The sequence below is a fragment of the Callospermophilus lateralis genome, chromosome 19, assembly GCF_048772815.1.
Source record: "Callospermophilus lateralis isolate mCalLat2 chromosome 19, mCalLat2.hap1, whole genome shotgun sequence".
Lineage (NCBI taxonomy): Eukaryota > Metazoa > Chordata > Mammalia > Rodentia > Sciuridae > Callospermophilus > Callospermophilus lateralis.
The window spans coordinates 5,636,268-5,707,467 of NC_135323.1; the positions used below are offsets into that span (position 1 = coordinate 5,636,268).

A 71,200-nucleotide genomic window follows, 5' to 3' on the forward strand; every position below is an offset into this window, starting at 1 on the left:
ATTTAGCCTCCCCAGTTGCTGGGATTACAGGTGTATGCCACTTTGCCTGACTCTACTGTTTCTTTGTAGGAGAAAGAAATGCCATTGAAGCTGGGCTGGAACTGCGGGTTGAAGGGTAGATGCTTGCCATCAGGGGAGGAGCTGTGTCTCTTTGGTGGGAAGTTGAGCTGGCAGGTGGAGAAAGTTACAGCACTATGGTTGATTTAAGACTATCAGTGTATTCAACAACAGAGTGGCTGCTCTGGTGCTGAGCTCCTTATCACTGGGGTTATTTAAACAGGCTAGATGTGTATCTGTCAGAGTAATTGAGGAAGAGATTACTGCAATCATGAAATTTGGGTCCTATCTTAGAGATAGATAATGTATAGTTTCCAAGATAAGTGGGACATTCCTTTCAATGAGGGTTACTTGTTGGGCCTGCTTAGTATATTCCATACTAGATGTGCAACCTATCTGAACACAAATGCTGCCTGAGTTGTCAGGGTCCAGCCCAGGTTTTCCAGACCATTGAGGAATGTTTGAGATATGGATTGATCTAGCAAGTCGCAGACAAAGAGAGAGCAGGCTATAGGAACTGTGTGCGAGGACTATTAACATTCTAGGTCCACCTAAAGGGGCCTGTGTCCTTTTACTTTGCCTACCCACCTGACACTCCACCATCCCCTGCCCTTTGCACTTTGTGCTGATTAATGGAGCTGCATGCTTGGCTCTTGTACTTGCCAGTGTGCTGGTTGTGATTCAGTGAAAAGTTAAAATATCTGTCCTGCTAGCATCTTGCTTTTTCCTCACAGTGGTTCTGTGAACTTGACTACCCCAGGTCCTGAGAGGCCACCCATTTTCCCCATTCTTTCAGGTGTATGTCTCCAAGCTTTGCCCTAGGTGTTTTATCCACCAGAGAAGATATGGTGGTTCCTTAACAGGAGCACTTAAGGAAGAGCAGCCATCTGAAAATGAAGTGGAAAAAGAGGTAATTGGTTAGTAGACCTCCACTGAAATGTCCAAGACAGGGTATGACAGAACCCTCCTTTCCTTCACAACTCTGAGGTATCCAAGAGTCTGTCCCATCTGTGACTTTTCTCAAGGTTACCACGTGCTGGATAATTCCCTTGTTACTCCACTCTAGCATGTGCAGGGACACTGGACATGGCACATAATTTTGAGACAAGGATATGGGCTGGACTAGAAGTAGACAGACCCAGGAATGTGCTTCCTGCAGAAACCAGTCAGGCCTGAGCTCAGGAAACAGAGATGTGTGGTAGATTTGGGGAGGGTCTCTATCAGCTTTGCAGCATTATAACAAAATAGGTTACTTATGAAGTAAACAAAGGTTTATTTTTTTATATTTTATTATATATTATTATGTAATATGTTATTTATCATATTTTTTGTTTTGTTTTTGTGGTGCTAGGGGTCAAACCCAGAGCCTTGCACACACTAGGCAAGAGTACTACCAGTGAGTCACATGTTCAGCCAAAGAGTTTTATTTTGGCTCATGATCCTGTAGGTTTAAGTTGAAGGTTTGTCGTTTTGGCTAAGGGTGGCACATCATGGTGGGAGTATATGAGGGCATGAGTGTTCTGGGTTGAGCTAGGAAGCAGAGTACAGTAGTGTCCCACAATCCTTTTTGAGAGCACACCACCAACAACCCAAGGCCTTTCACTAGGCCCTAACTCCTAAAGGTTTATAGCACCTCCATACTGTCACCGTTTAAGAGACCTTTTAGGGGTACTATCTAAATTCAAACCATTGCACTCCCCTAAAAGACATTTGCCCCAAAGGCCTCCCCAGACTCAGCCTTTTAGGTAAGGAGGGAAGGAAGGCTCTAGTTCAGTATCCCTCCCAGAACACCTGGTCTATGCTGTGGACAGGGTACTTAGCCTGTTCCTGTGCTGGCAGTAAAAACCTAAACATCTTATACTGATTTGAAGGATCTGATGTGTAGCTCTTGCCAATCCAACATGGCTCTGCCCTCAGGAACCACATAGAAGGAACATTTAGCAATTAATATAAGCTATCTGTTCCTCCAAATAAATGTTAGTGATCATGGTGTTGATTTTCCAGTTCTGAGGCTTCTTATTTCATAGGACAAAGTTTTCCAGGGATATGTGGTACTATTTTCCCCTTCTAAAAATGCCTCCTATGTTCTGTTCTGGAACGTGGCCCCGGACCCAGTTTTATAGTAGCCACTCACAAACCTGCTGTCCCTTTGCTCCAAGACAATGTACCTTCCACCCATCCAGACCCCTAACCCCCATTCAATTCAGCCACACATAGGAAAACCCAATGTGTAAAGCACTGATGCAGGTGATCCTTTACCAAAGAACTTTACAATGTTAACATCATCCACTGCTGCCACTACCTCCTAGTTAACTCACAAATGGTTTCTTGCAAACTACTGCCCAAAACTAGCCCACTGCTTGTTTCATAGGTCAAGTTTATTTGGGACACATCCATATCTATATTCATCTCTATTTTCTGTGATTGCTCTTGCAAAGAGCAGAGTTAAGGAATTGCAGTTGCCTACAAAACCTAAACCTTTTACTGCTTGGCCCCTTAGGGGAGAGCTGGTCATCCCCTGTTTCAGGGCATTGAAAGTGGGTTTTGAATGGCCACGGTATAGGGTTATTCTCTGGCAACACACCTCTTAATTCTCAAATGTGTTTCTTCCCTGTTCATCCAATGATTGTCTCAAGGAGCTTCAGCCCAAGGTGGTCAGGAGCAGGCAAGTATGGGATGGATGGCTTCTGAAAATGGACTGGGACCCTCAGACCAGTGCTTCTGTGTAGAGGCTGAGCTCTGAAAGGGGAGCTTCTGGAACTAGAAGGTGGTGGCAGCTGTGGATGATGTTAGGTGACTGATTCTAGGGCTGTGTGAGGACTGTTTCAGAATTTGTGATTCAAGAGTTTTTGTTGTTGTTGTTTTTCCCCTGTGATACTGGGGACTGAACCCAGAGGCCCTTTACCACTAAGCTACATCCCCAGCCCTTTTCATTTTTATTTTGAGACAAGGTCTTTCTAAATTGCCCAGGTTTGTCTTGAACTTGTGGTCCTCCTGCCTTAGCTTCCCGAATTGCTGGGATTTCAAGAATTCACTTTCATTTGAGCCTGTCTTCCTTTTTAATCTCTTGTTTTCCAGACAGTACCTTTTATCCTATTTTATGCTCATTTTGTTGTTCTGGGGAATGGAACCCAGGGCTTCATGTATACTAGGAAGATACTCTACCAGAGTGCCCTGGTAGGTTTAATCTCCAGTATGAGAAAAAACAAACACAAAATAAAAATTTAAAAAGGCTGAGGATGGGGCTGGGGTTGTAGCTCAGTGCTGAAGCGCTTGCCTCACATGTGTGAGGCACTGGGTTCAATCCCAGGCACAAGAAAGAAAGAGAGGTGCGGGGGAGAGAGGGAGAGAGAGAGAGAAAGATATTGTGTCCATCTAAAACTAAAAAAAAAAAAAGTTTTGAGGATGAGCTGGGTGTAGTGGTACATGGCTGTTAAATCCAGCACCTCAGGAGTAAAGAGGATTGCAAGTTTGAGGACAGCCTTAGCAATTTAGTGAGGCCCTAACCAACTTAGCAAAATCCTGTCTCAAAAATAAAATGAAAAGGACTGGGGATGAAGCTCAGTGTTCAATTCTCAACACCAGAGTGGATGGGGAGACGGAGGATGTATTTTAGTGGTAGAGCACTTGGTTAGCATTTTGTGAAATGGCTTCAACCCCCAGTGCCACACACTAAAATTTTATATATATATATATATTTGGGTGTTTACACACATACACATGTGTGTATATAGACATATATATGTATATAAAATAGAATTATTTAAGTAATTTAAAATGTACAATTCAGTGGCATTGAGTACTTTCACAGTGTATAATTATCATCATCCATCTTTGAATTTGACTATTCTAGGTACCTCATATAAATGGAATCATAATGGGGTTGGGGTTGTTGCTCAGTGGTAGAGCACTTGTCTCTCACGCATGAGGCACTGTGTTTGATCCTCGGCACCACATAAAAATAAATGAATAAGATAAAGATATTGTGTCCATCTACAACTAAAATAATACTTAAAATCTCTTAAAAAATAAATAAATGGAATCATAACAATTGTATGGAATGGACTGAATTGTGTCATACCCGCCCCCCCATTCCCATTCATGTATTGAACCTTAATCTTGGCACTTCAGAATGAGACTGTATTTGAGATAGGGCCTTTAAGAAGGTAACTAAGGTAAAATGAGGTCATTGAGGTGGGCCCTAATCCAGTCTGACTGGTTTTCTTATAAATGGAGATAGGATAGACACACAGAGGGAAGACTATGTGAGGACAAGGGAGAAAGCACAATCTGCAAGCCAAGGACAAAGGTCTCAGAAGGAACCAAACTTGCTGACACTTTGATCTTAGCCTGCTGGCCTCTGGAATTGTGAGACAATAAAATTTCTGTTGTGTGTTTCATGGTATTTTGTTTTAGTAGCCCTATGAATACATAGCCCAATGAATACATCGTCCTTTGTGTCCAATACACAGTATTTTGTGTCTGGCTTATTTTTGTTAGCATAATTGATCCATGTTATAGCATGTGTTAGAGTCTGATATCTTTCTATGGCTAAATAATATTCTGTTGCCTGGATTGACTACATTTGCTTATCCATTCATCTGCCAATAGACACTTCTGGCTGTTGTTTATGGTGCTGGTGTGAACATGGGAATGCAACAATCTGTTTGAAACCCCAGCAGGTATAACTTCAGTACTGGGCTCACCCTTTTTTGCTGCCTGGGTTTGGGTTTTGGGGGCTTGCTTTGACCCCTTAGCTTAATCGTTTCCTATGTTACCCACACTTCCCCATAGTCGTGAACCTCCTTTCCTTGACATGGTAATTCCTGTCTTCTCCAGTATGTTCACGTGGGTAGATGGCAGCCACAGGTGTGTAAATTAGAGCTGGTTCAAATCTAGACAATTCTATTCTTTGTTGATGATACTGAACCAGTCTTTTCACCTCCCTGACCCCTGATCTCATGTGAAATGAAGGATGTGTTACACAGCCCCCCACACTTCATTACATGTAAAGCACCTAGCAGAGAGGAGGTGCTTCATTTACCTTTTTTTTTTTTTTCCCCTGATACTGGGGATTGAATCAGGGATACTTAACCACTGAGCAACATCCCCAGCCCCCTTTTTGTTTTTAATATTTTTTGTTTATTTTTATATGGTGCTAAGGATTGAACCCAGAGCCTCACATGTGTGAGGTAAGCACTCTGCCTCTGAACCACAGCCCAGCACCCCAGCACCCCAGCCCTTTTTTGTATGTTATTTTGAGACAGGGTCTCACTGAATTGCTTAGGGACTCACTAAGTTGCTGAGACTGGCTTTGAACTCATGATCCTCCCACCTCAGCCTCCTGAGCCACTGGGATTACAGTGTGCCACTGTGCTCGGCTATTTTTTTTTTTTTTTTTAGGAAAAAAGTAAATTTGTGAATTTACTTTTCATTAGTGTCAGCTCTTTTGACAGGTACTAACTGAAAATTGCATACTAGTGTCACTTACTCTGAGTTCATTTTAGTTCCTTTTCTTTCCCATGATTGACTCTTCCTCTTCCCCTGTTGTGAGATCCTCCCCCCAGCCATGTCCATGGTTGGAAGATTTCATATTGATATGCTAGAGTTTTCCAGAGAAGCAGAGCCAATAGGGCATGTACTTAGAAAGATCGTGGAAGCTGGCAAGTCTGAAAATTTCAAGGGATGCTGACAGGCTCGGAATTCCAATGAGATTTGGTATTGTCTTGAATCTAAAACCACACTCAAGGTAAAATTCCTTCATCCTTGGGGACCGTCAGTCTTTTCTCTTAAGGCCTTTGACTAACAGTATGAGGTTGCTCATGTTATAGAGAGTAATCTCCTTTATTCAAGATCTTTTTTTTCCAGTTGTATTTGTACACATACCTTTATTCATTCATTTATTTTTATGTGGTGCTGAGGATCTAACCCAGGGCCTGGCATGTGCTAGGTGAGTGCTGTACTGCTGAGCCACAACCCCAGGCCCTTTTATTCAAGATCTTTACATGTTAAAAATACCTTCACAGTAACATCTAGATTGGCACATGAGCAAACAACTGGCATATGGCCTAACCAAGTGGAAGCAATCCACCTTCACAATTGGTCACTTAAACTGATGTTATTGGATTCATTATAATCTTGGTTAAAATCCAAGAATGCTGTTTAAAATGATTGACAGGCTGATTGTAAAATTCATATAGAAATGCAGGAGAACTAGAATTTTGTCTGTCTAGAACTCTGAAAAAGAACAGAGTTGGAGGATCCACAGTACTTGATTTCTAGACTTAGTGGGAAGTCGTGGTCATGAAGACAACATTTTAGTGAAAGAATAGACACATAGATAATGCAACAGGATATGGTCCAGAAGTAGACTCACAAATATGGTCAATTTTTGTTTTGCTTTGTTGTAATTTTGAGGATTGAACCCAGGGATTCTATGCCACTGAGCTATATCCCCACCCTTTTGAAATTTTTATTTTAAGACAGTATCTTGCTTAATTGCCCAGACTGGTCTCAAACTTGGATCCTCCTACGTCAGATTATAAGTGTGCCCCATCATGTTCGGTGAACTTCTCTTTGAATGTCTTTTAAGGGCTGGGAATGTGGCTTAGTGGTAGAGCACTTGCCTAGCAAGTGTGAGGCCCTGAGTTCAATTTCTACCACAATATATTCATAAATATATAAATTCACTTAAGTAAATGGAAAGACAAGACTAGGGGAAAAATATTGTAAATCATGTCTGATAAAGGACTTGTATCCAGCATGTATAAATGACTCTCAAAACCAAATAAAACAATATTCTGTAATAACTGAATGCAGAGGCGCTTCATCAAAAACACTGAAGAAGTAGATGGCAAATACACACATGCAAATACAATGTTCGGGCTGGAGTTTTAGCTCAGTGGTAGAGCACTTGCCTCACAAGTGTGAGGCACTGGATTCCATCCTAGCACTACATAAAAACAAAAACAAAGGCATTGAGTTCATATACAACTAAAAAAATTTTAAAAAAACCAACATAATGTCATTAGTCATAGGAAAATGTAAATTAAAACTACAGTGAGAGGGGTTGGGGTTGTAGTTCAGTGGTAGAGCGGGTGCCTAGGAACTCTCATCATTTAGCCATTCCACTTAAAAGCATTTATCCAAGAGAAAGGAAAGCATATATCTGTAAATTGATAGTATACAAATGTTCATGGGTATATTTTATTTTTCTGCTTATTTGTAGTACTGATGGTTGAACCTGGGTCGTCGCACATGCTAGGTAAGTGCTCTACCACTAGTTACAACCCGATCCTTTGGCAATTTTATTTGTAATATTCCAAACTTGGAAATAACCCACGTTTGTCCTCAGGTGCATGAATAACAAATTGTGTTGACCATATAATGAAAGACTAGTCAGTAATAGAAACAAATGATTAATACAACATGAATAAACCTGAAAAATTATGACAAGTGAAAGGAGCAGCAAAAAAGGACATAGTAGGTTTCCATTTATAGCAATACTTAGGAAATGCAGACCAACATATATAGATAACAAGCAGATCAGTGGTTGCCTGAGAAGGGTTTAGGAGGGACTGTGAAGTGAGGAATCTGTTCCTTATCTTGATTGTATTAATCACTTCACAATTAAACATATGTCAGAATTTATCAAGGTGAATTGTGTGTTGTGTATTGATTATACCTAAATAAAGTTCTAGTGCCTGACATACCTAGGTTTTAGTTCCTTTCCTCCAGGCTGACTCTGCAGCCTACCCTCATGGTGACACTGTCCCCTCCAGCCGGACAGGCCAGTGTCTGTTGTCCTAGGGCTTCATACAGCTGACTTTCTGGACCATCATGTGCCCTTAGGAAGACTGCATCAAATGACACTTTGCAGAGGTGACGTGACATTCTGGAGCCCCTGCCCATTGGAGATGGATCTCTCGCTTCACCCCTGACTTACATCACAACCTCAGCCCTATCTCTCAGTGTCCCCCTTTTCCCTCTGCTCAGCACTTTCTCTCTCCACAGAGGCCCAGGAAGGTTAAGCTCCCAGCTGTGGACCTCAAAGGTCAGATGTCACAGGCTTTCCTTAACTGGACATTCCCTTGAATGTGTATCAGTGGCTATCAAATAGAATCTCTTAGTTTGCCCTACAGCTTCTTCAGTTGGAGGCATGATCAGGGCCTTGACCTGTCCCAGACTTTACATCAAATTAGAGCAAGTCCTGGGGCCTTCCAACTCCTGGACCTAAAGCCCAAGGGATACCCCACTTTGTCTCCCTCATTCCGTCTCATACGATCCCAGGGCTGCTGTGGGTAGGGGAAAAAATGCAGTCCTTGACCCTGCCTTCCAGGGCCTGGAGGCTGGGACAGTAACTGCAGCAGTTTGTTGGGGTCTGGATTTCTTCCTCATCACTCTGCCCAGTTGCCCTAGTGACGGTGTGACCCGCCCCCCACCCCCGCCCCGCCCTTGCATGCTGCTGCCTCGCATACCCACCATATAAATAGAGGCGAGGAGCAGCTGGGCTCTCTTGGCAGTCACCATGAGGGCACTGCTCCTGCTCTGCTGCTTCCTGGCCTCGCTCCTGCTCTCAGGACAATCAGGTACGCCCCCCTACACAGGTGGACCCCGCTGTACCCCAGATGCTTCCCTGAGGTTTTCTGTTCCCTGGAGTGGGGGCTTAGAGCCAGTGGCAAAGCTTTGCTCCTTTTTGGTGTCACTGTCATTACCCTTCTCCTTGGGGTCTGGGCTGTGGAGGAAGCAAGGTGCTAGAGTGAACTGGGGGATAGGATGGCTTGGGGGAGGACAGAGGAAGTAAAGATAGGCAGATGGGCCTGAGAACTAGGCCAGGGTCAGAGAGAGGAGCCTGGATGGCCGAAGCTGGGAGAGAAGACCTCCACAAATCAAGTCTGGAGGAGACTCCAAGATGGACAAAATAACAGATTGGAGCTGGAGGTCATTTGGGTTACCCTCCCACTGGGTGGGAGAGAGGGCAAATGTCTTGGCTCTGGCTAGAGCCCTGGGTTTGCATGACTGAAGACAGAGGTGGACACTGTGGGCAAAGTTGGGGATCATTTTGCAATGATAGATTTGGAGTTTTTTAATAGGGTTTGATATAGATTTGGGATTTGGCCTGGAAATAGAATTAGATGCAGAGTCCAGTGAGGAGGGGGACCCATTTTGGATGAGATCCTCTGTGAGGGGCAGGGCTTTCATCAGGAAGGGGCTCAGCTCTGCATGCTCGGCTTTCCTTTGACATCTCAGCACTTTGTGTGAGGCAGAGCCGGTGGCTTGGGTTGCAGCATGGAGGTTATTTATAGGCTATAGAGGGGACACCAATCATTTTGTCACCTCTCATTCCTAAGACTCCAGGGGCTAGCTTCCCCTTGGGGATGCTTTGGGGAGGGGCTGTGGGATCCCCCTAGGAATCTAGGACTCCCACTGTGTCCAGGCTCAGCCTTTAACCCATGTCTGCACATGGGACTGTGGGGACCCGGGGTTCTTGTCTTTGAGGTTCTGTCTCCTGAGAACAGGGGGCTGCAGGGGCATCATCCCAGCAAAGAGCAGAGATCAAGAGCAGCAAAAGCCATTCTTCTGGGGGTTAGGGGTTCCGCAGGGGGCTCCGGCCATAGCACATGCTACTGGGCCCTGCCCTTGTCTGCCCTTGAGTTAATTTGGGCTCTCCGGGGCTGCAGTGGCTAGAGTGGTGAGTATTCCAAGCGGCTGTCAGGTGGCTAAGTATGGAAACAGCTATGTAATTGGATCCTGAGCCCCAAGCCACTGCCACCCCCTCCCCTTTGCAGCCCCTCCTCTGAGGCCCAGCCCCAGCTGCCACCTCTAGGCCTCCACATAGCAGGGCCATAGGAATTACTAGCCTTTTACGGACATCCTTCATCTTTCCTCCCACTGAGGGAACTGGGCATCTGTGATGTTCCATAGGCCATGCTGGGGGCTCTTGCTTCAGGGAATAAGCAAATGCTTTGTGGGAAGGATCTCTGTGCTATTTCCTTTCTGGGCCCTGTGCTGTGCTCTTCCTCTGGCACATCCCCCAGTGTGGAAGCACCCCTTCCTCCTTGTTCTTGCTCACCTTATCACCACTCTGCCTCAGCTGTAGATTGCTTAGTCAAAAGGTGGCTTTCTCCTGGGCCTATGGGAGCATCCAAGCCACCAGGTGGTTCCCCAGGCCTCCATAGTGACAAATCTTTCCTTGTGGTTGATTTTCCCAAGAATTGTGCTATCCTGGCCAAAAGTCCTGTCTTTGTCCCTGAACTCTTCTCACTTCCCCACTGTGTATTTCACTCCCATTTCTCTCAGCTCTCATCTGGATGACAATAGAAGCCCCTTCTTGCCCATTTCAAAGGGTAGGAACTATACAGTGCTGCCTTCTTTTCTACTTATGCTGTCCCTGTGTTGCTCTGGACTAGAGTGGTTGGCTCTGCAGCCCCTATCACCTACCAGGAGACGAAGCATCCCTCTCTCTTCCACCTGTGCCAGGACTCAGATGAAGTAGCAAGGTCCCTGTCACCAGACACCATCCTGGTTTCCACCCTCAACCTGCTTCCTTAAGTCCTTGTAACTATCTGGGTTCCCCCATGGTCTGGATCATGGGATAGGTCTGCTCAAGGACAGGGGGAAAAGACCCTAGAGATAGCTTGATGATCTCATTATCCAGAGACAGTAAGGAAGGTCAGAGAAATGACAGATTTGTTTGAGTCAGTGACAGAGGCATGTCTAGCAGTGTTGATCTCACCCACCAGGATTTGCTTCTGTCCTCTGTCTCTTTGACAAACCTGTCCTGTGGGTGGGTATGAAACTGGGGTGGATAAAGTCACCTGAGGGAGATTTCACAAGAGATCAAGAGAGTGATGCTTTTGTTCCTCTGATTCCGTGGAAGTGGGGTGAGGTAGGTGGTGCCCAGAAAGCATTTCTTTGGATTTAAGCCATTAATGTTTATTGGTGAAGGCTCATTGAGTACATTTGAGCTTCCTGTTGTCCTTCCTGTTGCTTGATGCGGAGATCTGTGACATGGGGGTTCTGTGTCCATTTTTCCTTCATCCTCCTTCACACCTAGCTCTGGTTTGTAGACCATCAAACTGCTGTGGCTCCACCCTGCATCCCAATAGCAAGGAATTTGTACATGCTGAGGGTATCCATTTTTAGTCCTAGGACTAAAGTGTCCCTCCTAAAGAGACAAGGGTACATTATGAATGTTAGGAGCCCTCCCCAAACTGTGATATTTCCAGGAGAAGTTTTCATTCCTGTCACCTCAACAGGGCACTCCACCATCCACCATGGGGAGGCTGCTGAAAGAAGGGAGAAGCTCAGGGTCTTGGGAAGAGAGCAGACTCCAGAAGCCCTTCCAGCTCCCTAAAACCATACCTTGGGCTGGGGATGTGGCTCAAGCGGTAACGCGCTCGCCTGGCATGCATGCGGCCCGGGTTCGATCCTCAGCACCACATACAAACAAAGATGTTGTGCCCGCCGAAAAACTAAAAAATAAATGTTAAAAAAAAAAATCCCTAAAACCATACCTTCCACCCCTAGCTTGTCACAGTTGAGTGACCCTGTAGGGAAAATCTAGTCCCCCATTTCCCACACAGAGTCTGGAATGGTAGACCAGGATATACTTATGAATGCATCCCCCTGCAAAAGAGTGACACCTTGCTTGGTGGCCCATGTAATGGAAGTTTAAGAAATGATGATTTTGTCCCATATCTTAGTGTTACAGTGAAGGTCATACAGAAAATTCATGGCAGGCTAGAGCTGAGATTCAGGTCTCTTTGTGCCTTGGCCAATGCTTTTGCCCCCTTATTCCCTTCTGAAGTCCAGATAGGTCTGGTTGCATACCACTGGCCATTCGGTACTCACTCTGGTGTGTGGACTGGGAAGGAGCCTGACCTGTGTGGACAAAGAAGGAAGATGGCTGCCTCTGCTTCTGGCTTAAGGAACAAGGACAAGGCTAGATGTTGTGCATCCTGTATGGAACATCCATCATGAATGGAGGAGTGGGACGGGGTGGGATCAGCACCCAGGCTTACCTCTCTCTCCTGGGCACATTCCTACTCCAGAAACAAATCCAGATCTTCCATGGCACAGCCCTTGCAGGTAAATGTTGCTTCGATATGCAAAGCCCTTCCTTCAAACACCTCGTTGCATTTCATCATTTTAGGGACTCATCCCATATTTATTGGGTTGCTGTTGTTTTCATATATGGGACTAGAGGAATGCAGATAGGTATTCTGTTTTTGGTGGGCTTACAGTTCAGTAGGGACTCTTACTGGAAAAGTGAGGTGGGCTGAAGGAAGGGGACAGATTATCTTGGGCTAAGCAGGTCAGAAAGTAAAGATGAAACTGGGCCTTGAATAAAGTAGGATAAGGACATAGGGAGACATCAGGAAGGGAAATCCATGTAAAGGGAACCGGATGAGGCAACTCATGGAATCAGAAGAATGGGGACCTGAAGAGATCCAGGAAAATATACCATTGTTCTGTCTTGGATGAGGGTGGGCAGATGGGATTGAGGCAGCAGGAAATTTATTTGGAAGGTGAGGTTGGGGCAGAAGTGCAAGGCCTTGACTGGTAGGCCGAGAAGGGCAGCTTTATTCTGTGGACAGTGGGTAACCATGGAGGGCTCTGGTAAAATACACAGTTGTTGGTGGAAGGAGCAGGATTAAATGTCTCAGAGAGGATGAGAAGAAACTGATTGGTCAGACATGCCAGGAATTTAAGCAGGGTGGTGGTGTGGACTTGGGCAAGGCTGGGAACAGGGAGAAGGGGGAACCTCAACAGAGAACCGGGGTGGAATCAGATGAACTTCCCAACCTGGTGAGCCAGGGTGGGGAAAGGAGTCCTGACAGGCTTATGTAGGTTACTGGAGAACAATCTTGCCAGAAGAAGACACCATGGAGTGTAAGAGAGAACAGATTCTAAAAGTTTATTTTGGATTATTTTGAACATCAGGTGCTGGTGGGATGCCTGTATGGGAATTTTTCAGAGTGGTTAGAAAGATGGGCCTGGATCCTAGGAGGAAAGTCAGACCTGGGAATCTGGACATGAGATTCATTTGGGTAAAGATGAGAGTGAGGCAGAAACGGAGGAAGCTTTGCAGAGAGAGAATGAGATTTGAAGACTAGTCCTGGAAGAAACTGGACTTAAGGAGTAGGAAGAGGAAGAGGATAATAAATGGATTTTAGAAAGATGGGAGGGGATCCAAGAAGAGACAGTGGCTTGGCAGCTAGGAAAAGGATGTCTCCTAGAGGAAGGGGTGTTACACAGGATTAAATGTCACAGAGATGTCGAGGAAGAGATGGTGTTGCTTTCGACAACCTGAGGTCACTGACATATTATAAGGGGGTTAAGAGCAATTAGTGAGGATGTGGAGGCAAACATAAAGGGCTGAACATGGTGGCACAAGACTCTGATCCCAGCAGCTTGGGAGACTGAAACAGGAGGATTACAAGTTCAAAGCCAGCCTCAGCAACTTAGCCAGGCTCTGAGCAACTTAGGGATACCTTGTCTCAAAAATTAAATGAAATAAAATAAAAAATAAAATAGGCTGGGAGGGCTGGGGTTGTGACTCAGTGGTAAAGCCCTTGTCAAGCACTTGTGAGGCACTGGGTTTGATCCTTAGCACCATATAAAATAAATAAAACAAAAGTATTGTGTCCATCTACAACTAAAAAAAGATGGGTCCTGGGAATGTGGCTGAGTGGTTAAGTGACCTTGGGTTCAATCCTTGATATCCCACCCACCCCCCCAAAAAAAAGACTTAAAAATTCAGTTGAGGGGTTGGGGATGTGGCTCAAGCAGTAGCGCGCTCGCCTGGCATGCGTGTGGCCCAGGTTCGATCCTCAGCACCACATACAAACAAAGATGTTTTCTATCTGCCAAAAAAAAAAAAATATTAAAAAACTTCTCTCTCTGTCTATCTCTCTCTCTGTCTCTTTAAAAAAAGATTCAGTTGAGTGGGATAAAGACAAGTAACACTCTGCAGAGGTAGAGAACTTTTTCAACACTAGAGAAGTGCTAATGGGCCTATAGGAAAGGATTCTGTGGAGAGAGACAGATGGAAGGAAATGAAGAGGAGGTGGGAGCCAGGTGACTGAAGGCTTGGAACACTTGAGGAGGGTAGGAAAGGTCGAGGAAGGTCTAATGGGGAACATATCATGGCTCTGGGGAGAAGCACTGGGGAGACCTCAGGTGGGCAGCATACGTTAGAGATAGGCTCTGCAGCCCCATGACAGCCAGCAAGCCAAACTAGGGAACACGGGTGTGGATCCTGGTCTGCACTGGGGATTTCTCCAGAGGGCATGGAAGGCCATGGAGGGAGGAATGAGTCTAATCTTAAGAATCTTGTGAGGTAGAAAGGGAGACCTCTTGCCCCAAGTTTATGATGTTGAGGCTGAGCCCAGTTCCTGTTATCCACTGCTGGGAGGAACCAGGTGATGCCTGAAGGAGGAGGCTGAAGGCGATGCCATGGGTCAGTGTCTCAATCCCTGAATGCTCAGGGGTCTGCCCGCTTTGGCTGACACCTTAGAGTGGAGGGCAAAACTAGCTTCCAGGCTCTGTTGCCTAAGATATGTGTTCAGCTAATGTCTGTGGGTCTACAATGGGTGAGGCATAGTATTTTGACTCCATGGTGATTAGATTTTTAAGTGGAAACTGATGTGGGAGGCACATGCCTGAATTACCCAGAGGTTGACCTTGTCCTTGTTCTTTCTTGTGGGATGGAACACGGTTTCAGCCCTCCTTGGTGTCTTCCTAGTTGTAAGGCCTATACCCTTCTCATGGCCCAGCAGTGGGGCACCCTAGATATGAGGCGGGTAAGTGAGAGGAGCACGTCGATGGGGGGCCTGTGATTTTCAGGAAATCCTGGCTCCTCAGAGCCCCTGGCCCTGCTCTCATCTGTCTTTTCAGGCAAGCATTGGAACTTGAGCAGCCAGCCTTCAGACTTTGTATCCATTCTGTGTGATCCGTGTATTTCCTTTGGGTGGCTCCCTTCCCTCCTCAACACTGGCACCTGCCCCATCCTCCCTCCTACTAGCAAGATGTATAGATGAGAACGGCTTGGCTCACTCCGGTGGAGGGCCAGTGGCTCAACAGCTTGCACTCTTGCTCTCTCAGATGTTGTTTTAGAGGATCCAGAAGACCTTAGCTCCAGGAGTGCATCTTTAAGGTGGACTTGCCCATTGCTTTGGTGAGCAAGGTTTTACCCAGTTCCTACATCACATCACAGAAGCAATAGGTAAGCCTGAGTGCAAAGGGGCCAAGCTGTGGAGTGGGGCTTCCTCCACCTGTTCCTGAGTGAGTGTGAGTGCTCAGAGAACTGGAGCCATGGCCAGCCCAGCTGTGTAATCTGCCCAGCAATTGGGTTTGCCTAGTGTTTCCCGTCTCCTTATCCCACCCTAGTGTGCTGAGCAGGAGGCAATGGTCTGAACAATTCAGCAAATGGAACAAATTGGATTTAGCTGAGCTTCTGGAGAGTTACTTCTTTCTAGTCTATGTCAGGCTGTGCTGTCATAATGTAGAGTTTTTGTTTGTTTGTTTTAAGATCCTAGGGGTTGGGGCTGGGGATGTGGCTCAAGCGGTAGCGCGCTCACCTGGCATGCGTGAGGCCTGGGTTCGATCCTCAGCACCACCTACAAAATGAATATGTTGTGTCCGCCGAAAAACTAAAAAATAAATATTAAAAATTCTCTCTCTCTCTCTCAAAAAAAAAAAAAAAAAAGATACTAGGGGTTGAACCCAGAGGCACTTTATCAATGAACTATACCTCCAGCTGCCCCACCCCCCCCACCTTTTTTTTTTTGGTACTGGGGATTGAACTCAGTGGCCCTTAACCACTGAACCACATCCCCATCCCCCCCTTTTTTTTGTGTGTTTTATTTAGAGACAGGGTCTCACTGAGTTGCTTAGGGCCTTGCTAAATTGCTGAGGCTGGCTTTGAATTTGAGATCCTCCTGCTTCAGCCTCCTGAGCCACTGGGATTATAGGCATGCACTACTGTGCCTGGCTGCAGCCCTTTTTACTTATTTATTTTTTCTTTTGAGACAGGGTTTTACTAAGTTGCTTAGGGCCTCACTAAGTTGCTGAGGCTGGCCTTGAATTTGAGATCCTCTTGCCTCAGCATCCTGAGCTGCTGGGATTACAGGTGTGTGTCACCAAATCAGTCTTGGGGAGTCCTGTCCAGTCTTGTTTCATCCTCTTTCCTCTCCAGCCTGAAGGTGGTTTTACTCACAGACAAGTTCCAAGATACCCTTGGAGCAGCTATTGCTGAGTTGCCTAGTTACAGAGTTGGGTGGCAGTATCAGAATTGAAGTTCCAGAATTAAATCAGAAGTGGATGTAATTATGTAATTAATAATCAGAATATAATTAAGTTAAGTAATAAAATTAAGTCAGAATTTCATTTAATTAGAATTAGAGTGCCTGAGCTACTAGGAACCCAACCATTCACATCTCCTAGCCCAGGGCCTTATAGTACCTTATAGTACCTTATAGTACCTCCTCTCCCTAGCCCTCCAAGTTCCTCCCCAGGTGGTGTGGAAGGAAAGCCACTTGGGCTGTCCTGGGGCTGGTGTGCCTAATGACCTATTTCTGAGGGCAGCATGAGACCTTCTTGGTGGACCCCTTCCCAGGAGCCTGTGTTTCCTGAGAGTGCTGTGGGGAATTCAGGAAAGCAGGGTGACTAATTCTGCATCTAGTTCCAAATCTGGGGTCAGGAGGATTCTGGTGGAACATTGCTCAGCCAGGGTAGGCTCCCCTGGTTCATTGCAAGGGTGCTAAGAAATAGGAAGAGGCTTTCTCCCTCTCACCTCCTTCCCCCAGTTTCCTTGTCCTACACAGTTCTGAATAAGTGTGGATTATGTGCCAGGCCTCAGGTGCCAAGGGACTCAGCACAAAGTCCTAGAGAATGGGAGATGTGGCTGTCCTTGGGGAAAAACTCACCCTTTGATCAGGGAAGCAGAATGGACTTGGATATGAGGTAAGGGTCAGGATGTAATCAGAAAGAAGTATGAGAGTGCAAGGACTGACTTGGATGCTCCAGGAACTTGGGGGAGGTAGAGGATTGGGGTGTCTGACAGGAGAGGAGGGAAAGGAAAGGCAGATGCATGGTTCCCATAAGGCCCAGCTCTCAGCCCCTTGTCAGCCCTGCAAGGTCCTGGCTAGGCCACATGGTGCAGGAAGGAACAGGCTGTGTGTCTCTGCCCCCAGGAGCTGACCTTCTATTTGGGGAGATGACTCGCACTGAAAAAAAATCTAACTAACACCCCCAGCAGCCTACGCTTTGATTGGAGTGTAGAGGATGGCTGAGAAAGTTGGACTATCAATTCTGAGGGGACAGGGGCTATGTTTCTGTTTAATTCACTCACAGAGTGGTCCCCCTTGTTTGTGGTTTTGCTTTCCATAGTTTTAGTTACCTGTAATTAACCATGTTCCAAAAATATTAAATGGAAAATTCCAGAAATAAACAATTCATAAGTTTTAAGTATAATAACTTTTCTTATGGCCTATTGTTATAATTGTTCTATTTTTATTAGTTATGTTTATCTCATATGTTCTTATTTATAAATTAACATTATCATAGGTATGTATGCGTAGGAAAAACAGCATGTACAGGGTTCTATATTCTCTGTGGTTTCAGGTGTCCACTGGGGGCCTTGGAGCATACCCCCTGCAGATAATGGGGAGTGTTGTACTGTATTGTGAACCCAGCACTGCGCTTGGCTCGGTGAAGGCATTTAACAATGTCTAATGAATGAGCAGATGATTTGCACAGGCAGCGTCATCTGAAGATGGTGATGGAAGCCAGGAGGTGGGGAAGCTCAGAGGATTGCACTGGCAGGAACGGGATGCAACCAACTCAGGCTAGAATGTGAGGCTCATGTTCAGGGGAGCCAAGGCCACCCTGAGGAGTTGGGGCCAGCTGGGAAGGGCCTTGAATGCCTCTCCAAGTAGCTGTCTCCCTAGGCCCTCAGCAGACTCCAGCAGGTTCCCCTTCTGGCTAGTCCCCCCACACCAGGTTCCTCACAGATATTTTTGGATCCTACTAGATCAGGGACTGCAAAACTCTGAGCTCAAGCAGGTGCAGGCAAAATCTGGCCTGGAGTTCTGAATTCACAGGAAGTGGGTTGTGCTGGGAGCTTGACCCAGCACCAAGCCAGGGGAGAACCCTGGGGTTTGTGAGCCCCATCACTCCCTCCACCAATGGGTTGCTGCCAAAACTGCTATCCCTGGTCCTCCTCTAAGGGCCACTGGGTTAGGACCCAGGCCAGCCCAGTCATCTTGCATAAATTTTCCCTAGGTGGCAACAGGTAAAAGGAATGGCTTTCTTTGGAAAACATGTCTCCAACGCACATCTGATTTACACTGAGTTTAGGTCCTGACACCATGTGCCCTACACACCTGCATTCATATCCACGAGAGGCCTTAGCTGATTTGTTGGTTACTCAGTTTTCCCTGCATTTCTGCTCACCTTTATTCCAAGAATCAGGTGGAAGATGATTTATTTTCCTACCATGTATCCAAGGAGATTGAGCACTCACCTTGGACAGGCAAAGATCAGGAGAATGAGCTTGGGGACAGCAGTGACTGTATCACAAGTCTGGTGGCAATCTCATCTCTTTCTCCTGTCTTCCTGCCTGGGTTTCCTTTCTGAACTGGTGGGACACCTGTACTTGAGGACAGAGCAAGCACTAGTTTTGTCATAAAATAACCACCAAGTTCCTTAAGATTCTCTGCACCTGTTTCTTTGCTAGTAAAATAGGGATAATAATACTTGCCCTGTTTATGGCATGGAGCTGTTAAGTGACTAAAAGAAGAAAATCTTCTTTGATATCAGATATTGTTTAGGGTTAAAAGGGTTTTGACCTTAGTGACATAGTCTTACTGTTGAACATATGCTGCAGCTTGACAGTTGCTGCCAGTTTCATCAAATATCATGAGAGATGAACAACCAGGGGAATCCATCAACATTTCTGCTCCTGTTCAGGACCATTAATATCTTTGGGATTCTCTGTCCTCAAAGAGCTTATAACCCAGGAGGAGGGATAGTCCATGCTCATGAGATGAATAGAAAACCATATAAGGCAGGTGGAATCAAGGGCTAAAAATAAGCTGCTTGAGAGTCCAGAGAAGGGGGAGCAGTTGTTGGAGAGGCTTTGTGGTTAGGGACAGCTTGAGCTGAGTTTCAGAGCATGTGGATACCAGGCGGTAGGGGCAGGGTCTGGGGGCTTTAGCGCCAACAAACACCATCTTAATGTGAGAGCATGTGGGGAAGATTCCATAGGGACAGGCTTAGATGTTGGTTCTTATATTATTTTCTTGTGGCTGCTATAATAAGTTGACACAAATTTGTTGACTTAACACAACAAAAATCTAGCCAGGTTCACTGTTACATGTTTGTAATCCCAGCTTTTTGGGAGGCCAAGGCAGGAGGATTGCAAGTTTGAGGCCAGCCTCAGCAACCTAATGAGACCCGTCTCAAAATAAAAATAAATAAATAAATAAAAAGGGTTGGGGATGTAGTTCAGAGATGATGTGTCTTTTGGTTCAAGCACCAAAGCCAAAACCAAACTAACCAACCAACAGAAATCTATTCTCTCACAATTCTAGAGGCCAGAAGTCCAGAATCAAGGTGTTGGCAGGGCTGCACTCACTTTGAAGGCTTTAGGGAGGATCCTTCTTGCTTCTTCCAGCATCTGGTTGCTGTCAGCAATCCTTGGTGTTCCTGGGCTTCTAGACTCTTTGCTCCAGTCTCTGCCTCTCCCTGCCTGTGTTCTCCCTTCATCATGTAAGAACATTGAGGACTTTGGATTTAAGACCCACCCTAATGCACTATGATCTCGTCTTAATTAGTCACATCTACAAAGACCCTATCTCCATATAAGGTCAAATTCTCAGGCTCTTGGTGGACAGGAATACTGGGAAGATACCATTCAGCATACTGCAGTTCCTGGGACCCAGTTGTCTAACAGTTGCTGGTTTTGAATGTTTAGTCTTGTCTTTCTCCTAGGCGACAGTCTTCTGCTGGGCAGAGTTGGCACCTGTTCCCTTGTGCTCCCTGGTCTTACAGCCCCATGGTGGCTCCAGTGGCTAATTTGGAACTAACTCTTCTGACACACCCACAGCAAGTGTTGAATGAATGTATGGACAGCTGACGGGGGCAGAGGATTCCTGAAGCAGCCTCTCTGGCTACAGTAGTCCTGGGGAGGAGGGTGCCTGCCGGGTACCTCAGCTGCAGAGCAGGTTAGAGGGGGCAGATACTGAGGGAGGGAAGGCTGATTCCTGGATGGGAGTGTGATGCAGAGAGCAAGGACCAAGAAGACCCAGCTTTCTCCCCTGCCCCCTGCCTGCTGTGCCCCGATCTCTTTTCAGTGGGGGATTGAACCCAGGGACACTTTACAACTGAACTGCATCCCCAGACCTTTTAATTTTATTATTTTTAAATTTAATTAAAAAATTTCTTTAGTTGTAGATGAACATCATGCCTTTATTTATTTATTTTATGTGGTGCTGAGGATCAAACCCAGTGCTTCACATGTGCTGGGCAAGTGCTCTACCACTAAGCCACAACCCCAGCTCTTGAGACAGGATTTTGCTAGGTTGCCCAGGTTAGCCTTAAACTTGAGATCCTCCTACCTCAGACTTGCAAGTAGCTGGGATTATGGGGATGTGTCACTGTGCCCAGCTGGGGTTCCCATTCTTTTTCTTTTTTTAAAAAATATTTTCTTAGTTGTCAATGGACCTTTATTTTATTGATTTATATATGGTGCTGAGAATTGAACCCAGTACCTCACACATACTATGCAAGTGCGCTACCACTGAGTCACAACCCCAGCCCCTGAGGTTCCCATTCTTATAGCACCTTTCTGCTAGTAGCAGAGGTCCCTCACTGGAAGGGCAGAGTAACAGAATCTTCTTCTTCTTCTTTTTTTTTTTTTTAAAGAGAGAGTGGGGGGGAGAGAGAGAGAGAGAGAGAGAGAGAGAGAGAGAGAGAGAGAGAGAGAGAGAGAATTTTTTAATATTTATTTATTTATTTATTTTTAGTTCTCGGCAGACACAACATCTTTGTATGTGGTGCTGAGGATCGAACCCAGGCCGCACGCACACCAGGCGAGCGCGCTACCGCTTGAGCCACATCCGCAGCCCCCAGAATCTTCTTACTGTGGATAGCAGGGTCCCTAAACTGGAGTCTGAGTGTGTGAGCAGCTCTGAAAGCAGATTGCTATGGCTCATCTGGTTCTAGGGGAAACAGGATGAGGGGACTGGCCTCCACCTCTTTGCACCTCAGGGTCTTCAAACCTTTTCAGAAATACTCACCAATGATCATGGGGACCAGTGTCAAGGGGCCCTCCTTAACCTGTTGTTCTGGGCTTTCCTCTGTCTGGCTCTCTCCCACCTTCCTAAACATAGCCGCTGGTTACTTCACATGTCTGGCTGGGCTCCTGCAGTAGACCACCCAAAATGTGCCTTCGTGAGCAGCTACTCAGAGCCCCAGGGATCTGCACTCCCACTCAGGCACTGAGACTTTGCCCTTGTGGTTGGATCTCTCTTCCTGCCTGCTCATCTCCTCCATTCAGATCCTAAAGTCTGTGAGGTGGAGCTGAGTTCAGCGGTTCCATTTTGGTTATCACAGGTGATAGCTGGGACAGCAGCTCTCCCTGAGGTTCATTCATTTGTTCTTCTTGGCTCTTTCTTTCCCTCCCCCTCTCTCTTCCTTCCTTGTACTTTTCTTGCACTGGGAATTAAGCCCAGGGCTTCACACATGCTAGGCAAGTGCTCTAACACTGGGCTACATACCCAGCCCTTTCTGAGAACTGGGCTTGGAGGGGTTCGGTGACTTGGCCCAAGGACACAGTTTTGAATACTGGTCCTCTCCTGTTTTCTGGAACTCTTTGCCACTGACTTGAGGAAAGATTTTTCATTTTGCTACCATCCATCTATTTATCCATTCATCCACCCTTTTTCCATCCATTCATCCATTTATCTATCTATTCATCCATCCAGCCATCCAAATGGCTGTTCTAGGTGATGGGGATACAACATCCCTGAAAGATAAGAAACCAAGTAAGTAAGTTATATAGTTTATTAGAAGGTGGTAAATGTGATGGAGAAACATAAACTATGGAAGGGAATTGGGGAAGGCTGATGGGGAAACAATCTTAATGGGGTGGCTGGGATGGGGAAACAATCTTAATGGGGTGGCTGGGAAGGCCTTATGGAGAAGACAGAATCAGAGCAAAGGCTTAGAAGGGGAGGGAGTGTGCTGGCTGGTTGTCTGGGGAGAGTGTGCTTAGCAGAAGGCACATCAAATACAGTGAGGCAGGAGGATTCCTGCCCTGGTCAAGAAAGAATGTATCTGGGCAGCTGGACAGAGAGGACAAGTTGACTAATCAGAGGAGATGAGGTCACAGGGGACGCAGGGCCAGAGGGTAGGGGCCTCTAGGCCACTATAGGACTTTGGCTTCTCCTTTGCATGAGATAGGAGTCGGTGGAGGACATACTTGAGGAGTGCTGTTCCCCAGCACACGCAGAGGGCATGGGGAGTGGTGGCTGAGATGGAGCACAGGAAGCTTGGGAGGTGGGCAAGGTAAATGTTTTTCTTTCATGTTTTATTACTGATGAAACAGGCCCAGAAAAGTTCAGTTACTTACTCCCCCACTGCTGATTAGGGGAGAAAACTTGGGCTCCTGATCCTGATTTCCGCTGGCTCTTTCCTTTTTTCTCTTCCCTTCCTCCTGCAAAGTCCTCAGAGCTGCTCCCCACCATGCCTCACTGGGTATCTCTGCCTGATCTTCAGGGTTATATCAGCAGTTATATCTGCAAAGGCCTCTTTACCACCTGGCCAGGTTAGCAAGGCTAGCTATTCCTGAACCTGCAGATAGGCCCTACAATTAATGGGCTTCAACTACATTTGGCAACTGTGGCTTTAGAGATGGGGCATGATTTGATATGGGGTCTCAGGGTCAAGGATGGTACATCCTTGTACAGGTGGGTTCCACCCTTTATAGCCCATAGGTCTCTGGGAGGATGGGTATAAGTTGATTCCCACAGTCAAGGCCAAAGGTCAGTGATTCTTGAGCTGGATATTAGTGTGTGTGAGGATCACCTGGTAGCTGTTAAAAAGACTCCTGAGGCCTCTTATCTCACCTGAGTGTGGTCCAGATGGTTTGAGGAATTGGCCCAGGAAATGTACTCTTAACTAGGTGCCTTTGTGATCCTTTTGCAACTGGCTCTTGAGTCACCTGGAAAAACACTTACTGAGAGAGGAAGCTCCTTTTTGTCAGGTGTATCCAGTAGGCACTTATACTTCAGGGATAACTTCCAAGCCCCAACTGAACACCTATAATACCCCTGGGGATAGAGGCCATCACATAGGGTGACAGGTGCTGTGGGAACCTAGAGCAGACACACCTAACTCAGTACTGAGGGGTCACTGGGTGGCCTCACAGAGGATAAGCTTCAAAGTTGAGCTCAGAAGTGGGAGCCAGAATTATCCCAGGCCCAGGTGGGAGCTGGGGGTGCCAGTGGAGTTCACACTTGGGTGTTTGGATAGAAACCCGCCCTGAGTGAAGTAGGTTCTTTAGAGAACAATGGTGCAGGCACGAATGGTGTGAATCTCTATGCTCACTACTTTCTTATGACCTGTGGGGATTTGGCATAGCCCTTGTCCTGGAGATGTGCATCTGGAAGGGAAGATAGGACACGCATGTACAGCCTCTTTACCCCAAGGTCACCACCACAGAAGTCAGGTCTGTGCCTTGTCACTTTGCTCAATGTGCAAAGTCATGGACTTAGTGAGTTGAGGCCAGAGAAGGCGATCTGTGTGGCCTCAAGTGGTAACAACCAGAGGGCGCTGTGAAGAGTGGCAGGGTGGGGGCTGGGAGCATAAGGCTGGGCAGGTGGGAACAGGTAAGGCTGGGATCCGTAGGGAGGCAGGAGGCCCTTCCAGGCAAGTAGGCTATCAGGGTACCTTTCATGGGTTGGATTTTGGTCTCCTAAAAAGACATATTGAAGTTCTAATCCCAGTACCTTAAAATGTGGCCTTATTTGGAAGTAGGATCATTAGAGATGTTGTTAGTTAAGAATGAGACCTTGTGGCTGGGGATATAGTTCAGTTGGCAGAGTGCTTGCCTTGCATGCACAAGGCCTTGGGTTAGATCCCCAGCACCACATTTTAAAAAGGGGGAAAAAAAAAAAAAAAGAATGAGACCCTGCTAGGCTTGGTGGCACAGTCCTGTAATCTTAGCAGCTAGGAAGGCTGAGGCAGGAGGATTGAGGCAGGAGGATCACAAGTTCAAGGCCAGCCTCAGCAATTTAGTGCAGCCCTAAGCAACTTAGCAAGACCCTGTCTCAAAATTTAAAAAAGTGCTGGGGGTATGGTTCAGTAGAAGAGTTCAGTGGGTTTAATCCCCAGTATTCCACCTCTCCCCCACAAAAAAGAACTCTTAGAGAAGGTGGGCGCTACATCCAATATGGTGGTTTTCCTATGGGGAGTGAAGAGACACAGCAGATAAGGCCATGTGAAGAAGGAGGCAGAGACAGAGGAAGGTAGCTGTAAGCCAGGGGTGCTGGAAGATGCCAGGAGCTAGAGGCAGGAAGGGCCCTCCCTACAGGATGCAGAGGGAACATGGCCCTGCTGACTCTGTGATTCAGACTCTGGCCTCCAGAACTGTGAGAGAATGGATTTCTGTCTTCTGTGGTACTTCATTATGGCAGCCCTAGGAAACTGACATGAGATCAGGTTCAGGCGTCAGTGCAGGCATTTGGCTCTTGTCCAGCTGGGGACTGCAGGGACCCTTACGGCAGGCTGGCCTGCTGAGCTCAGATGTAGCCTTGGGGTGGCTGTGTGTGGCGCTTGGCATTGATGGGGTGGGGAACGGGGGGAGGGCACAGTAGAGCAGGGGTCAGCCTGGGTCACCGAGTATGGAATGTGCATTTGCTTTACCTCTGTTCTTGTCTTTGACCTTCTCTCTCCAGGGGAACCCCATGGGAACTAGGGAGATGGCCTGCCTTGGCCTTCTGCATGGCTATGGGGTTGCCAAAGGAAAAATATGTAATAGCCCAGGGCTCCTCAGTGGCAAGAACTTTATATGGCTTTGGTACTTGAATAAATGAGATGAGATGTAAGAGCCCAGGCTCTTGGTAATACTACACCAGAGAAGGGGACTGCTCTCAGACTTGCCTGCTTATAATTATCTCTCCTGAGAAGGAGGATGTCCACAGAGGGAACTTTATAGAAGACCTCAGAGGCCTGGCCTGAAGGGCCTGGGTGAGCATGGCTCACCCAGGAAAGTGTGTCCTCACGTGTTGAGGTCCAGGTGACCAGGCTGCTTGAGCATATAAACTGGAGGCTCTAGCAAGGCTGCTTCCAGGGCAGGCATGAGATTTCTGGAATGGTTCCCCCTTAAAATGGCCTGAGCATGCTGGATATCTTTGCCAGTGGTATTCCAGGTTCTAGGAGCAAGAATACAGGGAAACGGGAAGATTTGGTGTGAGGCTTTGAGAGTTTGTACTGTTTGCAGAGCACCATGGGTGGGGTCCTTCCTCAGGTGACCAGACTCTGGAGGGGTCTTCTGGTCCCAATTCTGTGGCTTCTGCCTTTGTGAATTCAGGTAAGAACTGATGCCACATGGCTTTTGCTGAACCTATATCCTTTGTCTCCTGGTGATGACCCTAATGAGACCATTCCCTGCATTCTTCTGGTGACAGCAGGAATACCACATACCTTATGGCAAGGGTCAACAGCTTAAATCTCACTCAAATCCTTCCTAAAATCTCCATACAGAGCTGTGCTTAGGGAACTAGCTGGACTTCAAATTCACTCTGGGTACCTCTGGCATGGTCCTCCTCAAGTGGGCATCCTTTGGAGAAACAAACAGGAGTGAACGAACAAGTCCAGGAATACCAGGTCCCCTGAATGGGTGAAATGTGACCACTTTAATATTATAAATACCAGGGAGGAAAGGAAGTGCTTATTTGGGAGCCCGAGTATGCAGACTGTGGCGAGGAGTCTAGAGACCTGGGATTTAGGCCTGGCTCTGCCCTACTCACTGGGTGACTTCTTTTTTTTTTTTTTAATATTTATTTTTCAGTTTTCAGCGGACACAACATCTTTGTTTATATGTGGTGCTGAGGCTCGAACCCGGGCCACACGCATGCCAGGCGAGCGCGCTACCGCTTGAGCCACATCCCCAGCCCACTGGGTGGCTTCTGACATATTATTTTCCTTCCCGGACCTTGTTTCCTCATCTGTGAAATAGAGTGTTGGGCTAGTTAATTTCTAAATTCCCTTCCAGTTTTAGAAGTCTCTAATATAAAAATAATCATAAGGATAAAGAATAACATGAGATTTGGGACCATGCATGTTAGGACCCAGGGGTGGAACTCACCTGTTGTGGTTGTGGTGGGACTCTCTGGGGAAGAAAATGGAAAATCTGGCCTCTTGGTGTTTGAACAGTAACTCTTCCAGAAGGGTCTGTGGGCCAGGGAGCCCAAGGCAGAACATCTGTATTCTTACTGACCTAGCCTCTGCCCTTATCTTGACTTTCCTCCTTTACCCATTCTGAGAATGGGCAGTTTCTCCTGTCTCTGTGGCAGTTGGGGGAAAAGCTACTACAGACACCTCACTGCCACAGCGGGCAGTGGCCGTGCTGGGCACGGTTTGCCAGGCATCCTGGTTGTGGTTCTTCCTTTCACCTGGTCTTCCAACCAGCAAGAGCTGCAGGTGATGGTGGAGGAGAGGGGTCATGTACAGCCATGCAGGCCTGTGTTCATGGCTTCAAAGCCCTGAAAACATGAGCTCTGATTTCACTTGAGCAGCCTGAGCAAAGCATCCCTCAGGCAGGGCTGGAGCTTCTGGCCCTGTCTCTGAGCCTCACTGTGTGCTCAAGGGCTTACTGTTTTGTTCCTTACTATGAAGATGATAGAGCCTGTGCGGGTATCTCTAGTGTCCTCTCTCCAATTGTGTTGCTATTTTAGAACATCTTGAAGGGCACTTACTTGTTCTCAGCCTTTGGAAGGGCTTTCTCCCATTCTCAGAAGCCTTGGCCATGGGTCTAAATGTCCCCTTGAGTGTGCATTTGTGTTGGGGATGAAGTTCAGGAGCACCTCACTTCAGTGTCTTCATGTAAGAACCTGGAATGTGGGGAGAGGGAAGTGGGAAGTTCCCTCTGGTCATGGGTGTTTCTGGGTTATTCAGGACTGACAGAGGCAGTGACCATAGGACTTATCTTTGGGCTCATTAGGATGAGCTCTTGGCCCTGGGAGTGTGGCAGCTCAGGCCTTTTCCTATCCCCAGACCAATGGAAGTCTCAGAAGAGAGCAGCACAGTTCCCAAGTCACCTGTGGCCCCAACCTGAACTGCTGCATTTGGTGGCAGAGGAGAAGGAGCTCTACCAAGAAAGACATCCTCTGGTCCCCTGACCAGACCCTCAGGCCCAAAGGGTCAAAAGGAGCAGAGTGAGGGTTAGCTAGCTTGGCTGCTGTTCAACAGTGGTTCTGTTTGGCCACTCAGTGAACTTGGGATTTGGCCAGGAATCTTTCCCCTTCTAGGAAATAATGGTGACACCTGAAACACATTAAATGCTTGTGAACATCACTAGATGTTTAAAAAACTCCCAAGGGTGTTGCCAAAGCAGGTATCATTATCTGCATTTTGCGGGTGAATGAAGTTTGATACATTAATGAGCAGCCAAGGTCACACAGCAGGCTGGTAAAACAGCAAGGGCCAGAGCCTTGACTTCCAAGTGCATTCCGAGAGGTGAGTCTCTTGACTCCTCAGCCATGAGGCTTGGCAAAGAAAGCCTAAGGTGTGGTCCTCCCAATCTAAAACATTTCAGATATACTTCTCAGGCTGGAGAGTCCAGCAGACTTCCTCCAGCCCAGTGGGCTGGGAATGAAGTGGGTCTGGTTTCATTGCTCCTTTACCTGCACAGCCCAGATGACTCTGACTTTAACTCAAGGCATCTTAGAGGGAGCTGTACTCTTCTGGCTTCAACAGGTTTCTCCTTGCCTGGCACCTCAAAATTAAACCATCAGCCCTCTCACATCTCTCCCCACAGATCCCAGGCAGATTCAGTTTCTTTGAGCTGGAGGTGGGGAGGTAGCAGGAGGCCAGCCACCTGCCTCAGTCTGTTTCAGAATCCACCCTACATAGCTTCTTCCTTCCTCCAAAGGGAGGAAATTATTGCCCAGTGAGCTGATCTTGGAAAAACTAGATGCTCAACTGAGTATCCCTTTTAACAATCAGCTTAAACTGAGCAGGTATGACTTAATGTTTTGCTTCTGGTATTTGCTCTTCAAAAATGAATGAGGCTGGGCATGGTAGCACATGCCTGCAATCCCAGTGGATGGGGAGGCTGAAACCAGAGGACTTCAAGTTCAAAGCCAGCCTCAGAAATTTAAGGAGGCCCTAAGTAACTTAGCAAGACCCTGTCTCCAAATTAAAAATTAAAAAAGGTTTGAGGATGTGGCTTAGTGGCTAGGTACTTCTGGGTTTAATTCCCAGTACCATCAACAAAAACAACAACAACAAAAAGAATGAGCATTTATACTCATGAATGCCTCCAGGCATTAAAGACAAGCATGGACTACCCCCCCCCCACCCCGCCCCATACACACAGGTCATGGGATTTCTAGTAATTTCTCTATGTATTTCTCAAACCAAGAATTCTCAGGAATTGGGGATAGGATGGAAAGTAGTTATTCTGTCAATTCTCTATACTTGAAAGTTAAAGACAATTATGTTGAAATCTTTAACCATCATTTTTATTATTTATTTATTTTTTTTTGGGGGGTGGTGTTGGGAATTGAACCCAGTGCCTTATGCATAGACAAGCACTCTCAACTGAGCTATATCCCCAGCCCTATTATTTATTATTTATTTAATTTTTTGGTACTGGGGATTGAACACAGGGGTACTCTACCACTGATCTACATCCCCAGCCCTTTTTATTTTTTGTTTTGAGACAGGGTCTCATTAAGTTGCTGAAATTGACCTTGAACTCACATTTCTCCTGCCTCAGCCTTCTGAGTCACTGGGGTTACAGGTATGCACCACCATCCCTAGCTAAGGATCATTTTTAAAAGGAGGAATAAGTGGGAAGGCTAACAAGTTGCTGCCCCAGGGCAAATGTGACCCCTCCTATTGGCTGAGTAGAGGTGGTGGTTGGAATGTGGCCCAAGCTGGGACAGCTCCTGAGACTTAGAGATGGTAGGGAGCTGGATTCTGGAAGCAGCTGTTGCTAGTGAGCAAGCAAGCAAGCCCTTCAGCCCTGGGACAAGCACTTCCCAGAGCTTGAGACTTTTGTAAAATCCAACCAGTTGATGTGTGAGATGGTCCCTTTTGACTCCAAATCTCAAGTTTCTCTCTGATTGCTGCCTTTGTCCTGTCCCCTGTGTGAATCATTTTGGGGCTAGAGTCCAGCCAGGGACAAGCTGTCCCAGTGGGATTATACTTGACTTTAGGAACTTGGCCAGGAAGCCAAATAAACCTTCCAAGAATGGCTGCCTCTTTCACTGCACCCTAGTCACCTTTGTCTGGGGAAGAGGTAAAGGCCAAAAGAATGAGCAGTTAGGGTCTCAGTCTTTCCTGTGCTAAGGTGTTGGCTTTCTGGTAAGTTATCTGATGAAGGCTTCAGCTAAGAAGTGGAAGAACAAGGGGCCCTGAGTGGTGAACAATTGACTCTGTGGGATAAGGTGGAGAAAGAATGAGACAGCAGAAGAGGCCGGCCTCGCCCAGGAGTGTTCAGAGACAAGACTAGAGAAGGAAGCTACCTCAGCTGCGTGTCTCTGTGTGCTGACATGTTCCCAGCCACTCTGGAGTCACAGGCTATAAGAAGCCATTACATGGGTTGAGGGCAGCAGAGGATGACTTGTGACTCCTCTGTGCTCCAAAATTAGGGGTTCTGACCACCTGAGACAGCCAGATTCAGGCAGAGAATGAATTTTTCCCTGGGATTTTATTATTAAAGACTTGTTTACATAATTGAGTATGAGTGATGGTCAAAGGGTGTATTTATGTGTGATTTTGAACTCTAGAGTTTCTGTTTGAGTGGCTAAGAAGTCATGTGAAAGAATACCTCTGCAGTCTTTGTTAGAAATATCTGCTAAGGAGACTCAGACAGGCTGGAATGGAATTTGCATTGAAGTGGGCTCAAAACAGGCCAAGAAAACAAATGATCTTGGGTTCTCAGCTATAATCTTCTGATCTCCACTTTCAAATTCAAAATGGCCCCTTTGGTGCTAAGGGAAGTCTTAGAGGAGTCTCAGATGTTGGTGTTCTTTGGAATTACCTTGCAGAACTCACAACTATGCTCTGACTCAACTGCAGAGACCAGGGTCTGTGCTTGAAAATTTTGCAGGTGTTTCAGTTATCTGTGTGGAGTTTGGTTCCTGGGCAGAGCTCTGCTGGCTTGGCTTGTTGAGCCTGTCCTGTGTCTGCTCTTTCATTTCAAGAGAGGTTGATACTCCTTCCTTTTTCTGCCTTAGAGAGCTGGAAGGAGGATCAAAGAATAAGAATAGGAAACATGAAGTTCTAGTGAGGACGATATAGGATTTAACTCAGAGCCTTGCATCTGTGGATGGACAAAGTGAAAAGATACTGTGAGGGAGGCTTTTGGGGGATGTTGGAGAAGTCGCTGAAGAAGAGATAAGAGGAACTTATTTATATAGAGAGGAAAAGAGCCCTGATTCTCAATCTCCCTCTTCTCTCCCCTTCCTAACAGTAGGAGCCTAGCACTTCAAGGGACATGGTTTGTGAGCCACCTGGGGAGCAGAAAGAACTCTAGGCTTTGGAAGCAGGCTGAATCCCAGCTTTACCCTGTCCTCCAGCAAGCCTGTAAAGCTCTCTGGCCAGGGCTTCCTTTTTTCCAGTTGTACTCACCAGGCCCTTGGCAACTCTGCAACACTCTGAGTCTATGGAAAGTGCTTTGGAATGAGTGAGGAGCTGAGGAAACAAAATCAGGGTGTTTGGTTAGTGGTGGAAAGAAGAGAGGAACTGAGTCCAGGGCAACAGCTGAGTCTGTGGGGCTGGTGGGAGAAGCTGAAAGCCCGGCTCCCAAAGAAGGGCTGATGGCGGAGGGGGCATCCAGAGAGGAACAGGACTGGTTTGTGCCATGCTTAGTCTGGATGGGTGGGACTGGCCCAGGACTGGCTTGGGCCTTCTGTGGTTTCTGGGGCTGAGCTGGGGGCCCGCTATTCATATGCTCTGACATCAGTGTCCAGGCCTATCTGGGTCTGGAGCTGTTGTGTTGGCAGCAGCACATACAGAATGGTACCTCATGTCCTGGAATGGGCCCAAACTCATTTTCCCAGGACTCAACCCACACAAGGGTCCTCAGTGCCTTCTTACACCTCCTGCTCCAGCTACCAACAGGGGCTGTAGCAAAAAACTAGGGAAGCCAGGGAAAGAGGGAAAGACCTGGCACTGGTCTTGGATCTCAAGAAATTGAGCTGAATGTAATGGGAGGCTCCTTGGGTCTCTGATGTGCCCCCCAGGGGAGACTTGGGCCCAATTGCACAGCTGCTTCCTGGGTTGTAATCTCTAGGGACCCAATGATATAGCTTGTTTCATTAAGGGACTATATTAGAGAAGTTTTTTTTTTTTTTTTTTTAGCTCAGGAAAGAAAGTCACAAGGCATGAAGCTATCATGCTCAGTCTTTTTCACTTCAAATTGTGTAGCAGATGGCCAAGGGCAGCACAGCACTAAGCTGTAAACACCAGGGAAGGGTGTAGACATAAATGTGTGCATAATGCATACACTCAACTTCCTGACCAGGAAGTGGAAACACACAGCGTGAAGATCATGGCAAGCTAGTGTCTATGGTTCCTCATACCCCATTGGGAAGCCTCTTACTCTGACAGGGTCAGAGTCTTTTGAGAATATCAAAAATGTTACAGGAAGTCAGAACTAAAACCCATGTGTCTTAGTATCATTGCCACCACTGCCATCATTGTTATTACTACACCATCACCATCACCATTATCATCATCATCACCATCACCACCACCATCATCATCGTCATCATCGTCATCATCGTCATCATCAGTCAACAGGAATCTGTGGAAAGGTTCCCCAGAGGAGAAGCCTCAACCACTGCTACTACAAGAACAAATGCCAGGCCATGGGAGACCCCCAACCTAGGAGCCCCCAGTAGGTACCCTCCCCATGGGGAGGGTCTAGGAGCACAAGCCTTGGGGTGAGGGTTATTTGGCTTAGCAGCTACAGTGGTTCATGATCTTAATGTGTTAGAATTGCTGAAGAATTTTTTTTTTTTAAGTCTGGATGCTGGGGTTACAACAGAGACTGTTTAAATCAGAACCACTGAGGAAGGAGAGGAAGTATGGGACCAAGAACTAGGTGATTCCACCATGCAACTATGTTTCATGGGTGTTATAGACCAGCACCTCTCAAATCATAACTGAGGATTTTGTTAAATGCTGACTCTGATCAGTGGGTCCTGGCAAGGGACAGAGAGCTGTCTCCAGCAAGCTCCCAGGTGATGCTGAGGCAGCTGGTCCCAGACCACACTTTGAAAAGTGAGAACCCTGCTCAGAGGTTGGGCCATCTCCTCACAACTCTGAAGTCAAATGGCCCCAGCCAGTTATTAGCTATGTGACATTGGTAAGGTCCTCAGTGTCTGGTTCCGACCTCATTTGTAAAACGGGGCTTCAAGTAATACTTGTTTTCCAGAAGCAAGTAAGAGTAAGTAAAGTCAGTGAGATTAAGGAAGTTCATGCTTTCTATTGCCTCACCCTGAATAATTATAAAAGCATATCTCACCTTGTGTATTTTATATGTCTTGCTGCTTGGAGGACTACCAGTCTTTCCTTGGGCTAAAGCAAATTCCTGCCATGGATTCTTCTCCAGGCTAGGGGTTAGGAAGCTAGAGGTGCAGGGGCAGAATCAGTACTTAGAGGGAGTGGAAGTACTTAGGTGGTAATGAAAGCATTTTTTTCCCCGGTACTAGGAATTGAACCTAGGGTGTCATGCATATTAGTCAAACATTGTATCACTGGATTACATCCCCAGCCCCTCAGCCCCCATTTAAAAAAAATTCCTTTTTAGTTGTAGATGGACAAAATATCTTTATTTTATTTATTTACTCTTATTCAGTGCTGAGGATCGGATCTAGTACCTCACACATGCTAGGCAAGCACTTTACCACTGAGCAATTACCCAACAAGCCCCCATTTTAAAGTATTTTATTTTGAGACAGGGTCTTGTGAAATTGACTATGACCTTGCACTTGCAATCCTCATGCCTCAGTCTCCTGAGTAACTGGGATTTGCAGGTGTGGGCTACCACATCTTGCTATGAAAGAAAATTTAAATGAGTAACATCTAGCATCCCACCCTATCCGCCCCCCATCACCGCCACCAACTAAGGGATCTTACTTGTACCTGTATGTAACCTCTTTTAGCACTTTCTATGGGTCAGCCTGTGACCTGGGAGTACAGAATTAAGACATGGTTCCTGCCATCCATGAGCAGTCTGGAGCATGAACCAAGAGGGAAGGCACCTTTAGGAAGGGACTGAAGTCACTCTGGAAAGGGGTTTCCTGTGCCCGCTGAATATATCACAGACCAAGAGTTGGCAGTTCTGGGTTTTTTACCCCTTAGTCACCTGGTGGCCACGTGTCTGGGGCAGGTCAAAGACCATCTACTAATTTGGCCCTAAAATTTGTCTGGCAGTAATGAAGGAAGTTAAATGTGGTCATGTTTGTGAAAGTGCTTGCAGAAAACTTTATATACTTGTATAGGGCTCCTTTGTTATAAAAAGTCCCAAAGCTTTCCATCCTTCTGAATTTCATGTAGGCTGCATGAGGGGACTAATGAGAAAATCTCCCTTCCTGACCCTGGAAGCTGCCCCAGCTTTCTGAGAACCAGGGAGAGGGTACTCTGAGGCTGAAAGACTTTTCTTTATGGAACACAGAGATGGGAGCACCAGGCTTGGCCTAAGATGAGAGAAGGGTGTCTATACCCAGCAGAGGGGTGGGGAGAAAGCGGCCTTGAGAGTCAAGGGAATTGGGGCTGTCTCAGCCACCTCAAGGTGAGTTATATGCAGTCCCCTGATCCCCATAAGCCTGCACTGTCCTCCTATGGTGGGGCCTCCTCTTTAAACAGATCTCAGTCTGGGCAGGAGGGGCAAAAGGAATAGGCCCAACCCTTGCTTCCCACCCCATTTTCCAAAATTATTAAACTTGACCTTTGGCAGCAGTCTCGGGCACAGACTGGGCTCCTGTATGCTCTCTCCTGCTCCCTCTTATGCCCTCCCTCTCTGGGTAAAGCTACAGGTCCTTAGAAGGGGATCCCCTTAGAAGGGGTTGGCTGAGGCCACTGGGAAGCCCAGGCCTGCCTGTTTTGGATATCTCCTCTTCAGTCCCTGTCCCCTCTAATCTAAGGTAGTGAGGCCAGCAAATGCCTGCCCTTAAGGGGACAGAGTTAGATGTGTGACTTAATAAGGTTGAGAGCCACAAGTAATCCCCTAAGTACTTTGCCATGTAACCTAAGATTATCTGGCCTGCAAACACCTGTTTTCACCCCTTTGCTGATAGCAGTATAAAAAGCATGTTGGTTAATGACTCTAGGAACTGACCAGGGGTGGAATGTACAAACATTGTCCTATCTTGGAAGTATCTCCTAGTGAGCCAGGTGGCACGTGCCTGTCAGCAAGGTTGAAGAAGGACTGTAAGGGCTCACCCAAGTTTCCATCCATTGTAATCATCAGGACCTAATGGGGACTTGAAGGTCAGGGATAGGTCTTTGTGGCTCTTGGGGTAGTGTATCATCTAACTCACTTAGTGATGGATGATGGGTCAGTCCTCTAACATCTTGGGATGGAGGCAGGTGATCATGACAACCTGGGGAGGGAGGCATAACCCTGCATACCAGGCACACGCCATATTCCTGTCAGTGGGAGCTAGATTCTTGTAGACTCTTGAGAAGCAGAGCAAGTGCCAACCCTGTGAACTGACCAATCATGTTCTAATCATTTAGAACTGCAAGTCCCTGCTTCGGGTGGCACAGAAGATGTTGGCAATTTGTTGGAGAATCATTTCTCTGCTGGAGACGCAAGTCTAGAGGAAAAAGAAAGGGCGCTTAATGCAGATGCGGCCCCTGGAGACAAGAATCTGCTCCTTCACTACCCAGACCACAGGGAGGCTGAGAGCTCGGAGCAGACCGCCACCGGGGCCCCTCCTGCTGACACTGGCCCAGGCCCCGAGCCAGAAGCCAGCCTCTCCAATGCCTCAGCCTCAGAGTCAGCTCCACCTGGGGATGCTACAGGGACTGGGGAGGAAGAGAAGGGGCCACCAGTGGCAGGCACCTTCCTTCCAGGAGGGGATGAGGGTCCCGTGGAAGAGGAGAGACCAGAGCTCAGTTTGGGAGAGGGACCAGGAGAGGAAGAGGCTGGGCTGGGGCACCCCACTTTGGGAACTTCCAGTGGGGAGGCAGAAGGACAGGAGGAGAGTGACAAGGAAGCCAGGGGAGTCCTAGGAGACAGCTCCATTCAGGGAGCAGTATCAGGGGTGACAGAGCCTGAAGCCTTGGGGGCCTCTCCTAGGGAAGAGGATAAAGAGGTCCACACCCCAGAGGCAGAAGGCAAGGGCAGCCCAGGGCCTGATCACCAGCTGGTAGAGCCAAATGGAGCCCCCATCACCACATCTGCTGGAGAAGAGTCAGAGAATGACAAGGACACAGAAGCCAGGGAGGGGGCTGAGGACCAGCCACAGCCCCAGGCCGATGATGCCCTGGAGGCAGAAGGCGAGGGCATCCCAGAACCTGACCACCCACCAGCAGAGCTAGATGGAATCCCTGTGGCCACACCTATGGGAGTAGAGTTGGAGGCTGAACCGGACACAGAAGCCGGGGAGGGGTCCAAGAACCTGGGGGAACCCAGCCTCAGCCAGGAGACTGGCCTAGCCACAGAGGCCAGTGAAGAGTCTGGGGGTGCCCAGAGCTTCAGCACCAGGGAGACCCAGGAGGACCTTCCCCCTGAGGGCTGGGCACCAGGGATGCCTCAGGAGGAGCCAGATGAGGCCTCCTCTGAAGAAGAGGGTGGTGAAGAAGGTGAAAGTGAGGAGGAAGGAGGAGTTCCATCCAAAGAAGAGTCTGGAGAAGACAGTGGCGATGGGGCTAGCTCAGAAGAGGAGGGGGGCACCTCCCAGGAGGCTGGGGAGCCCCAGGAAGCAGCAGGAGCCACGAACTCTGGGCAGGAAGGGGCCCAGCTTGGCACAGAGGAATTAAATACAGGGTCTGAGGGTGGCGAGGCCCAGGACTCTGATGCAGAGGAGCCAGAAGAGGGACATCAGGGGAGGGGGAATCCTGTAATTGCTCCTCAGGGTAGGAATTGATTCCTTAAGGCAACCCCAGAACCTTGGGCAGTTTCCATTCTTCATAGAAGTCTTGTATAGGACAGGACAATCAGGGATGGGATGTGTGGGAGAGTCCCTAGGTAGTTGTGGGTTTGCCAGGTGGGGCCTGTTCGGGGTACCAGCCTGGGGAGGTATCCTCTGTCTTCTCCAGTGTGGGGGGACTGAGCAAGAAGGTCCAGAGGGACTTGGCCATTTCTGAGTCTGGCTCTCTGAACCTCTCCTTTAGGGTTGCTAGATGGACCAGTGCCTTAAGGACAAGGCATAAGAGGACTGATGGCAGGGAATAAGGCCCCAAGTCCGGCTGGTGAAGCAATGTGCAGGGAGTTGGAGGGCGGTTGGGAACCACTAAGTGATCGCCTTGTGAACTAGTTCCTGGGTCTCCACTTGAACACCTCCTGTAGGAGGAATGGGAACTGTGACCAAGAGGCCAGGATCACAGAATGAGAACTTGGGCTGACTATGGCCACTGATGTCCCTGAAACGTCCACCTGGAGTAGAGTAGCCCTCAAAGGGCTAAGGAATAGGAAGGGAGGGCATAGGGCAGGGATGAAGGTCTTGGGCAGTGATGCTAGGACCCTCAGGATCCTCAGTCCTCATTCCCCATGACCGCGAGTAGAACAGAAGCTGGGCTTTCAGGGTGGAGGTTGGGGTCAGGTGTTCACTTTCCCAGACAGCTTCACACAGGTTTCCTTGCAGAACTTAATGTATATACTCTGTCAAGTGCTTATATTCTCTGTAAGTGGTGGGCCTGCAAGCAGTAAGCACCTCCCTGTTCCCTGTCTTCCCTTCTGGAGACGCATGGGTTTGAACTCAGATACTGCATGACACATATAGATACTGGTCTCCCTCTGCCCCATAGATCCAAGTCTACCTGCTCCTAATCTGAGACCCTCTGAGCAGGTGGCCTGGCTAAAAAGGTTGTGACCTTAGAGGCCTAGGGAGGTGAGCAGCCTGTGCCCTGGAGCTAGCTCGTGGTGGGCATGGCCATCTGTTTTTTGCTTAGGGTCCAGAGGGACCTGGACCCTAAACACACACACACACACACACACACACACACACACACACACACCCCAGACACGGCAGTGGCCTTCTACCCATTCTCCTGCCAGTGTGATCCTGATAACTCATTTGTTCTGTCAGTTGTCTGAATGGCTCCCGTTGCCTTGAATGAAATGCAAATCCCCATGGTGGCCTTTAAGGCCCCTGTGGACCTCTTCAGCTCCCCAACACCCAGTTCCCCTTCCCTGTGACTGGCTATAGACTGCTTCTCTGCATCTTGCTAAACAATTCCTATATGGTCCTTCATAGAAACTCCTCTCTCTTTACTAATTAACCCCTTCTTAGCTGCAGACCTCAAGGGAGACTCCTCTGACTCCCTGCTAAGGCTGTAGGCACATCCATAGGCCCTGTAGCTGCCAGGATTCTTCATCTCATAGCTTCCTTACTGTTCTTAATTATTACATATTTTAAAGACTATTCATCATTTATCTCCCACCAGACTGTGGGAAAGCTCCCTGTGGGCACCACTGCATTCCCAGCATGACACTAGGTGCTGGGCATGTAATAGGTGTTCAGTAAATAAAATGGATCTCAATACTTCGAATTTAAATTTGGATTTTCTAATTCTATCCTAAAGGCAGAACTCAGTTCAGTTCAACCTGGCAACTTGTTCAGCACCTGTTTGAGGCCCAGCCCTGGTCCCTCTCTCTGGAGCTTAGAGCTCAGCTGGCCTACTTTACCCTGACCCTGTTGTCTGCTTCTTCCCTCAGAAGAAACGGAGGATGTGAGTGAAGAAGCCCCAATGAGGGACCGCTCCCACATCGAGACCACCCTGATGCTGAATGAGGACAAGCCAGCTGATGATTACTCAGGTAACCAGAGAAGAGAGGGAGACAGACCAGCCCTATGGCCAGCAGCCAGGCAGAGTCTGGGAGCAATAGAGCCTCACGGATGTCACTCTGAAGCCAGAAGGGACCACAAGGAAGAGAAGAAACCTGGGAAGGGGGGGGAGCGGTGCTATGTGAGGCATCTCCATGAGCAGAATCAACACCGGAGCCTCCAGGTTGGTAGGGAGGCAATCCAAGCTGAGCAACTACCACAAGGGCCAATGGCAAATCCCAGGGCTGCCTCCATAGAATATGCCCACGTCTGTGCTCTGGCAGAGAGGATAGTTAATAAGAACTCAACTCTTTTGTTTTGACTTTTAGTTTACAAGGCTCTTTCCAATCCAGTGTTTCATTTCATCATCTTAATAACCTGAGAATTTCAGTAGGGCTTGTCCCATCTTAACTGATGAGCTAGCCAAGGTCAGAGCAAGGCAGCAATTTGTTCTTGGTGCCCAGCCAGAGAGGAGCAGAGTGAGGGCCAGAGCCTCTCTAGCTTGTTTCTTGGTTCCTGAGCTCACTCTCCCAGGAAGACACCTAGGGATGACTGGGTCCAACCAGGGGCACTGGGGGTGCGGTAGGCAAGGGCTTGGGTAGCTGTGCTGTGGGCCTGCTGGGCACCTGGCCTCTTTGACCTCTGGGTCTAGGGCAGCACAAGCAGAGGCAGGCAGCAGAGATATAAAATAAATGGAATTCTCATTTTTCAAGGAGAGGACCTTCAGTTGGGCTGTAGGCTGAGCTAGTGTTTCCAGATACACTGTTGAGGTAGGAGGGAGAAAAAAGTTAAGTTTAAAAAAGGAACTCAGGAGGCTTTGCTGGGTAAGTAGGAGAATGCTTTCGGCTTCAGACATTGGGATGTGGACTAGTTCCCTCCACAAAAGTGAGAATATCACATACTCTCTTGGGTTGCCAATGACCGTGCTCCCCACCAGACAGGGGTAGAACTGCCTAGGGTATGAGGTCATCCCACAGTGAAGGAGCTGCCTAGAGTCCACCTAGCCTGATAGTCTCCTCTTACCCCTCTTTGCCCCCAGCGGTGCTGCAGCGGCTTCGAAAGATCTACCATTCATCCATCAAGCCCCTGGAGCAGTCTTACAAATACAATGAACTTCGGCAGCATGAGATCACAGGTACAGCGTGGCCCAGAGTGGGGGCCACACCTCTGAATCACCCTGACTATGCCAGTGCCTACACATTTCACAAGTTCCATACGTGCTATGTTCAAGTACACCAGGGGCTGAGCTCTCCTGAGAATTGGGCAAGACAGGGACCTTAGTCCTGTGAAGCACCCATGTCCAGGAGGAGTGATAGATAGCATTTCATTGTTAAGCACTTATGTCTCAGTAGCACAGATTTTGATTTCTGGGACGGTGATGCTTGGTCAGGGAGCTTCCATTGCTCCTGTGTTCATGAGCCCTCCAGGGCTTCCAGTTCACTTGTGGATCATGTCTGAGTCCTCTGATTGGCCTGTATTCCTCCCTTCCTACCTGTCATTCTTACCAGGTGACTTGTGTTGGACTGGTGAAAATAAAAATGAGGCCTACTTCTTATAAAAAATTGTTTTTAAATAGTGCATAATAGTATAAATTGGGGGGGAAAACACTTCCTTTCTTGATCTCTCACTCCTCCAGTTCCATTCCCAAAGATGCCCTGTTGTAGTCTCTCATGAATGCTTCCAGACATTTCCTCTGCAAACATGAGCATAGAAAAGTCTGTCTTCCTTTTACACAGATGGGGTGTATTGTGCAGTGTGTGTGTGTGTGTGTGTGTGTGTAGATCCCTCTTCTTCTGGTGCCTGCTTGGTCCTTTCTTGGTCCTCTCATGTTTTGTATAACCAGTATCCTCCTGATGGACATGGGGTGCTTTTCATTTTCCATTTTAAAAAATGTTCCAGGCATTACCATAATCGTATTTTATGTAAGTGTACTCGTAAGATGTTTTTTTAAAAAGTGCAATACTGAAATTAAACATTTTGATACTTGTTGCCAAATTTCCTTTGACTATACCAATTAGTAAAAAACAGTAGATGAGTGAACTTATCCCCCCGCAGCCATGCCATTTTTAGTGTTACTCATCTTTGTGGTGCTGGTGATGGAACCCAGGGCTCTGAGCATAGTAGACAAGTGTTCTACCACTAAGCTACACCCCAGCCCTATTGCTGTTTTAATTGTGATATTGCAAATATCTTCCTGTGTTATCTCACTTGATTCTCTCAATAGCTATATAGTAGATAGGGTATTATCGGGTATATATTATTGTTTTACAGAAGAAGAACCCAATGCCTAGGAAGCACTGTGTTTCCTGGGTCACACACATGGGATTAGGATGGAGACTCTGTATCTTCTCCCAGGGGAAACCCTGTTCTATAGCTTCCCATACTTCTTCTCACAATCCTAAGTAGTGCTCTTCTCTTTCACAGAGAACATAGAGACCTTGGTGTGAGGTTACAGTCTCCTAGTGGCTCTGCTCTGTCCTCCACACTTACCTTCTCTCCAGCCTTGACACCAAGAGTGGTGTGGCACTCCCGGGAAACCCCAATCTTGAAAGCAGCGGAGGCCAGGAGGCTGCCGGTTGTCCCAGGAATGGTGCTCTGGAGGGAGGGTGTTTGTTGTTGGCTCCTGGTCTCATTTTCTGAACTTGGCTTTTCTCCCCAAGTCCCTCGCCAGTTTCCTGCATGACCTCCTGTCTCTGGCACTCTTTGCTGGTCTCTCCCACACATGCCTGTGATGCCCCCCTGCTGTTGAGAGTAGGAACAGCAGAACCTTGTCTGGGGTCTGTCTCAGAACCTGCAGATCTGCATACCCCCACCCACACCTCCACCTCAGGGCCTGGGTAAAGAGACTTTTGTGAAGTCTCTATGGCTATAACTGGGAATACCTGTCACCTCCCTGCCTGCCCCAGCCAGATGGGGACCTCTGTGTATGTACAGGCAGGGAGGGAAGGGGTATGACCATGGTATCCCTTCCAGGCAATGTGTATGTGCCTGCATTCATAAGATATAATCTTCTAGGACTTAGCTTCACTCCAGAGAAAGAAAACCAGTGCATAAAACATCCACATGCAGAAGAGAAAGTACTATAAAAAGACAGAGGGGAACATGATATAGATAAACACTGCTATATATGCATTGAGATAGTGGGAAAAAATATGTTAGAAATTAGCACTGGCGTCAGACACAGTAGCATATGTCTGTAGTTCCAGCTACTAAGAGTTTGAGACCAGCCTGAGCAATACACTGAGACCCCTGTCTCAAAAAAAAAAAAAAAAAAAGACATTGAGCAGTGGTTACCTATTAGAGATGGTATTGTGGCCCAGGGAGATTGGGGATAGGGATGGAGGTTTATTTTCATTGAGTATCTTTTTATACTTCTGATTTTTGAGCCAAGGAATTAAATAAAAATATAAGAATAAATGAAAGAAATAAAAAGGAGGATTTTAGTATTCTATGCAAGCTCAGGGAGACAGAGACATCTGGAGACTTAATTATGTAGGACTGATTATTCAGAGAAAAACTGAGAGAGGCACTGAGGAGGCCTGCAAATCAGCAGTGGGACTGACTGCATCTCGTGTCAAAAGCCTCTCACTCTCCCCTCCCTGTCCTGCTTTTTTGTGTGTGTGGTACTGGGGATGGAACTCATGTCCTCACACAGGATAGGCAAGCGCTCTACCCTGAGCTACACCATCTTTGCTTTTTATGCTCCCTAGCATGGACTCTAGAAGGTCCTTGTACACAGGGCCCTAGAACCCTAGTATACCCTGTTCAGTGTTTGGTCTTGGACAAAGCCAAATCTGTAATGGACTTTGGACACTAATAGTAGAGACTGGCCCTAGAGCCCAGGGTTGAGTTAAGCCTAAGGTGAGGATTTGGGGAGCCAATGAAGAAAACTGTAGAGCTGGGGACAAGGCAGGTCCAGAATTCAGATGGTCCCAGATTGTATAAGTTTCTTCCATGTCCTTTCTTTCTCTGTTATCAATTTGGGTTACAGTTGTAACTTCTCTCCTTGTAGAAGCTCTTTCCTTCCTTTTTTATGAACTGTTCTCCCAAAGTAAGCACTAAACCAGTGCTTGTGAAATTCACTTAGCTCCTCCTTCTGGTGCGGGCAGATATGCTAAGGATCTGGGCAAGGTCAACACGATAACTTCTTTTAAATAAGTGATTGCATTTACAGAGCAAGAGAAGTGCCACTGATGGCTGCACACAGAATCCCTCAGTTCAGTTGGATGATGGTCAGGGATGCAGAGTGCTTTAGAGAACAGTGTCACCCCTACAGTAAGAGCGATTGTTTTTTCACTTCCATTTCTCATCCCTGTTGTCTACAGATGGGGAGATCACTTCCAAGCCAATGGTGCTATTCCTGGGACCATGGAGCGTTGGTAAATCCACCATGATAAACTACCTTCTTGGGTTAGAAAACACTCGCTACCAGCTCTATACAGGTAAGAGATTTTTTTTTTATGTGATTGTTAGTATTTGAATGTCGTATGTAAAAGTACTATGAAAAATTAAAACATTTATATAGTCTTCAATAGTAATTAAAAATACATACAGGAAACTGGTAGCTACACCAGTGTTCATAGCAGCATTATTTAAAGTAGCCAAAAAGTGGAAATAATCCACAAGTCCACTGATGGGTAAATGGACAGTCAAAATGTGGTTTGTTCATATAATGGAATGTCACTTGGCCTTGGAAAGGAATAATTGTGCTATGAGAATGTATCAGATACATCTGACAGATGCTCCAACCTTGATGAAACTTGAAAGTAATATGCTAAGTGAGAGAAACAAGAAACCAAACGTTAAATATTGTATGATTCCAGTCATATGAGGTACAAACAGTAGGAAAATTTGTAGAGAAAGTAGAATAGTGGTTGCTAGGAGTTGTGAGGAAGGAGAAAAGGGTGTTACTGTTTAATGGTCACAGAGTTTCCATTTGGGAATATTGAAAAAGTTCTGGAAATGGTGGTGATGGTTGCACTACAATGTAAATGTGCTAATGCCATTAGGAAAGAAAGAAAGAAAGAAAGAAACAAGTAGCTTGGCAAACATGTCCTGCCCTTGTGGCAAATCCTCCCTGAAAAGTCTTGCTCATTCACCTTCTTTGCAGCCATCTGTTTCTCAGAGATGACTGTTTTCCTGCAATCTCACCCTGCATGTAGGTGCTGAGCCCACCACATCCGAGTTCACGGTACTGATGCACGGGCCCAAGCTGAAAACCATCGAGGGCATTGTCATGGCTGCTGACAGTTCCCGGTCCTTCTCGCCCCTCGAAAAGTTTGGCCAGAATTTTCTGGAGAAGCTGATTGGTATTGAGGTTCCTCACAAACTTCTGGAGCGGGTCACTTTTGTGGATACACCAGGCATCATTGAGAATCGCAAACAACAAGAAAGAGGTAATTTAGCACCCATTTTTGAATAGCAAGAGCTCTGTCTTAGAAAATTACTTGAGAAGGAAGTTTGGCCAGTGTTGCCAAAGACCAGGAGATGCATTTTTTCCCTCCACCTTCTTCTCCTTGTCACTGGGGTGCCACTGGGTTTTGGAGTGCCTCATCTTCCTACCTCCCCAAGGACTGATTTGGTTTGAAGATGGTCAATATTTTCCCAGAAGGAGAACTAGTTTTCTCTGCAAGAGCTCTAAGAGATCTATGCTGTGACTGAATCGTCTTTGGGAGGCTCAGTCTGTCCTGGGTAGTCAAGGGCCTGGACTAATCAGATCCCAGTCAGGTATATTTAATTTCTGGCTAAACTGGGCCTGGGGCTCCTGGGCTTGCTCTGGGTTGCACCTGACGTTCGAGTCTTCCTAACTCCCAGTTTCTGTGTACTCAGTTCTGCTTCTATCTAAGCTTTTATCAGACTTTCTAGGATCCTGCTTGCATTTAGGTGTCAGGGGAACACCACTTGGGGCCTGGCAAGCCTGAGGCCATGGCATAGGCCACTATGTACTGTCGTGACACAGGCCTATCTGCATTGATGAGTCCTAAACAGGGCAGTTGTAGAAACATGTGACCAGATGCCTGATTTAAGTTTATGGTTCTGACCATCATTTTGGTTATAACTAGATCCTGTTTTATTGGTGATGATATTATCACTCACAATTATAAAAGTAAATTAACCTTATTGTACCCCCAATGTATATCCAATTATACACTAGATAATTTTATGCATTATTGGTTGGTCATTGTAAAAAAAAAATACAGGGCTGGGGTTGTGGCTCAGGGGTAGCACGCTTGCCTAGCATGTGTGAGGCACCGGGTTAGATTCTCAGTACCACATATAAACAAATAAATGAGTAAAGGTCCATCATTAACTAATAAAAATTTTAAAATGCAATGTTTTCAAGATAGGTATTCCTCATCTCATTTTGTAAATAAGAAAATCGAGGAAATAAGAAGCAAAAGGAGTTAAAATATATTGGGCACCACTATATGACTGGCAGCTTTGATTCTGTGCTTTCCTGTTCATCACAATATAATAATCTTCTCATCAGTTTTGAAGTTACTGCTTTTCTTGTATTGTAGGTAAGGGGCTAGAGCTTAGGAGCATTTGCTATCCAGCTGTCCAGTGGCAAAGCCCAAATTCTGTCAGTCTTAACACTGGATCCTTATTTCTTTCTCCTAAATCTTGCATCCTCTATCACGTTCTTCCAATTCCCTGACTTCCTTAACAGTTTTTCCATTGCCCTAGATTTTTTTAGACAGTTGGAAAAATCTCAACTTTGAACAAGTATTTTAATTCCTTAGAGACTTGGATTCCACTGTAGATGAAAGGAAGGATCAGGCTGTTCTTGGTTAGAGATTGACAAAGAGCGGGAGATATGCAATTAATTCTTCAGTAGTCTTTAGAAACTCAGAAAATCCCTAGAGCATGAACTTTCAGCCCACAGAATGATTTGGTTCTGAAGGGAGGTAAGCAGGGCTTTGCATGAGCTCCACCAGCTTGACTTCTCACTCTGTCTCCTCAAGGATACCCCTTCAACGATGTGTGCCAGTGGTTCATCGATAGAGCCGACCTCATCTTTGTTGTCTTTGACCCCACCAAGCTGGATGTGGGTCTGGAGCTGGAGATGCTCTTTCGCCAGCTGAAGGGACGCGAGTCTCAGATAAGGATCATCCTGAACAAGGCTGACAACCTGGCCACACAGATGCTCATGCGAGTGTATGGGGCCCTCTTCTGGAGCTTGGCCCCTCTCATAAATGTCACAGAGCCTCCAAGGGTTTATGTCAGCTCCTTCTGGCCACAAGACTATAAACCTGACACTCACCGGGAACTGTTCCTCAAAGAAGAGATCTCCCTTCTAGAAGACCTGAACCAGGTGATTGAAAACAGGTTGGAGAACAAGATCGCTTTCATCCGCCAACATGCCATTCGGGTCCGCATTCATGCCCTCTTGGTTGACCGCTATCTGCAGACTTACAAGGACAAAATGACCTTCTTCAGTGATGGAGAACTGGTCTTTAAGGACATTGTGGAAGATCCTGATAAATTCTACATCTTTAAGACCATCCTGGCAAAGACCAACGTTAGCAAGTTTGACCTTCCCAACCGAGAGGCCTACAAGGACTTCTTTGGCATCAACCCCATTTCCAATTTCAAACTCCTCTCTCAGCAGTGCTCCTACATGGGAGGTTGCTTTCTGGAGAAGATAGAGCGGGCCATCACCCAGGAGCTTCCCAGCCTCCTGGGTAGCCTCGGGTTGGGGAAGAATCCAGGTGCTCTCAACTGTGACAAAACAGGGTGTAGTGAAACCCCAAAGAATCGCTACAAGAAGCACTAGATAGTGTGTAGCTCTTCTCGGGTCCCTGTTGGTGAATGAGCTTGTGTCCTGTCTGAGAAGTCCTGGTTTATTAACCCTTTGAGCCACACTGGTGAGAATCAGTACACACTGGAGATTTGGGAGTTTTGTTGAGGCATGTGGTAGGTGAAGATGTGTGGGTCTAAGGAGGAGAGCGGAAACTGTGAATTATAGTGTGCTTTTCTTGTTGCTTCAGTTAGGAGGCCTGATTGAGGCAAATCAGGCTCTACTTGCTTTTCCTGGGTCCTGTCTTGAAGGGACAGAGAGCAGCTAAATTCTAGTGTATACTAAATGAGGGTCAAATAAGCTAAACACAGCCTGAGTGAAGAGGGCTCTCAGGTCCACGTTGGCTCCTTCCACACATGGTCTTCTGTTTGTTCCCCAAACCTCCTCTACTCTCTCCCAAGCTTGGGCTGACTTTCAAAGGCAGATAGCCTCTTGGATCTAAATTTACCTGAATTTTGAGCCTGTCCCCAGTACCTCTTCACTGTTTCTCCATAACACTAAGAGAGAACAAGAGTGCCTAGGTCAGGGTGAGGATCTGCCTCCCAAATGCCATTTCTGTGATGTCCCAGCTGGGGAGATCAGACCCATCACTGGCCCCAAGAGGTGGTGAGTGGTTGGTGGACTCAGGCTGTTCCCTCTTGGATGTAACTTAAGTGAGGGTTCTGGAAGGGCTCAGAGGGTTAATTGGTTTGCAGTGTGTCTTTGTCTATTGCATGTCTTGGAAAACTCAGATCCCAAAGGTGTTGGGTTTCAGAGTGGACAATGGAGACTTTGTTCCTTGTCCTTAGGGACTTTGCTGGGCAGTCAGCCTCTCCCAAATTTAGGAAGAGGCTGTTCCACAATTTCTCTGTGGAAGCACTTGGCAGAAAAGTTGTTTCTTCAGTTTCCCATTACTATGGCTTTTCCTTTCTTTTCTTCTCCATTCCCTGATGCACCAACACTTAAACCAGAGAAACTTCCTATGATGAGAACCAGCACCAGCCATCTGGCATCAATGGCAACTGAAGCTTAGGGTTTAGCGTCCACTTGTCCTTGACATGGATAGCTGTGGACTGTACCACAGGACATCCAGGGCTTTCAAACACCAGTGAGTGTGGATATGTGTGTACATCATCCAAGAGAGGTCAGAAAGATGACAAACCTGAGGCCACAGAGAAAGAACTCATCATGAGAGTCCTGCATGGCCGGCAAGCACTGTCCCCTCAGAGGGGCACAGAGACCCAGTGGATAAGTGCCCTTTGAAGGGAGCATGTACTGTGAGATGTGTGCATACAGGGATAGCCCAGGCCTGCCTTGAAGGGCTCCTTTTGAAGCCACTCCTCTTGGGAGCAAGCTATCCTTGGGTCCTTAATCCTGTCCTGGGTCAGGACCCACTAGCACTAGGTAGTCATCTGGATCAGAAGGAAATTTTGAGAAAAAGATTGATTAGGCAATGTAAGTAGATTGGTGATCAGATGGGGTCCAGAAAGAACCCCAATTTGATTTAGTATTGCTCAGAATTCGGAGCAGTCCCATGCCTGCTGCAAGAGAGGCTGCTGCTTTGGACTTTATGGAGGACCCAGATCCTCTCACGGAGAGCCAGAGGCTCCAGACCCACCAGGACACTGTTTCAAGGAGCAAGCCAACTGGAAAAGAAAAGCGAGTTCTGTAAGGGACATCCATGAAGCGTGGTAGCTGGGGCAGATGAGTTGCAATCTATCCTTGGAATTTTCTTCTCCCCCAAATGAACAACCCCAACCCCTTGGCCTCACTTCCAAATCACTTATCCTCTTGGAAGACTATCCCTCCTGCTTGTCTCTTTCACACTGCTCATCCCTGTTGGTTGCTTTTGGTGAATCTGTTTTTTTCTTAATGCAGTCAGGGAAATAAAAAGTTCAGGACTATATGAGCCTTTTTTTAGCTGTGATGTCACCATCATTTTGGGAAGCAGGGGGGGATGAAGCTAATCAGTTCATGCAATATTAGTATTTTGGGGGGGGCTATATTGTCAGTGTGTCCTCCCACTTTTGGATTTTTCTTTTCTCCATCTATTTTCCTTTTCTTTTTTCTCTCCATTATGTTCCTCTCCTCACTGTCTGCCTTTCCTTTCCTTGACTGCCCACAGGCCTGTTGATCAATCAACACAGGTTCTAAGTGCCCGTTCTTTGCCCAGCTCTGTGGAGGATTCTGACTCTTAAGGATGATGGGGCTGGGAACTGGGGAAACTTGGGACCCAGAGATTCCCCAAGAGGGGTCCCTGTGAATATTTGTGAAGGAATAGGGGCTGACCCTTTCCAGTGACCTTTCGATTCTGACTTTACCAGGGAGAATATTTCAATAAAGTTCCTATCTCTTTAACATCTTCTCCTTCCTGATTATCTCCAGCAAGGTGAATCTCTAATCTTGCTTTTATGTAGGAGAATGTACTCATTTTCAGATTTCTTGGGGATAAGTTGGGAGTTGATAAAGGGCTTATTCTTGGTTTGGATGCTTTCTGACACCCTCCTTTGGTAGCTCCCTCCTGCTTCCAGCCTCCCAGGTATTGAAGATGGCTTGTTCTTTCAGCAGTCATGAAACTAAGGCCTGTTCCCTTTAGAAATAGGGGTCATTGAAATTTTTATCCCCAGATTCCTCACAGAGATGGCTCAGGTAACTATACCAGTCAGCCCATGCCCTCTGCTGTTCATCCGCCTCCAGATGCCCATAGCCACTGTGGAGGAAGCCTGAAGTCTGCAGGAATGGTGAGGATGGCTGCCTCCCCTGGCTGCTCCAGAAAGTGATTGCCCTCTCCACCTGGTATGGGCATGGGCCTCCTGTTTGTTACCTTCTGAACACATCCTGGATTGCCCTTCCCAGCCCAATTTGCTCTTTTCAGTGTCCTGGAAATTCAGCAGTGCTCTTAAATTTTGAAGTTTTCCCTCTGGTATCCTCCAAGAAATTTCACATCTTTGCTTGAGAATTGGCTTTGAAAGAGAAAGAACAGGGCCCTGGGGAAGAGGTAGGAGGTTGGAATGAACCAAAAAGGGAGAGATGGACCTAAAAATCCAGGCCATTGCCATACAGTTGTGCCCAAGAGGATGCCAGACTCAGGTGACATCCCTGGGTACTCCAGGGTGCTCCTGGCTCAGCAGTGGCTGGACTTAGGGCTGAGTGAGTAGAGTCACGCTATCCTTTGTTTGCTTCCTGATCAGGGAAAGTCTATATGCAGTCCACAGTCTTTGAGCAACTGAGCAACCTGACCTACTAAAGTCACTCCTGCTCACCTGCCCCACCTCACCTTCTCCTACCCATTCTTGGAGAAATTGAGTGCTTTCCCTACAAGAGAAAAGTCACACAAAGTCGGTGTTTTTTTTTTTTTTTAGTTGTTGATGGACTTTATTGTCTTTATTTTTTTATAGTGTTAATTTTATTTTTTTTTAATATTTACTTTTTTTTAGTTTTCGGCGGATACAACATCTTTGTATGTGGTGCTGAGGATCGAACCTGGGCCGCACGCATGCCAGGCGAGCGCGCTACTGCTTGAGCCACATCCCCAGCCCTATTGTCTTTATTTTTATGTGGTGGTGAGAATCGAACCCAGTGCTTCATACATGCCAGGCGAGCACACTACCACTGAGCCACAACCCCAGCCCCAAAGTCGGTTTTGAATAGAAATGTAATAATCCGCTGGATCTGTCTTCAAAATTGTGCTGTTTCACAAACCTCATAACCCTATCACCTTTAGGTTAAGTCTGCCTTTAGGGTGCTAGAGCAACCAAACAGAAAATGGAGAAGGCAAAACAGAGGCTATTCTAAACATAGCCAGGTAATGTGAGGGGTTCGAATATAAAGAATGAATTTAAGAGTCATGTCATTGGAACATTACAAGTAGTTATACAAATAAGGGGCATGCAAAAACATACATGTGAAGTTCTTATGTATTGGAAAACAGATGTGGGTGTGCAATTTTGTGGCCAAATGATGCCTAAGTACCTAGTCCAGTGTTCAACACCTAGGAACTCTTTACCTGACCCCAAACCTTTCGTTCCCCTTTTTTTACATGGGCTCTAGGAGAGTAAAGAAAGGTAACTATGTGTTTTGCGTTGTGTGTAGATGGTCCTTGCGCCAGAGGTATGCCTGGTTTGGGCAAGTGACTGTGGCTGTGAGAGTGGAATACAGATTATGGGAACATGTATGTGTGGGCAGATGTGTGAATGGGGTGAACCTGGATAGTCAAACAGGATTGAGACCCAAGAAGAGGCAGCCATGGAAAGACATCCTACTAGTCCCTGGCTTTGCAGGTATGCCTTGCCAGAGTGAATTAAGGTGAAAGGACTTTAGAGAACTTAATACATACTGGCAACATTTCATGCCAGTTCTATCTTCTGAGACATTAGGCTCTGGCTTCTCCCAACCCAAGGAACCCTTACTTTTTCTCTAGAAGACCATAAAGACAATACAAAGAAAGCATTAAGAAAAACAGAAACTGAGAGTAGTAACATAAGGTTGTCTGTAGGAAAGGTATATTCAACAGGTTGGGCCAATCTCTTACCCTCAGGATAAACATTCATATAGGAGCATTTCCACATCTGCTTGGACCATGGAACATGTTCTGTTTTCTCATGATGTCTATGGGGAAGGGAACCAATTCTAGAGTATCTCCTTCGTGCCAGAGCTTTAGACCCACAGGCCTCACCACCCTTATACCTTACAACGAAGTGCTAATCATAGTGCTATGCACTTGGGACTACTCTGAGTGCTTTATGTACATCATTTCATATAATCTTCACAATAGCCCCACAGGGAGTTAGATGGCTTGCACATTTAAGAGCACAGAGTCTGATTGTTTGGGATTGGTCCTGGGCTTCCCCACTTGCTACAGGGCTGTCCTAGGTAAATAATAAAATTTCTCTGTGTTTCAGTTTCCTTACTCACAAAATAGACACTGATAGTCCCTCCCTCCCATGAGGACTATCATAGTGGGGATTAAGTGGCTTGATATATGTGTGTAATGTGCTTGAAATCGTACATCGTATGTGGCCCACAGACAGCACCCAGTAATTGTCAGTTGTTATTACTGTTAGTATTCATATTTTACCCATGAGAATGATGGTCAGAGTGGCTGAGATGATGGCTTGTGTGCACAATTCTACTTGACACTTGTTTCCCCTTATGGGTTATGCTAGGGTACTTGCTTTGGACTTTCTTCTTTTTTGGCAGTGGAGGGATTGAACTCAGGAGCACTTGACCACTGAGCCACATCCCCAGCCCCATTTTGTATTTTATTTAGAGACAGGGTCTCACTTAGTTGCTTAGTGCCTCACTTTTGCTGAGGCTGGCTTTGAACTCACAATCCTCCTGCCTCAGCCTTTGAGTTGCTTGCTTGGGATTTTTCTGACCCCACACCTTTATTTCCCCTTTCTTCACAAACTGGCAAAGATTCAGAATTGCTTGATTTTTTTTAATATTTATTTTTTAGTTACAGGTGAACACAATGTCTTTATTTTACTTTATGTGGTGCTGAGGCTCGAACCTAGTGCCTCACTCATGCTAGGTGAGTGCTCTACCTCTGAGCTACAACTCCAGCCCCAGAATTGCTTGATTTTTAAAAATACTTAAAAAAAAATTTTATGTGGTACTAAGGATGGAAACCAGTCCCTCACACATGCTAAGTAAGTGCTCTATCATTGAGCTACAACCGCAGCCCCTACTTGATTTTTTTTTTTTTTTTAATGGTCATTCAGCACATTGAACAAAATTTAAAATATTTAAAAGTAATTTTCAGGGCCGGGGATGTGGCTCAAGTGGTAGCGCGCTCACCTAGCATGCACGAGGCACTGGGCTCAATTCTCAGCACCACACAAAAATAAAAAATAAAAGATATTGTGTCCACCTAAAACTAAAAAATAAATATTAAAAAAGTAATTTTCATCAGGAAATGTATTGAGGGTTGTTTCTTAAACACATACTTAAAAGTAAATTTTAATTCCATTTCACATTTGATCTTCTCCATAATCTTGTAAAGTAGATGGGAGGTATATTTATTATCCCTAGTTCCAAATCCAACATGAGGAAACTGCATCTCCAGAGAAGTCCAAAGACTTCTGCCTGAGTTTACTCAACTCATACACAACAAACACAAAAAAGTTGATTTTCTTTTTTCTATTACATCAATTTGTGCTAATCTGAACCTAAACCAAATTGTGTATAGTATATTTTTAATGTACACTAAAAAAGTGATTTTGTATTATAAAGACTACAAAAATATTTGTTATATTTCCATTTAAAATTTTTTTTTACTTGTAGTTGGACATAATACCTTTATTTTATTTTTTAAATATTTATTTTTTAGTTTTTTTAAAGTGGACACAATATCTTTATTTTATATTTATGTGGTGCTGAGGATCAAACCCAGTGCCCCATGCATGACAGGTGAGCACTGTACCACTGAGCCACAACCCCAGCCCCACAATACCTTTATTTTATTTATTTATTTGTATGTGATGCTGAGGATTGAACCCAGCACCTTGCACACATGCTAGGCCAGTGCTCTACCACTGAGCCCCAGCCCCAGCCTCTAGTATACTTCCATTTTATCCAAACATTTGAGTTTTCCCCAGCACAATTTCAAAAGATTTAGAAGTTTTGCATATTTATTAAGGCATAGTTTCTGTACTGGGGGAAGTAACCATCTAGTAAGAGACACAAGGCACAGGAAGGAGAGTTATCAGGGAAGAGACATTTTTCAATTCATAAATTGGGATACATGGCCTGGCAAAGGATTTGCTTTCTCATTTGTTTCCACTTTTATTTTGAGATAGTCTCCCTGTGTTGTCCAGGCTAGTTTTAAACTCCCACACTCAAGTGAATGCTGGGATTACAGGCCCTGCCCTTTCTCATTAAAAAGGGACTAACATATATAAACTGTTAAATTTATTTAAACTAACTTATTTAAACTTCTGTTGAGAAGACTACATTCAGATAGCATCAAACAGAGTACTAGAACACATAAGGGGTTATGCAGCTTGGGGAGGGAGTGGAATTTTAGCTATACTTTGAGGGGTGGGCATGTTTGGCTGGTCAGAGATCAGAAGATGATCCTGAGGAAGATCAGGAGTTCACACTCAAAGATAAACTGTGTGGTGGTGATGAGGGGGAAACAATCCAGGTGAGAGGAGGAAGTTAGGGAAAACTGGGACTTAAATGAAAGCCCATGGAGTCTGGGCTTGAGGCCATTTGCAAGTTCCTGGGCAAAACAAGGCTGTGCAGTACCTCAGAAGATCCAGCTGGCAGCTGCACTGGGGTAGGGAGGAGGAAGTGGGAATGCAGAGGCCAGAGCTTAGCACCAAGACGCCTGCTGCCTGCCCCTGGGCCCGCTGGATTGGGGCACTGGAGTCTCTGTCCCCTCTCAACTCTGCCTCACTCGAAAGAGCTGGGAACCAGCCGATGGAGTCCCAGAAATAGGCCAGAGCAGCAGACCACCCCATCAGTCTAGCCCTGCCTCGGAGCTCCTGTTGGGTTCTGAACCCCCACCAGCCCAAAGGAGGCCACAATCTGTGTCCCTTCTCCGGATCCCTGTGACATTTTAGGTCATTCCACTTCTAGAGACAGTTAACACAACAGGTGAAAGGACCAGCGAAGAGGAGGTCATGCTGTCCTGCGTGGCTCTGAGGCCCTACCAGGACACTGGGCCCTCCATCTCCTGGCCCTCCATCTTCCCGTCCAGGGTAGATGAGTCACAGCGGGAACACGGGCCAGGACGGAAGCTGCATCCTGTGCGGGTACAGGCCTGCAGGAAGATGCATTGGTGGACGGATCTCCCGGGCTGCGACCTCCTGGTACAATGACCGTAGGCGCTGCAGCCTGCATTCCCAAAGGGGCCAAGTCTGGGCGCTCTTCCTTCGTCCCAAAGAAAGCGGGCGTCTAGAGGAGCCTCAGCCTTCCCCAGCGCACCTTAGTGGGGAAACTAAGGCTGCAGCAGGGCAGCTCTGAAGAGGGGTCCTGAAGGTGAGCGAAGCCGGGATCCTGGTTGAATGTTGCCTCTTCCCTCAAGCCCAGCTCCTTACACGCAAATGACTCACCCTGAGAATGGGGAACTCATCACTCGTCTTTGAAGACTGGGGCCGACGTTGTGGCTGCACAGCAGTCCTAGATCCCGGGATCTAGCCCAGCAAGGCACTCTCCCCTAAGCCAATCTTGCTCTTAAGATCCCAGCATTGTGATCGCCCCGCCCCCGCCCGCCCCGCCCCCGCTCGCCCCGCCCCCGCTCGCCCCGCCCCCGCCTCCGCTCGCCGCGTCATGTCTGGCGCAGGCGCAGGCGCAGATGCGCAGGCACAGGCGCAGATGCGCAGTCGCGGTGCTGACAAGTTGCGGCCGCGCTCTGCGCAGCGTCAGGCGAGTGGTGGCTCGGCGCTGGGGACTGGCGGCGGCGCTGCTGGGGGCCAGTCGGGAAGGGCCAGGTTCCTTCCGCCGCTACTCCACGCTGTGGGGTCGCTCTGGGGACGGCGGGGCTGCCGCGTCAGACGGGGCTGCTTTGTGGGCTGTGGGGCAGACGACCTGGGAGTTCCAAGAGGATCTCAAAGGCTCGGTTGTGGCCCGCAGAGGCCTCGGACTGGCAAGTCACACGTGTGCAAAGAACACCAGAGCAGTTGGTGCTGTGTTTATTAGACTGACTTTGGCCCTTGAGGCCATCCCCCAGGTAAAATGAAGATTTTAAGAGATCCCCGCTGCCCTCTCTTCCCGCCCCCGTGCCCGCTTCTCGGGGCCAGTATTCATTGGAATTGCGGCCCTTGGGATTTCGTGAATCATGGATATTAGGAGCTGGGAAGGACTTAAGGGATTCTGTAGTAGTCTCATCAAGAGGTCATTAGCCTCGCCAGGCCGGTGGCCCCACCTGTGATATCAGCTACTCAGACTGAGGCAGGAGTATTGCAAGTTCTAAACCAGGGCAACATAGACCCTAATCTCAAAATTCTAAATAAAAAGGTCTTGGGGTATAGCTCACTGGTAGTGCGCCCCTAGGTGTTCCCTCCACCTTCTATATAATCTCCGTTTTCCTCTATTTGAAACATCCAACAACAGGGATCTCAGTCCAGGGCACTTCATGTCTTTTGACAGGATGAATGTTTAGCGCACTCCATTCTAGAAGCCAGCTGTCTCTCTGCATTTCCCAGTACCTAGACAAACCTTGCTTCCCTGTGCAGTTTGTGGAGAATGCTGTGGTATCAGTGTATAACTGCTTCCCTGCTGCAACCTCTGGGTATGTTAGAACCTATAAAAGGGGCTCTGTGGTTAAATGGGTTGGTCAGTTAGTTCCTGAACGGAAAGATAATTGACTTTTAACTTCATGGGCTTTCTTGAGAGTTGCTTTGGAGTGGGACATGATTTAGGCATAAGCAATAAAAAAAAAAAAAAACCTTGAAAAGGAGATAGGTATAATGTTCTCTTCAAGAGGTCATTAGCCTTGCTGACTTCTAGGTTCTTCCCTGGGTTTAACTTCATAGAACATTTAGTAGGGGTGGGGAATTGTAGCACAAAATAGCTATACAGTCTAACCCTCTTTATTTTACAGGTCAGGAAGCTGAGGCCAAAAAAAGGAAAGACTCTTTGAGGTCATAGAGCAAGCTAGTGGCAGAGATGAGACTTAAGTTCAGGTCTCCTTATTCCCAGGCAGTTCTCATTCTAACCCTTGTATATTTTGGGTGCCACAGATGGCACATTTAAATTGGTTAATTTGAGGTTGGATGTAGGGAAACAGCTAGGGATAGTGGAATCTTGCCACCTGTACTTCTGGAGGCACAGAAGCTATGTGGAGGATCATCTTACTAGAGCTGGGACTTTGGGTCAAGAAATTCAGGAAAGGAGTTGGAATAAAAACTGCCCTCACTTCTTCCCTCTGGTCTGTCAAAGCTTCCCCTGGACCAAACAGAATTGGAAATCAGGGCAAGGGAGTCTTGAGTAGTCCAAACAGGGCAGTTCTAAAGCATAACATGATGGAAAAGAATGAAGAATGTACCTAGAAGGACAAATGAAAGCTATCCAGCATAACATGCAATCTGGCTTCTAATATAAAGTTTACATTAATATTTAAACTAGGTATAGTTTACATTTCTTGAGCATTTGCTCTCTGCCAAGCGTGTCTATGATCTCATTACATGTTCGCATAAATTCAGTTTTCTCCATTTTACAGGTAAACTGACCAGTGAAACAACTTGAGGGATGAAGGTTTGAATAACCAAGTTGACATCAGTGTCTCCAGAATCCTGAATTGTATACAATCATTACTATGTGGAATGAAAAGAAAGTGAATAAAGAGCAAACATTCAAGGTTCCCTGAAGAGCCTTCCCTGTGCTCGTTCTCCTGGGACTTGTGGAAGCTCAGCCACAGGGACTGAAGGCCATCTGCTGAGCTGAGTTATATGTCTGCTGGGGTCTCACCTGCTGATTTATATAACAGGCCAACATCTTGAGGTTAAAGGAGCCAGTATAGAAGACTGAAAACATATCTTGGTCTTCTGCTTTTCTTTCCTAGTGGAGGATAGCTTTTGGAATTAAAACTTTCTCTCAAGTCATCTTTACCCACCCCCTGATTCTTATACCCCACAATCTGGGCAGGGGCCCAGGGTGCTGCCTCTTTTCCCTGCTCAACTCCTACCCACTGTTCCACCCACAAGCTCTGTTCTGCTAATTGCATTGCTGGTGCTGCTGCTGGAACACAGCGTTCTTCAGGGATGAACCAACAACCAATTTGGTGAGGAGAGTTTTACCAGCACCCCTAAAATGGCCTGCTGTGGAGCAGAAAGCTCAGCTTAACAGCATTGGACTCTATTCTCCAGACTTCCTCTCCCTGGCCATTTCTTCTCCTCAGAATCTCTTTTTATTGGCCTCTTCTTTCCTAGATGGTGCAATAACTCTTTCATTTGTTGTTGGGTAGAAAGTAGGGACCTTGCAGAAGCAAGAATTGAAACTTTGGATAGGGACTTGTCCAAGATCACACAGACACAAAGGATGGAACTGGCATTTGAACTCCCAAGTTTAATCCTGATAAACTTCCCATTCAGAATAAACCTGCTGCTGCAGCATTTGGGTTCAGAGCCCTTTCCACATGCCATTGCCTGTGTCCCTGGGTCTTGTTCATGTCAAATCTATTGTTTCAGCTCACTCTTCTGGGTTTCCACATCGATTTGCCTAATATTTGGTACATCTTCTTACAGTCCTTTCCTGGTGGTATCTCTTCCATCAGGAGGTAATTTTACCTATTTCTTTTTTTTTTTAATTTTTTAACACTTTTTTAAAAGATTGATGTGATTTTTAAATATCCTTTATTTTATTTTTTTATTTTATGTGGTGCTGAGGATCAAACCCAGCGCCTTGCATATGCTAGGCCAGCACTCTACCACTGAGCCCTAGCCCCAGCCCCAATTTCACCTATTTCTACTGGCAACATCCAACCCATTCACCAAAGCCTAGCTCATGGCACCTCATCCACAATATCCTTCCAGTCTCATTTGCCTGCAGATTCCCAAGCTCCCTTTTGTAGGCCTTCTCTAAAGTATTTCTTGTATTATTTATTGTGTTACAGTGTGTTAGTCAGTTTTTCATTGTCTTGACAAAGTACCTGAGAAAAATAAAAGGAGGAAAGGTTTATTTTCACTCAAAGTTTGAGAGGTTTTAGGCTTCACCCTGTTGTCATGGGACCTTGTCAAGGAGAACATTAAGGCAGGGAGGGCATAGCAGAGCAAAGCTGTTCACATTAAGGCAGCCAGGAAACAGAGGGAGAGAAGAGATGGAGGAAGGGGAAGGGGCTCTAGACAAAATATTCCTTTCAAGGACATGCTCCCCCTGACATACTCACTCCAACTAGGCCTTTCTTTCTAAAGTTTCCCCACCTCACAATAGCCCATTAAGCTGTGAATCATCAGTAGATTAATCCATTCATGAGGTTAGAGCCAATCACTTCCCAAAGATGCCAACTCGGAACACTGCTGCATTAGGGACCAAGCCTTCAACACATGAGTTTTTTTGGGGGGGGGCGGGGAGGGGGGACACTGGGGATTGAACTCGGGGGCACTTGACCACCCAGCCACACCCCCAGCCCTATTTTGTATTTTATTTAGAGACAGGGTCTCACTGAGTTGCTTAGCACCTCACTTTTGCTGAGGCTGGCTTTGAACTTGTGATCCTCCTGCCTCAGCCTCCGGAGCCCCTGGGATTACAGGCATGACCACCTTTCCTGGCTTCAGCACATGAAGCTTTTGGGGGGCATTTCATATGGAAACCAAAATATACAGTAATCTGTGTATGTAGCTTTTTTGTTTGTGGGGTGAGGGGATTACTGTCAATATTTGGATCTCTCTAATTCCTAACAGAGGACCTTACATATTACAAGCCACAGTGAACAGATGTTTCAGGGGAGCCCTTATGGTGAAAGAGTTTGCAAAATTAAGATTTTCCTCTCGTTATTATGTGTTCACTTTGCTTAACATAAGATTCAGCTATTCAGAGCTGGGGTTGTGGCTCAGTAGAGCGCTCACCTAGCACGTGCGAGGCCCTGGGTTCAATCCTCAGCACCACATAAAAACAAAATAAAGGTATTATGTACAACTAAAAAATATATTAAAAAAAAAAAGATTCAGGGCTGGGGATATGGCTCAAGTGGTAATGCGCTTGCCTGGCATGCACGGGGCGCTGGGTTCCATCCTCAGCACCACATAAAAATTAAGATGTTGTGTCCACCAAAAACTGAAAAATAAATATTAAAAACTTCTCTCTCTCTTCTCTCTCTCTCTCTTAAAAAAGAAAAAAGATTCAGCTGTTCAGATGTCTTGGTTGAGTCTAGCCTGGTGTTGGGCCCTTGTAAGAGCTTGTGTTTTCTTGAGAGCTTCAAATTTAGAAATGAAGAGACACCAGTAAGCACATTCAGTGGAGGACAGGATGCTTAGGTACAAGGGGCCAGGCCCCACAAATCTTTTTCTTCATATGGGTCCAACAGAGTAGTGAGCCATGTCTCTTGACCTTTATCATGTGCTGCAGCTTTTCTGAGGCTGTCCAGAGAGCAAAGGCCTTTACACCTCTTGGTCTCATCACCAGGAATGAGGGAGAACTTGGCCATAATGGCAGCCCTCCCTCCCTAGGGCCTGAATTGGCTCAGAATACCCATTTCCCATATCACCCAAGACAGACAGATGCTGGGGCCCTTCATCAGAGAACGGGTGTGGGCTGGGATGACTCACCTGCTCTGTCGCTGCCTACAGCTTGGCTTCAAGCCCTTGGGAATCAAAACACTTTCCTAGGAAAGACACAGAAGGCTCTCCTTAGAGATAGCAGCTTGGGTTCCTGCAAGTCTGCAAATGTCAGTCACTGTCTTGATGTTCAAAGCCCAGGGCAGTGAGGAGCCATCTAGCTGAATGGTCATGGAAACAGGTAAAAGCAGAAGTCTTAGAAAGTAATGCCCTGATCTGGGCATCAAATGGCATAGATTTTTAGTTGGACTCTGCAGTAGTTCTCTACACTTGTATAAAGGAGGCATTCACTCTTTTTTTTTTTTCTAGGCAAGAAAGCTCTACCACTGAGTTATTGAGCTATATCTCCAGCTCCAGCCTTCATTAAGTAAACTTTTTTTAAAAAAATATCTTTTTTTACTATGTGAACTAAGGGCAGAGGAGTTATGCAAAGTCAAAACCTATCCCCCTACCCATTGATGGTCCTTCAGTCTCTGTAAATATATATAAGCCAGGGTAATAAATGCTATATTGAGGTGTTTTGTGAGAATGGAAGAGAAACTAACTTATCCTTCCTAGGGAAAATGGTCAAGCAAGGTTCAATTTAACTGAAGAGACGGCAGGCCTTGGAAGTTGCAAAACTCCTGACAGGTATAAGTTTGTGCATCTTTGGGGAATATTGTGCAGTGTATTGACATTGGAATGTGCAGGTGTTGAGGGTGAAGAGAGGAGATTGCACCTGCAGGTCTATCTGGATCTAGCAGTAAGAGGTTTTTGTAAGTCTTGCAAACTTTGGGCCTTATAGTAAGTGCAGAGGGGAGACATTGAATTATTTCAGTGGTAAGCACAAAGCATGATCAGATCTGTGTTGTATAAAGATCATGCTAGCAGTAATTTGGAGGATGAACTGGAAGGATCAAAGATGAAGAGAGACACTAGTTAGAAGAGAGTTAGAATATTAGAATATCACAGGAGAACAAGTTTAGGGTCCCAACTAGGGGATTAGAGAGACAGATAAATGAAAAAACAAAGTTCTGTACCCATGAGCTTACTTGTGCTTTGGTGCTTCTTACCCCATTCCTCAATGATTACCTTGATTGCTTGCTCATGATCCATCACAGGACTATGACCTGGTTGTTTTTTTTATTATTGTTGTTGTTGTTGTAGTAGATGGACAGAATGCCTTTATTTTATTTGTTTATTTTTATGTGGTGCTGAGGATCAACCCCAGTGCCTCACATATGCTAGACAAGTGCTCTGCCACTGAGCTATAGCCCCAGCCCCGCTGTTTGATTTTGGCCCTGTGTCATTTCCCTGGTGTTCTGTTCACCCAACACTTGAGAGACTCCGCTCTCTGGAGACCAACTAGTAGGGAGATGCTGTTTTACCTCAGAGTCCTTTTTGCTTCCACCTCCAGTTCCAGTTCTGCTGTTTCCTGCATTGGACCTGAGTTCTCTAGATAGGCAATGGCATCTATGCTGTCCTTCCTGTTACTCTTTCCAGGAGGAAGGATGAGACATGATGTCTCATTGTAAGTTGTTGACAAGCAGGAACTAGAAAAATGGATTAAAGACTAAATTTGAGATCTTGGACTAAGAGAAGAAGGTGAAATACATGGCAGTCCTACATGATGACCTAGCAAGTCTGAGCACCTTGATTTAAATTTAGATCAGTTTTATAAAATGTCACCCCCAAACAAGAAGGATGTGCCTTCTAATTCTTTCACTATTCTCAGGCCAAGGTTACAATGATGTCCCTTCTTGCTCTCCTTGTTTGTAAAGTTGTCACCTCATGATTCTTGGGTCTATATACATTAGCAATTAATCAACAAATAGGTTCCTGGTACTCATGGTGTGCGCCCAGCCTATTATACTCTGAGGCAGGATATAGATGCCCCTGGGCTATGTTGTTGTTGTTGTTTTTCTTCTTCTTTTTTTTTTTTTTTAGTTGTAAGTGGACACAATATCTTTATTTTATTTATTTATTTTTATGTGGTGCTGAGGATTGAACCCAGTGCCTCACACATGCTAGGCAAGTGCTCTACCACTGAACTACAACCCCAGCCCTGGGCTATGTTCTTAAAGAATCAGAGACTGTTATTTTAGTCTAATTGGGACAGCAAAATCATGAGAGCCAACTAAAGAACAGAGAAAATGAGTATTTAGGAGGGCACATAGGATTTTTGTCAAATACATAGGACCTGAGAAAGGAGGAAGCAAGTGGTATAGGTCTTTGGTTGCTTCAGGTTAGGGTTAGAACTACATAGATCTAGCTCAAGGGTCCACAACAGATCCAGCTAGTCTTAGTGTGAGGTTGGGGTCCAAGAAGCACTTTATGTAGCCTCATCTGGACAGGGTGGGGAGTATGTCCCTAAAATGCAAATGTTTCCTTAGTCTGTATCTCCCTGGTCAGAATTCTTCATTCCTCCTTCTAGGCTCAGCCCAAATGCCTCCTATCAGCCAGAATTATTGCTGTCTTCTCTTTCTTCTGTAGCCCTTTGTTTATAGCTCTGCCATGACGTTAATTTCATTTTGTCAGGTATTTGTGAGTGTTTTTATTAGTTCCACTTGATTGCAAGCTGTTTGTTAGCAGGAACCATATTGGATTAGTTTCTCTAACTCCTAGTTACTAGCCTAGAATGGGATCTGCTCAGAAATATTTGCTAAATGGATAAACAGCAGTTTAACAGATTCTATTCTCCTTGATATCTCAGTTATACAAAGTCAGTTCTATAAAAGTAATCCTAAAACCAGAAGGAAGGAGAAGGGCCTGTTATCTGGGTCCAGTTTTTTATAGGAGAAGACATAGATTATAAGCCATTTTAAGTAGGAGTTGCATGGACACACAAAAGAGGAGTATCCAGTCTCCTCTTCATCTTGATTCTTTAGGATCAAAGGGATAAACGTGGGTTATGCCAGCAAGAGGCTCTTCCAAGCTTTTAGAATCAGAAGACCCAGGGACTGACTAGTTTTCATCAATCTCTGGTGACATAATACTTGCCTTGTCAACAGTAAGAATGGTGAATTCTGCTGGGCATGGTGGTGCAACCTATAATCCCAGTGACTGGGGAGGCTGAGGCAGGAGGAGTGCAAGTTGGAAGAAAACCTCAGCAATTAGCAAAATTCTGTCTCACAAATAAAAATGGGTAGAGGGTGTAGTTCAGTGGGAGAGCATCCCTGGGTTAAACCCCCAAAACCCCCCTGCCCTCACCACTAAACAAAATATGAATTATTTGGAATCTACAATGATACTTGCTTATAAGGCATCCTTATAATTGATTTTCCTCTTGTTTTCTGATCCCTATCTCATATATATATATATTTTAGTGCTGAGGATTAGATCCAGGACCTGGCACAAGCTAGACAAGCACTTTACTACTGAGCTATACCTTCAGCCCTCCATTATTTCTCAAATCATCAGTCACTGATGTCAGTTAGAAAGAGTTTAACCATCTCCATTTGAATTCCCTCTTAGGCCCAAAGACCAGATCCAAAATGTAGAGAGAGAATGTGGTCTTTTTACTTCTGAGTCTGAGTAAATCACTTCCCAGTTTCCTCATCAATGAGATGGAGATCGCAATCTCTACCCCACCTTACTACTGGGGCCAGTGGGAAGGTCAGACAGCAGAGTGTGAAAGTGCCTTATAAATTGTCAAGGCCTGTGTGAATTCTATGGACCTATTTTTTAATCTGTGCTTGAGGTTCTGGACAAAACTTTCCAAGGCTGCTGCACATCTAGACAGTGACATCATATGCATGTTATTAGAGTCCAGGGTGGGGCATAAAAGAGAGGCCCAGAGTCATGGAGGCAGGGAAGGATACAGAAGGGAGCCCCACCCACTGCCCGCCTGTGAAAGACCTGTTTTCTGACTTAAATAAATTAATTCTCTTAGTTTTAAACAGTCATAGACTCTGCCTGACCTCTGTGCTCAGGGGATGCTCTGATTACCCCCTTAAATATAAGGACTAGGGCTGGGGATGTTACTCAGTGACAGAGTGTTTGCCTAGCATGTGTGAGGTCTGAGAAGTTAGTTCAATCCCCAGCACTGATCTGGGAATTGAAAAAAAAAAAAGTGTATGAGAGACTCTGATTTATCTTTGTATTGACCTTGGGGCCTGGACATGGCAGGCATTCAACAAAATACAGGTAGAACATTTTGTGAGATCTCCTCATCACCCTCATTCTCACTTCCTTTGTATTAGCAAATTCTACTTGTAGATAAGCATAAAAAACCAGGATGTGATTCAGGGAGATGGAGGCTCTACTCATGCATGAATATGTCATTGGCCAGTATTAATGAAAGGGCTTCATTGGAGTGTTACCATTAGGTACTTTGTTAATCCCAGGAGACTGTGAATCCAGGGTCTGGTAGGAAAAGCTCTCTGTCTGCCAGGGGCCAGGTTGCTTTTGACCCTTCACTGGTGCTGCCAATCACTGGAGCAGAAAGAAAATGGCTTAATTAACAAATGTTTGTGAGATTTTATTGTGTGCCTGGCCCTGTTTTTGGTGCTTTGGGGAACACAAAGAAGGTCCAATTGTGCCTTCTGAATTGGAAATATGCACTACAGTTGAGAAGATGACTTGTAGAGGCTCAGGGAATTCTTGCTGCCAGGCAGTGTTAGCATAGGGTCAAGACAATGGTAATCATTGACATCCAAGACAGAGGCGGGGAGATCTTCAGAGGCCCTAGGGTTGGGAAGGCTTTCTAGAGGAGGTGGAACTATGTGAGGGAGAGAAAGGCAATCATGAAGACTTGCCTCCTCCACTTCCCACAAATCTTCTTTCCCTTTATGGTACCAATTAGGAGACTGCTTTAGTTTTCAACTGCTGCAAAACAAAATACAACAAAGTTAGCAACTTAAGAAAACATTCATTTTTCACTTTACAGTTCTGCAAGTCAGAAGTCCAGGCATGGTGTGCTTAGCTTCCCTGCCCAGGGCCTCACAAGATTGAAATCAAGGTATGAGCTGGCTAGGTGCTGGAGGTTCTGAGAAGTGACCTCCTTGGCACTCCCAAGCTCGTTAAGGGTGGTAGAATTTAGTTCCTTGCAGTTGAGGGACAGAGGTTCCTGTTTCCCTGATGTTGTTAGCTAGGGTTGCTCTCAGCTTCTAGAGGCCACATTCTCAAGTCCTTTCTTCATGGCTCCCTCCATCTTCAATCTAGTACTAGCGTATCAAACCTCCTTCATATTTTGAATTTCTGACCTTCTTTCTGGCACGAGATGAAGAAATGTTCTGCATTTAAAGGTCTCTTGTGATTTTCTCCAGTGCCTCTTGATGGTCTCCTTACCATCAGCTCAAAGTCAATTGAGAAGTAATCTTAATCCACTTGCAAAATCCCTTTGTCAGGTGAACTAACATAGTCAAAGTCCTGGGAAGGGGGATAGAAAATCTTGGTGGGAGTTATTTTGACATTTATTAATAGAAAGAAAGTTATGAGGGTCTAAACTCAGGTGTGGGCAGAGGGATAGCAGAGAGGGGAGAAGCTGAGAGACAGCAAGTACTGAACCAGGCACTTTCACAAAGGACGTCTCCATCCTCACAGCAAAACTGGAAAGCAGCATCATTCTCATTTCCTCATTTTATCCATGAAATGCTGAGACTCAAAGAAGAGGCATAGCCATTAAATGGCAGCCCTGCCTAATTCCAGAGCTTTCCTGTTCCATTTGGCTGTCTTAGAAAGGAGGAGGGGGCAGTGTAAAATACCCTGGGGAGATCAGGAGCACAGACCTTGGCAACTGATTTGCTGTGGTGCAAAGGTTGGAGAGGAATCCAAGATGATCTAAAGCACTGAGTCTAGAGGATGGGAAGATAGTGGGATCATTAAAAGAAATATACCCAAGGGCTACTTCAGCCAGGTATAGAAAGGTCACCACATTTCTGTGTGGATTTCAAATACTCAGTACTTCCAGGCTCTGTAAACGCATGCCTTTACCGTCATAGAAGCTGAGTCTCCTACCAAGGAAAGTTTAGGAACCCCCAGCTGTGTGTCTTGATTCCTAGCAATTGTTTCAAGCCTATGAATAGCTGGAATCCTGATGTGCTAGATCCCAGCAGGGTGAGGCAAAAAGGGTTGATACCAGCTGGTGGCAGCATCTGGAGCTGAATGCAGAAACTCTTCTTTGCCAAGTGTTCTGGGAAGCACTCAGTGTTCACACCAGTTTGACTTTTTGGACTCTGATACAGAGATCAGGTGGGTATACACACACTAAGATGTCTGTACATGGCTCTTAAGAAGTTGTAGCACTGTCCTTATCCTGGGCTTACCTGCTGTTTCCCCTTCCCTGTCTTTCTCTATCCATTCTGTCTACATCAGGTGACGAATTCAAAGGCACTTTAATGTAAAATATGGAATTTCTGTTTAGTAAGTCCCTTTCTGAGACTGTGGCTTGCTGGATTAGGTGGTTCATGTGTTGCTGTGCTCTGAATTCCTTCTTCACCTTGGTTTCTCCAGAGCAAGGATGTGGTCACTCAGAGAAGGAAGGCACTTTTCTGTGGTCTGTCCTTTCCCATTTTGAAAACTTACCATCTCAACAAATATTAACACCTCCAACAGTAGCCAACATCAGCTATGTTGTAACTAAGAGTTTCCGTGGGAGGCACGGCTAAATTTGATGTTTTCTCTAAGGGCCATTTCAATTGGGGTTCTCTGGTCTTGGGGAGTTTAGTTGAGAGGGACATTTGGAAGGACTGGCATTAAAAAGGTAGATAGAGGAGAGGATAGGGTTGCTTACACTGAGCATTAAAGGATGGCTGGCGCTGGGTTAAGTAGTCAGGAGAAGTCCTCTCAGGCAGGGTGAGGGCTGAGCGAGGATGTGCAGGTTCTAGGGAACATGGTTTATGGGATGTGAGTGAGGCTCTTAAGGTGAACCAGGGAGGTAGAGGAGGTGGAGCCACCCTAATCTGAGAAAACACTCTCTGTTCTGTTTCTTTTCTCTTTAGGATTTTTTAGCCTCCTCCCCTCTAGGTGGATTTGTAGGGAAACATTTTCTCTGGCCTAGCCTCAAGGGCACATTGTGGAATACTATATCCCTTTTAGGTTTATTCTTTGCCTTCCTGTGAATATCCTTTCCTTTCCCCTGCCCCAGCCCTCATTTCTTTAAAAAGTACTGTTTTTACCAAGGAAACTTACTTGTTTTCATTTCTGTAGACAAATGCAATATTTGAATGCATTTAATTTAGGCACTAAGCCATGGCAGTAAACCACAATAACTGCCCCAAATGAATAATTTATGAAGTGGGAGGATCCCCAAAAGACCATAAAACCCCAAAACATGGGGGTACCTCCTCTCTTTGGGAAGCTCTGCTCCATGTTCCTGAAGCTTACTTTTTCATTAAATAAGCCCTTTACACAGGGGCTGTGGCAAACACCTGTAATCCTAGTTACTTAGAAGGCTTCTAATCACAAGTTTGAGGCCAAGGCCAGCCTGGGCTACTTAGACCCTTTTTCAACATTAAAATAAATAAATAAATAAATAACAAAAGGGCTGGGGATCTAGCTTATGGGTAGAGCACACTTGGGTTCAGTCCTCAGTACTAGGGGGAATAAACAAAAAACCTTTATGCTATTCTGTTAAAAAAAAAAAAAGAATGCACTTAAATGTCATTATACCATTATCCATCATTTTACCTCTCTTTGGGAGCTAGTCCATATTTTGCATGATTTGTTGTTATACATTTTCTATAGAAGTATAGGAGAATGGGGCCTAGTTTTTCTATTGAGGCAGGTATCTAACACCAGGCTGGAAATTCCATTCTCTTCTCTGAATCTGACTACAATAGGGCATAACTCCAGTGATCATATGTCATGAAGAAATGAGGTCATACTATATTTATTAGCATTCTGTTATTGCAGTTACAAAAATCATCTGGAATTAGTTTGAGTCAAGAAGAGAATTTGTTTAAAAGATTCAAGGATATGATATATCCTGAGCTCTAGGAAGGAATACAACTGGGCTTCAGGAAGGGACTTGACGTAGGAATTGCAAAACCATCAAAAAACGAGGCAGTTTCCTAGTGTGCTTCCTTCAGTGAGTGCTCTGTGTAGACTGGCTGTCCCTGTTCCCAGTCCATGTGCAAGGCAGGAAAGGCCCATTCCCACCATTATCAATGAAGACCTGTTAGTTGCATTTCTAAATACGTTCTGGAGATTGAACCATAGTAGTACAATCAGCAGTGGCCAGTGGGGGATCACAAAACACAAACACTGACTGTTGGAGGCCTGGCCTATAAGAGGGCGTACTCATCAGAAAGGCCTAATTTAACATCCATCCTGCCCAACCAGACAGGTGGCCGACAACTTATTTCTATCAGTATGATTTTTATATTTCACAATGAACTAGAGACATTTTGTAGAGATGGTAGTGGTGGAATCTATGACTAGGGGAGCCACGTGGAAGACATAGGTCTGGCTTACTTCTTATCTGTACACTTCACAAGTTATTCTATTACTGAAGATGCCTTGAAGATACAAGACTCAGCTAGGAGCTCATTATCAGCCTCTGGTCCAAAGCCACATTCTATTTTTTAAAAAAGTGCTTTAGATAGGGCAAAGGGAGGGAGGGGAAGGGAGGGGGCATGGGGATAGGAAAGATGGTGGAATGAGATGGACATCATTTCCCTGAGTACATGTACGAAGACACAAATTGTGTGATGCTACTTTGTGTACAACCAGAGAAATGAAAAATTGTGTTCTATATGTGTATTATGAATTGAAATGCATTCTGCTGTCATGTATAACAAATTAGAATAAATAAATTAGTTTTAAAAATGAGCTGGAGTTGTGGCTTAGTGGTAGAGCGCTTGCCTGGCATGTGTGAGGCCCTAGGTTCAATCCTCAGCACCACATATAAATAAATAAAATAAAAAGATCCATGACAAATATATTTTATATATTTGTAATATCCATTACAAATATATAAAAATACAATTTTTTTTATATTAAGATAAAAAAATTTATCTTAACTGCTGGGTACCTTGATGAACACCTATAATCCCAGCAACATGCAGATTGCAAGTTCAAGATCAGCCTCAGCAATTTAGTGAGACCCTGTCTCAAAATACAAAATAAAAAAGGCTGAAGAGGGGGCTGGGGTTGTGGCTCAGTGGTAGAGCGCTCGCCAAGCATGCATGAGGCACGGGTTCAATCCTCAGCACCACCTAAAAATAAAGACAATAAAGTCCATCAAAAAAAAAAAAAAAAAAAAGGCTGGGGATGTGGCTTAGTGGTAAAGTGCCTCTGGGTTCAATTTATAGTATTGCCAAAAAAAAAAAAAAAAAAAGTGCTTAATTGAATTGTTTGAAAGTGTTTTTTTTGTTGTTGTTGTTGTTTTTGGTTTGTTTTTGTTGTTGTTTTTGGCTTGTTTGTTTGTTTTTTGATGCCAGGAATACAGGCTTTTAAAAAAATTATTCTTGGAAGACAATTTTTAAGCTTTTGGTAGAGAATTCTAAGAAAAAATTTTGGGGTAGATTTGTTTGAAGAGCCCCCCAACTGATGGGAGAATGGATGTTTCTATGTTTCTTAAGAACCAATGTCCTTTAATAGAAGTAGTATTCATTGGTCTGAATCAGAAGTTGGACTGATTCACGACTCTGATGCCAGCTTTGTGGCTTTGGGCAGGTTATTCAATACCAGTGAGCCTTAGTTCTGCTTCTGTGAAATAGGATAAGTGTTAAGGTCAGCCTCTTAGAGTCAAAAAGTGTGAATGAACTAGTATAGCTCATGTGCTCAGGCATTCTTTTTAGATATTTTTTAGGCTTATTATTTTATTATACACAGTGCTGAGAATCAAACCCTGTGCCTCATACATGCCGGCGAATGCACCTGGCACAGCCCCAGCCCTCAGACATTCTTATTTGCATATTTAAGCATTTTGTAAATGTGATCTTAGAAAAATCATTCATTGAGCTTGTTTGCTAATAGTCTAGAGTTAATGAGAAAAGAACAAATTGTGTTTGAGTGTTCATTTTTAAAGCATAATCTGAGTGTGATGCTTAAAAAAAAAGCATTTGCTAGTGTTGCCTATATTTAGCTATTTAATCAAGTGTTATATTTTTATTGTTATGTCATTTTTTGGGGGAGGGATATCAGGAATTGAACTCAGGAACAATTGACCAATGAGCCACATCCCCAGCTCTATTTTGTATTTTATTTAGAGAAAGGATCTCACTGAGTTGCTTAGTGCCTCACTTTCGCTGAGGCTGGTTTTGAACTCGCAATCTTCCTGCCTCCGTCTCTCAAGCTGCTGGGATTACAGACATGCACCACTGTGCCCAATCATATTTTTATTGTTAAAAGGAAAAAAAGCAGGCTTTTTATTATTTACTTGATGGTACTGAGGATTGAAACCATGGGTGCTCTATCATGAGCTACATCTGCAGCCCTTCTTATTTTATTTTGAGTCAGGATCTTACTAACTTGCTGAGGCTGTCTTTGAACTTGTGGTCTTCTTGCTTCAGCCTCCCGAGTAACTGTCTTTATAGGCGTGTGCTACTGTGTTCAGAAAATTAGTTGTTTTGTGTGTCCTAAGAAAGGCACAGCTGGTCTGAACCTTTTGAGATGGGTCATGAGATTTTTCAAAAAAATTGTGGTAAAATGCACATAACATGAAGTTTGCTGTCTTAAACATTTGTAAGTGTATAGTTAAGTGGTATTAAGTACATTTACATTGTTGTGCCGCTGTCACCACCAAGCCCTAGATCTCTTTTCATCTTGCAAAAATGAAACCCTCTACCCAGTAAACACGAACTCCCTATTTCTCTTCCCCCTATTTCCTGGCAATTGCCATTCAACTTTCTTTGTCTGAATTTGGCTACTCTAGATTCCATATATAAGTGGAATCATAAAATATTTGTCATTTTTTTTAAAGAGAGAGAGAGGTAGAGAGAGGCAGAGAGAGAGAGAAAATTTTTTTTTTAATATTTATTTTTTAGTTATCGGCGGGCACAACATCTTTTTTTGTATGTGGTGCTGAGGATCGAACCCGGGCCGCACGCATGCCAGGCGAGCGTGCTACCGCTTGAGCCACATCCCCAGCCCCAAATATTTGTCATTTTTTGTCTTTATTATCTTACTTAACATAATGTCCTCAAGTTTCAATCATGTTATAGCATGTGTCAGAATTTCGTTCCTTTTTATGGTTGAATAATATTCCTCTGTGTTTGTGTCCAATTTTGTTTGTCCATTTGTTCTTGGATGTGGACACTTGGTTGCTTCCATTTTTTGATTGTTAAGAGTAATGTTGCTGTGAACATGGGTATATGAAAATCTCTTAGAGACCCTGCTTTCAGTTCTTTTGGGTATATAGCCAAAATCAATCATCTTATGATAGTTCTATTTTTAAGTTTTGTTTGTTTTTGTGTGTGGTGCTGGGGATTGAACCCAGGGCCTTGTGCATACCAACGGAGCTATATCCCCAACCCTATTTTTAAGTCTTTGAGGAACCCCATACTGTTTTTCACAGCAAATGCATCCTTTTATATTCTCACCAACAGGGTAAAAATGTTCCATTTTCTTCTACATCTTTGCTAACACTTGTTATTTTCTTTTTCTTTTTTTAAGAGAGAGAGAGAGAGAGAGAGAATTTAATATTTATTTTTTAGTTTTCGGTGGACACAACATCTTTGTATGTGGTGCTGAGGATCGAACCCGGGCCACACGCATGCCAGGCGAGTGCGCTACGCCTTGAGCCACATCCCCAGCCCCAACACTTGTTATTTTCTATTTATTTTTATTTAGTTAGCTTTTTTTTTTTTTTTTTTTTTGTGTGTGTGTGTGTGTGTGGTGTTAGGGATAGAACCCAGGGTCTAACACATGCTAGGCAAGTGTTCTACCATTGAGCCACATCCTCACCCCTGGTTCTTTGTTTAAATTTTATTATATAGTAATTGTTTTTCTGGGTGTAAGGTAGTATTGCATTGTGGTTT

General features: G+C 45.8%; 1 protein-coding gene and 1 long non-coding RNA gene across 3 annotated transcripts; both read left to right on the forward strand.

The window, feature by feature from the left end:
* Window positions 1-8,561: 8,561 nt before the first annotated feature.
* Srl (sarcalumenin) lies at window positions 8,562-48,435 on the forward strand. 2 transcript variants are annotated; one of them, XM_076839906.2, is made up of 7 exons: window positions 8,562-8,645; window positions 35,044-36,387; window positions 38,189-38,290; window positions 39,337-39,432; window positions 42,623-42,739; window positions 43,460-43,693; window positions 45,263-48,435. In XM_076839906.2, exons 1-7 carry the CDS (start codon window positions 8,585-8,587, stop codon window positions 46,072-46,074), a joined length of 2,766 nt encoding a protein of 921 aa, XP_076696021.2. In that variant the 5' UTR covers window positions 8,562-8,584; the 3' UTR covers window positions 46,075-48,435. The 2 variants fall into 2 exon arrangements, with proteins under 2 accessions (XP_076696021.2, XP_076696022.1); XM_076839907.2 differs by lacking the exon at window positions 35,044-36,387.
* A 5,990-nt stretch (window positions 48,436-54,425) lies between these two features.
* Window positions 54,426-57,218, forward strand: LOC143385265 (uncharacterized). The gene is made up of 3 exons (XR_013089450.2): window positions 54,426-54,754; window positions 55,174-55,315; window positions 56,246-57,218. It is a non-coding gene; the product is annotated as an uncharacterized LOC143385265 (long non-coding RNA).
* Window positions 57,219-71,200: the final 13,982 nt, after the last annotated feature.

Coding starts and splice junctions, on each gene's coding strand:
- Srl (XM_076839906.2), top strand. CDS start 8,585: ATGAGGGCACTGCTCCTGCTCTGCTGCTTCCTGGCCTCGCTCCTGCTC. Junction 8,646..35,043: donor CCTGCTCTCAGGACAATCAG/GTACGCCCCCCT, acceptor CTAATCATTTAG/AACTGCAAGTCCCTGCTTCG. Junction 38,291..39,336: donor GCCAGCTGATGATTACTCAG/GTAACCAGAGAA, acceptor CTTTGCCCCCAG/CGGTGCTGCAGCGGCTTCGA.